Source organism: Anopheles nili, chromosome 3 (genome assembly GCF_943737925.1).
Source record: "Anopheles nili chromosome 3, idAnoNiliSN_F5_01, whole genome shotgun sequence".
NCBI classification, from domain to species: domain Eukaryota; kingdom Metazoa; phylum Arthropoda; class Insecta; order Diptera; family Culicidae; genus Anopheles; species Anopheles nili.
The window spans coordinates 71,861,819-71,933,322 of record NC_071292.1 but is presented as its reverse complement, the minus strand read 5'-3'; the positions used below and the strand labels follow the sequence as shown (position 1 = coordinate 71,933,322).

At 47.0% G+C, this 71,504-nt stretch overlaps 4 protein-coding genes and 1 non-coding gene across 6 annotated transcripts; 1 reads left to right on the top strand and 4 right to left on the bottom strand.

Moving 5' to 3' along the window:
- Positions 1-30,532: 30,532 nt before the first annotated feature.
- On the bottom strand, positions 30,533-33,404 carry LOC128725011 (toll-like receptor 7). The gene is made up of 2 exons (XM_053818728.1): positions 33,385-33,404; positions 30,533-33,312 (listed from the first exon to the last, which is right to left on the bottom strand). The coding sequence occupies exons 1-2, from the start codon at positions 33,402-33,404 to the stop codon at positions 30,543-30,545; spliced, it is 2,790 nt and encodes a 929-aa protein (XP_053674703.1). The 3' UTR covers positions 30,533-30,542.
- Positions 33,405-34,213: 809 nt separating this feature from the next.
- LOC128725010 (protein artichoke-like) lies at positions 34,214-37,073 on the bottom strand. Its single transcript, XM_053818727.1, has 3 exons — positions 37,054-37,073; positions 36,245-36,983; positions 34,214-35,983 (listed from the first exon to the last, which is right to left on the bottom strand). The coding sequence occupies exons 1-3, from the start codon at positions 37,071-37,073 to the stop codon at positions 34,214-34,216; spliced, it is 2,529 nt and encodes an 842-aa protein (XP_053674702.1).
- A 2,913-nt stretch (positions 37,074-39,986) lies between these two features.
- On the top strand, positions 39,987-57,619 carry LOC128727370 (potassium voltage-gated channel protein Shal). 2 transcript variants are annotated; one of them, XM_053821278.1, is made up of 5 exons: positions 39,987-41,101; positions 47,930-48,092; positions 48,197-48,385; positions 49,037-49,198; positions 55,881-57,619. In XM_053821278.1, the coding sequence occupies exons 1-5, from the start codon at positions 39,987-39,989 to the stop codon at positions 55,902-55,904; spliced, it is 1,653 nt and encodes a 550-aa protein (XP_053677253.1). In that variant the 3' UTR covers positions 55,905-57,619. The 2 variants fall into 2 exon arrangements, 1 of the variants encoding a protein (XP_053677253.1); XR_008410841.1 differs by lacking the exons at positions 39,987-41,101; positions 47,930-48,092; positions 48,197-48,385; positions 49,037-49,198 and adding an exon at positions 51,183-51,857.
- Trnak-cuu (transfer RNA lysine (anticodon CUU)) lies at positions 47,773-47,845 on the bottom strand. Its single transcript has one exon. It is a non-coding gene; the product is annotated as a tRNA-Lys (tRNA).
- An 11,605-nt stretch (positions 57,620-69,224) lies between the features above and the next one.
- On the bottom strand, positions 69,225-71,357 carry LOC128725009 (carboxypeptidase N subunit 2-like). The gene is made up of 2 exons (XM_053818726.1): positions 71,344-71,357; positions 69,225-71,263 (listed from the first exon to the last, which is right to left on the bottom strand). The coding sequence occupies exons 1-2, from the start codon at positions 71,355-71,357 to the stop codon at positions 69,574-69,576; spliced, it is 1,704 nt and encodes a 567-aa protein (XP_053674701.1). The 3' UTR covers positions 69,225-69,573.
- Between the last annotated feature and the right edge of the window lie 147 nt (positions 71,358-71,504).

Genomic DNA, 71,504 nt, shown 5'->3' with positions numbered 1-71,504 from the left:
CTTGTTCAGCTTTCATCGACCCCAGAGTTTCCCGGGCCGCACGCCACAAAAGAATTTCCCTTCTTGGTGCATTCAAATTTTCAGCGCAAGCGGTGTTCGACGTGCGGGAGCTTCGACACTGCATGGGTGGGAGATCCTTTTCTGATCAAGACTGGGACCGGTTTTTGATGGAGGTGCCGAAAAGGGTGATGACCAAACGATGGCTTTCCCGGTTAGCGGATGGGATGAGACGACGGACAGTAACTGAATACCTTCTCGGAGTCCATTTATCAATCCCGAAGCAGGGCACGATAAGAACGATACCGATCCTGACCGGGCAACACGTAATGTGCGTGGTGAAACTTTTCGCTTTTTCTCTTCCATCTTCCATTGGGTTTGCCGCAGCCAGAATGCTCTGGTTTTCAGTGAAACGTTTCTTTTTGCAAAGGAGGATAATTTACACCGGTAGCCTCCCTCAGAAAACGTGAAACCTCTCTCATTTCATCTCTTCCATTGGTGGTTTGTTGTTTGATGTGGAACGGTGCGGGCGTTAAACTTCGTTTAGAATTTCCATCCACTGAAACCACTCATCATCCCGAGCTTCCCACCGTAAGCCGTATTCTATCGCTTACTGAATAGGGATTCATTCCTTTTCTCTTGGCACTCGCGCATCCGACATGTGCATAATCACTCGAGAAAGGGCGCTACCTTTCACAAGCGCGCGTGGTCGGGTTACAACAGAACAGCGGGATTTGCAGCGTGTCGAGCGTCGGGATTTGATTGATTACACACTGGCACGTAATTATGGGTGGAGCACGTTGGCTTTTCCACAAAAGTCGACATTGTGAATGCAGCCTCCACCGTTCTGAGAAGTAGACGATGGCAGCTGTGTTTCCTCGCGCGAAACATCAAAGGAAATTAATGATCGAATGGAGACCCATCTCGTTGAGAATCCGGTTGCAATGTGAGACAATACCGTACATCGACGCTCTTCATGGGAAACGGTTCATCGTGCAAGAAGAATTAATTGAAAATGTGTTTTTTTTTGCATAGTAGTCTCATGTCTGAGAATGTGCTCACATTCGGTCCACTGCTTCCTGAAACATATGTGTCAGAGAAACATTTCCTTAGATTGTTTCGCCTAAAACAATTACATTTCACCACGTGTGTAAATTTGCGAGCGACGAAGGGCAAGGCCAATTTTCGAGAGCCAATTTTCGCGTCTTTGCAAACACACGGCGGATAGAAGCAATAATTCAATTTGACGTGGTCGTCTTTTTCAACCGCAAATGTACAAATTTAATCAGATTTATCGCCCGGCAAGTGGCTGAATGATTCGACGATCGTGCTCAAAACCAGACCTGCCTCGGAGCCGGTGCCATCCGGTGGCAATGAGGAGCATCATAATTTAATATATTTTAACGAATTCTACACCGCACTTCGAAGTGGTAGCTATAAAAAAACCACGCCACATTGCCTTCCCAAGTATATGCGAATCGTATCCAACCGCGTCCTGCAGCAGAGTTCTAACTGGCTTTGTTGAATTACAAATATTTCCTATTAAAATTCCTGGCTCGCACACACTCACACGCTTGGCAGGACATGGTCGCGCATCTGTGAGTTTGAATTGGCGTGAATGGCATTTTCCTTTTTCTTTTCGGGGTTTCGTCCTTCTCCGAACGGCAAATTTACCGGGACGTGTGAAATTCCGTCGCATTGGAAACGCTTCCTTCGAATTCCGCTACTGGGATCCTGTGACGTTACGCTAGTTCCTATGCCATTTGCATTCGACCCGTCACGGGCGAAACAATGGCAAGCGATGAAAGATTCACTCCGGAAAGGAGGGCATGTTTTTCATGCCAGTAATGTGCGAGCGAGTGACGTTCTTTTAAGAGGATTACTGCCTCAAAGGCACGCGCCAATGGATTGAACTGTTATTTTGTGTATTTCTTAGAAGGATGTACACAAGATCTTAAGCATCGTTTTCTCAGCCGACTGGCTACATATCCTATCAATTTCCAAGCCCGAAGCTACGCTGTGCCTTCTGTGCCAGCTAAGCATGAGGAGGGAGCTTTGCATTTTAATAATATGGATTATTGAACACACACTGATTGTGGATTATGTTCGTTAGCTCGATCGAACCGGCCGGATGCTGATGGCCTATCGAAACAACGAGAAACGCTACTGTTCCGGAGCCATCATTCACTCAACGCCCGACGTTCTATCCGGCTCGCACACAAAGGCTAACGTGTGCGCTTTGACAAGGGCTTTCCAAGAGTCTCACGCCATTGGACGTGAGCCTTTTCCATTTGAAAGCATCGCTCCGAAGCCAGGCTCGGGTGTGTTGTTATCGACCATCGTGGCTGGAATTTTCGGGAGCCATCTTTCGGGCAGCAGCCAATAGCCGACACACGAGTCAACAAACAAACAAAAGACTCGCGGGAAGGCACCAAGCACGACACGCCCGAAAGGCACACAAATCGCTACCTTTTCATCCCGATTCCATTTTATTTGATTGCTAGGGACGCCGGCAAATGGGGAGGACAGCAAGCGTGCGCCTATCCGTGTCCTTTGACTCTGCCGGAGCAAATCAATTAATGATTCATTAGTCGAAAGCTTTGATCACCGAAGCTCGCCCGGAATGGGCCATGGGTTCCGGGGCAAGCGAGCTGGTTCGAAAATTCATTTAAGGCCAATCTCCGCCCCTTACTTGCGTTGAAGGCGAGTGAAGGTAGCGACGGGAAGGGTGAATTGAAAATTTAATGAGATCCTGTGGGAAAATATTGATCTAATTAAATGTTATCTTGTGCGCTATTCAGTTCCATTTCGCCCTTCGCCGTTCGATAAACGGTTGGGATGAGTTATGCTGTTGTAAACAACACCGGGCCGGTGCCGGATCGAGCCGACGAATTGGAGTTCTACAGCACCCAACAACACCAGCGGTCGGAATAAAGCTTTCTCGCTCTTTCACTCGCTCCTTACTGTACAAGGATCAAAGGGATTCCACGCCACAATCAAACAATAGCAATTGCGAGCATTAGTATATTTTTGGACTGACCGAAATGGCTAATTAATCATGTCGCAGTGGGACTCCCATGGAAATTGCAAATTTTCGCCGTCTCACACTGCCTCATTTCGTAAAATTGTACCAATCAGGGGATAAATTTCATAAAAAGATGGTTTGTACATTCTAAATCTCGCCTAAAATGATAGGAATGCTCTATTTAAGGGCTTAGTAGACACCATCTTTTGTGCAACAAAAGTGATTTAATTACTTGCAAGAAGATTTTTGTCTTTCAAGAATGTCACTTTTTACTGAAAAGGGTTTTACGCAATAAAACAATTTTCTTCCCCTCCTAGGGTAGCAGTTAGAAGTGATGAAACTGTTTCTTAACCGAATTATTCTAACCCTCGTGAAGCTGTTTCTCGCCAACTGCTTTTAACTCATTCAACGGCTTAACGTTTTACGTTCTTGTGACACAATAAGCTGTGGGGTTTCTTTCGCGGATTTTTTTTACGAAATTAGCTCGTGAATCTTTCTTTATTCATTATTTCTTTCTGCGCCAAACACTGCCCTGCTCGTTCTCTCGTATCCTTTTGTTTGTCTTTGAAGGGAGAATATTTGATACCCAATATTTATTACCAAGTGCGTCCGGCACCCCACGGCTCCAGCCACAGCTCAGCATTCATGTTGGGGCAGCATCTCTTACGACATCATGCCATCGATCCGTGTTCTCGTCGTTTCGCAGAAAAAGCTATATTATGTTGTACTTTACGTTGAGCATGAGTGGAAAAAAAACCTGCCACAACTGCACTTCTGAAGCGAATATATTCCAGGAATCGTTACGCCTCGCTGCCAGCAGGGTGTTGATTTTCGGCTTTTCGCTCCTATTTTTTATGATCCTTACAAATACTGCAGATGTTTTTTTGTGTTTCATTTTCCGTACGCTGTTTTTTCACCTAAGCCATAAACATGCCAAAAACCGTAAAGAGAAATCGTACCCGAACGGTGCACCGGTTTAATTTTGGGCGTATTTTAATATCTCCATTCTTGCCAACGAAACACACGCGCACGCTAACGTGGTTTATTGAAGCATGAAAAGACTGTACAGCATGAGTGTAAAGCAGGTGTATCTAATACACTGCATAAATTGATGAGATTAAACAAAATTCGTGTACAAAAGCATCAACAAACATGTCGCAATGGGTTGTTACCGAATGCTCGCACCAATGAACGCAGAAAAACACAACCAACCATCAAATTGTCGGGCGCATAAAAGCTGAGATAAGAAAGTGAATCATTCCTTGCTGCTGCTGGGGATATTACGGAGCAAAAAAAAACACCCAAAACTCATACAAATTTCCGGAAAAGCGCCTTTTGCTCGATCGTTCTCTCACGCACCAGAGCGCGCGAGTGTTGCGAAAATCTCATCACACGCACCGAGGCCTTGCAAACGATGATGGATCGGACGTCCGACCTCACAGCTAGCAGAACAATTCCCAAACCAAGCTCCCAAATCGTAGGCGATGACGCACGGCGTTGACCGACGGCAGATTCCTGCAGACGGGTGGCAGCTAGATCCCTGCCAGCTAGAAACAGTCCTCCATTCGACGCAGTGCTTTTATGAGTTTAATTAAATTAAGCCAGTCGAGTGTGGCAGAGATGTGGCTTTTCGGTACGAATGAATTCAGATACCCTCGTGTGGGAACGTTTATGCGCAAAGTGGTAAAACGAGTTGGAAAGAAATATGACGCTTGTTTGTCTTGCCGAACTGAGCTCCTGCCGTAAAGAGAAAAGCAAAATCCAACGAAATCCATCACTCGTTTTATTTGCGCGTTCGAGCATCTGCATTATTTGCCTAAAAGTCCGCACGAAGCGCTGGGCATTCTCGGCAGTGCCTTTCCAAACAACTGAAGTGGAAGTGAAGCTTAGCAATAAATAGCACTGGACGCTTCCTGCTTAATTTTTTCCAACCCTTTTTGTCGTTGTGCGACATATTTTTAATTTGTGTCACTTGCCTTGACACCCTTTTTTTGTTGCGCCACGATCCTTTTTGGCGAGTCCTTGCGAGTGAGGCAAATCATTCAGGCGCAGCAATATTATAAATGCACCATCTGACACTCGGATGCGAGTTCGGACGTGATCTAATTCCGTTTCTGTCATTTTTTACTCTCTCTCTCTCTCTCTCTCTCTCTCTATTTCACTCTTGCTTCCTCGGTTGCCCTACATTATCCCTTCACAAGATACTCTTCTCTTTTTAACAACATTTGAGATTTTTTTTTAGTTCAAAATCTAGTGAATGCTGCATCGAGAAGCTGCGAAAATGCAGCTGGTGCACGACGGACGGGTCAAGCCAATATCTAGCTGCAGCAATAAATCATCGGCCATAAGTTATAATTCCCACCCCGGACTCGGACCGTTCCGTTCGTAAATCAACCGGTTCAACATCGCTTCAGCATACGGACGAGCCGACAATCGTGACCGTACACGCGAAGCTAGGGTTTGAATCTTAATTTTCCTCATCTCGGAGCACCTCGACCTGAGGTGACATAGAATTTCGGATGTCGGACTTGTTAAATCACGTTCGTGCTGCACACTTATATTCGCGACGTGTGCATGTACATTGGCAGTCAACTCATCAGGCCAAAGCGATTCCTTTTTTTGGTCCTTCTCATCCACTGGGAATCGGTCCTTAGTGCGATGACAACGTTTCAAAAATTGCGCGCGAGTGGTCACAGAAAAAAAACACGTCCTACGCCTCTGGTGATATGAAGCAATTAGTCCGGGTTGAGTCGTCCAATATTGCCGTTTGCTCAATCGTTTCGAGTCCACCATTTGCCACTGGCACAGGTTCAATACAAACGGCAACGAAACGAACACTCCCACGAACAAGCACGAGGAAACACCGACGAAAAGCGCCCACTGCTGGCACCTGTTCTCGCCGGTATGCGCCATGAAAATCCTCCGGGAACGAACGAGAACGAGAAAATTAAATTATTCAGTAATGATAATTGAAAATTGTGCTCATTTTCCAAAAAAAAAATCATGGCACAGGGCGAACCGATCCAGCAAGCGTAACCACCGGTCGATCCCACGTGGGCTTCGACCATCATGCGAGAAATTCATCAAAATGCAAACAACTTCAAACCGTTCCCCGGCGGGCCACGCTAGGTACGGGTAGTCATTTCCCGTAGCATTACTATGCTGCCCTTATGCTGCCGTTCCCTCCATTTTACATCTCCTTCCGTTTTGTCCTCGCCCGTTGGGTCGTGTTTTTTCTTCACCACCCACTGACGCATCCATCACAGCGTACTTCATTTGCACCTTGACGAGTTCCATGGATCGGAAAAAGCAAAAAAAAAATCTAGGTAGCAAAAAAATAGAATCGATCGCAGCAAGCCAAACGATGTGCGCGCGACATCGTGCGGACCCGCGAGATGGATCGAATCGTTGCGTCGAGTCAGCATTTCCTGGCCGGCTGACGTTTGCTGTCAACGGTTGTCAAGCGTGTGTCGCGCGCGCGCTCGCATTCTCAGGCCGGTCTTGTGGAAAGATTGGATGAAGGAACGTGCCGATGAAGCAAGGAAAAAAGGAACATCCTCATGGCTTACGACAGGAGGAAGCAATCATCTTTCGCAGTCACATAGGTGGAGTTCAGTGGGTTTTTTTTTTCGTCCCATTTTCTCACCTGCCACCACGAGAAGCTTGAGCGTCTCCGAGGCTGGCCAAAACCGTTGCACGAACGAACCAACTGGGTCGAGGTGCATCTTGATGTGCCAAAAAGTTGACAGCAGTAATCATAGCCGCACCTGGTGCCAAAGCAGCAGGCCGTGCAATATTTTCATCCTTCTCGAAAATGCTATTCCCTTCAGCGCTGCAATGCATGCATTTTCCCCCCACACACAGGGCAGCGAAGTAAGCAAATGGGATTTTTTGTTCATCACACTACATTTTTCCCAAACTTTGCCTCGGTACGGGGGCCACTGGCAGCATCTGGTGTCGATAGTCAAAATAGTTTCCTAGCAGTTTTGTCGAGCACGAGTTTGTCATGTTTCAAAAATTCAATTTTCGAACCCACACTGCAGCGCGCAAGGCCGTGATAGCTGGGTGGAAAATATTCCTCCCATGTCGCAGTGGCATTTTCTCGCTATTGAACGGCAAATGTACAGCATTTTGATGTGGGAATAAATGGATTTATTTGGCAATTACAATGGTTTAACGGTAGCCAATAGTTCTATTTTGGATGGTTGCGCTTCTAACTTCTTTTGCATTATAGAATTTTACCTTGATGCAAGGTATTTCTCTGCCAAATGTAAGAAATATGTTCTGCTTCAAAAGGAAATTATAAACTGCTTCGTTTGAAAATATGAATGTGTTTTTATGCAATGTAGAAACTCTTCATGAATTATTTTAAACATCCATAACAATTCTTCACTCCAGTTCTACGTTCAAATCAGCTCTTGAAGTAAAAAAAAAATCAAACATCAATTGGAAACGATTCAGCTAGAGTCAATCGGTTTTTAATTCCAGCAACACAGAAAATGTCCTTCAGTCGGGTAAAAATCCAAAAACCTTCTCGCTTAAATCCTCTCCTTCTCAAATTGATTTTGCTTCGCCACGAACGAACAACCGCTGCAGTACAAACACATCCGTTTCCAGCAAATGGCTCACAAACAAACTCCAATTGATCCGCGGTACTGGACGACCGGCGAAAGGCTTTCAACGACATCCTGACCAAACAGCACCATCGCAATGCGAACGGTGCCGAGTTATGCAGAAAATGCCTCTCGCGGATGGAATGAAAATTCGTACAAACAATAAAATCATCCCAGCTCAGTCTACCCGAAACAAAAATGAAACAGTGAAAAAAAAAAAGATCGCCAACACTCCGTTGTATCCACCCTTGAATAACAGAAACGAATTTTCATCCCCCATGAAGGCCAACCGTCGTGGTCGTTGGTGCGTTTGTTTCGCACAGTCGGTGCTTGTTGGCATCGCGCCTCGACCGGACTCGCCAATTCAAACTTTATTTGCATTCCAACGGCGAGCGGGCGTGTGGAAAACACATGCGAGTGGAGCCGGAAAATGCTTGCTCAGAACAATTTACATGCACTCGAGGGTCGATCCGCGCCTCGGTGGCTCCGCTGCGTGGGCAAAATTCCGCGTCGAGGGATCCAGCTTGGATCTGATCGTTCCATGAGCTGCGTTCGAGTCAACCTCTTTTTTTCAATTCTCTCGCAATATGAGGCACAAAAAATCATTCACGTTCTGTGGCTGTAGAAACGGATGAACAGTGTCCAGTGAGTGGTAGTTTTTGTGGGCTGTTTTTCGTCCACTTGCTGTACGAGTGATTTTTGCGTGATGCTGTTTTTCTGTGCACGTATCAGAGCCTCTTTAGTGGATGGATTTCCAAAAGAGGGACGTTTGCTGTTTCGCCAGAAGAATAAAAGGCACCAAATCAATCCCGCTGAATGAGAGGCGATCTGTTCCGAGCGCTATTCGCAACTCGTCTCGCGTGAGCCTTTTCCCGCGCTAGCAGATAAAACCATGCACCATCCGATCCGGACCCGGGTGTATTTAATTTCGCTCACCTTTTCTCATCCGTCGACGAAACAAGGCTTGAGGGAAATCCCCATCGGCCAGGCCAGGCTATCCTTTATCACCCACCCTAGTTGCTGCGGATCGTGTGACTGAATGTGCGATTCTGGATTCCGGAATTTGTGGACCGGCTCGCTTGAAATGGATACAGTATGTGACGATCACCTTTCACGTTCCGACCGCAATGACGCCTCGACGTTCGTGCCCAGTTCCTTCCCAAGGGCCTGGCATACATTCTCTTGTGAAAACTCCATATGTATCTGTGCCTGGTTTCGTTTGCTTTGTGCCGGAAGGCGACGGCAATCAACCCAAGGACACCCGTGCCCCCAGGACGGGCGAATAGCTTTGACGCTCGCCGGGGTGCAGCTCGTACGTCGTACGCAAGCGACCAGCCAGGGATTTGCCTTTTCGAGCGAGCACATTCTTTCGTTCAAGCGTTTCCTCGGTTAAATGTTTCACGGGACGGAAACGAGCGTTAAAAAAAACAAGTCGAAAACGCTCTTCGCTTCAAACGTGTGAGCTACGGACTCTTTTGCCTTTTGGCTTTAATATCCGGCGTTTTGTCAAAAAGCATAACGAAGGTTTCGCTCGCGATCATCGCGTTGGCGAATCGTCTTCATGATGGTTGGATTTGTTTTTCTCATTCCACGTCACCAATCTCAGGGGACCGACTGAGATCCGCTGGTGGAAAGCGTTAGATATTTATTTTCCCGTGGCTGGGTTAGTGAGAAGTGGCAATTGAAACGACGAAATTAGAACCCACCATAGTGGGGCTGATGTAAGCGGACCTTGCCTCGAGTTTTCACTGGTAGTGGGAGTATGATAACGCTGCTCGGATTGCAAGATTGACGGAGCTATTCGTATGATGATGGCTGGCAAACCATCCAACTGAATCGATTGTGTGTTAGTCACTTCTAAACCGATGCACTCAAATATCTCATCCTAGCTCAATGCCCTTCCACTAAACGTCACCACGATTGTGTGGCGTACGATTAGATAACAAATACAGCAGCAAGTAGCGTTCTTCTTGAATGCACTTGCATGAAACGTCAAACTTCCCACGCAGCCACCTTGATTAAATCCTACGCTCAGGTTCTTCTATTTTCGCTACCCACGTTTCGCGTTGATCAAATTACCTTTAATTCATCAAGCTTGCACGTCCACGAGGAAGCGCAAACTACTTTTTCATCCTCCGATTAGTTTGCCCGTTTACCGTGTGCAAAATCCGGAAACCACATCACCGACGACATCCGGCCTGATGGACGCAACCGGGCTGCCCCAGGGCCATACCATGGCGGGTTGTTTGCCATTTGTCTTGCACGCTATCTCGCTGCCGAGGGCGTCCACATTTCGTCAAAGCTTCTCTCGGTCGATGGCGCAATTGAAGGGAGGATTAAGCCGAAAGGGCTTTCAGTGAATGCGGATTCGCCAACGCTCGAAACGGCAAACGGGAAGCAATGACGTACGTCCACTTTTGGGGTGCGATCTAGTGAAATAGGACAGTAAGAGCGAAGTGGCAAGAAAAAAAATCCTGAAATCCTTCGCTCCGAAAAAGCGGCCCACGGAAGAAGCGGTGATACCAACAATGTTGCTATGTCCTTTTTCAGAGTTCCAACACACACACACATACACAAAAACTTGATTCAACTCCCGCCTAGGCGACGCGCAATAACATTTTTCCTACCGCTTATCTGACGTCGGACTTTTATTTCTTTCCTCTCACTCTCGCACACTCTTCTGCTTTCTCCCTCATTTTGGTGTTGTACACCACGCAGATAAGCAACCGGCGATAGCTGCAAACGAACGGAGCAACCAAGGTTGATACGGACAACACTTTGGGGTGCGCCCGTCGTCCTTGCGGACTCGCCAGGGAAGATGAAGCGAACATCGTTAGCATCATGAAAGGCGGTAAGTGCAATTTCTCTCTATTTTATTTTATTTTACTTTATTTTATTACACCGATTTCCCCAACACCCGGTGGTCCGCAGCTTTCCACGGGTACACGCTGTTGCTGTCGTCGGTGCCGCGGTGTCGTTAACGGGCGCGTTTCGGTTTCGGGGTCCTGTTTTGGCGCGTTCACCCGGTTAGTGTCACTTTTATTGGCGGCAATTCCGTGAGAAAAGTGCGCGAAAACCCACTGCACGGCAACTCGTCAAAAAATGGGTATAATGAAGCGGAAGGTGCCACGAAAAACAGCAACCGACCATTCGCCGGAACTGTGGATCGGTTTGGATCGATAATCTTCACACTGGTGTGGTTGATGTTTTGTGCCGGAAGACGTGTCATTTTCCACGAGATTTGATAATGGTTGAAGTTTTACGCCAACGATAGCAGATGGCGAAGGGTTTGGACGAAAGAGTGGATAACAGAGAAAAGGAAAAAAAAACTATCCAACCATTCGTTATTCATGCTCGTGGCACGGTTTTAATGATGGCGGAAAGGCATTTTGAATGGGAAACGAGGGAAACATTTTGATGGCGCGTCAGCTTCCACCTGGTGACCCCAACGAGTGGTCTCGAGTTGGCTGCGAAGGCGAAAAGCAGTTACTTGCTTGTTTTCCTCCGGCTGCCATCGTGGCTGAGTGACATCCATCCATAGCCCCGGGAGAAAAACCAACTTTTGTCGGAACCCTTTTGCCCGCGCTTTTCCGCGCTGGTACTCCTTGAAGAGGTAGCGTTATACGTCCGCGACAAGAAGACAGCTTCCGCCGGGCAATGCCACACGGACGGAGGGTTTGCCAGTGGGCTCTGAGGCTCACAAAAACATCCGTCCCACATGGGCTGGTCCCGGGAAACGAAACAGTTCCGGCTGAGTGCAGAAACGTTTGTCCCAACCGTAGGGAGGACGTCAGGAGGACGTTTCCTTTGGCTCGCGACGTTCCGCACGAGTTGGCATGGTGGGTCGAGTCGGAACACGACTCGAAGACGCAACCAAGCACCCAGTTGAGGCTAAAAGATGATGACGATCCCGGTCCCAGCTTCCCGGGGACAAATTGTATGATGTAACAACGTTTAAACCAAATGAACCAGAGCGTTTTTTGTGAATGTGTGTCGGCCTGTGGGTGTGTATTTGTGAGCAGTCTCCAGAAATGCGGCGCCCCGGGAAGATGAATGGGCGGACTAAATTTGTCGCAAATGGGTCAGAATTTGCTTTTTATCAAATCATCCCTCTCTCGGATGGGGCCACAAGTCCGGGAACTTTTCGAGAATTTCGTACCACAACGTGAGGGGTTTGGGTGAAAAGCGCTTTTTCCTCCAGCTCTTCTGTCACTGTGTAAGTTTGGTCCGATCGCAACAAATTGCCAACCCAGGTTTCCCACTGGAAAACGCTGACTAATGGAAGAAGACTATGCCCGGTGTGGACGCGGGCAGATGATCGAACGCCGGCGCAAGTAATTCGGTTTTATTGGAAATTCATCTCGTCCGGAAGTTTCTCAAGTCATCGTCGTAAGCGCTCGCTTGTGGATACTCAATGGGGTCCTTTTTAGGCTAGCAATTTAAACAAACCCTCTCAACTCCCGGTGCGCATGGCTGTGTCATAAACATTCCGACCCGGTCGCCGATTGGTGGAGTGTGATTTAATCGTGTCCTTGGTGGCCATTTTCCTTCATCATCTTCGCTCGTTTCGGCTCGACAGCTCGGTGTGTCCAGCCCTCGAATCGTGTAGCGCGATCGTGACCCCTTACAAAGCCATATTTATGGGCCAACCCGCCCGGACTCGACCCTGGCAAGGGTGTGCGTGCATTTTTCAGACAATCGGACCGAAGCGGAACGGTCATCCGCTTATGCTCGTTATCGGACGAAGCTTCGAGCCTCAGTCGACTCGAGGTCAACCAATGGTCAATGGACGGAAAACATGAAATCATATTCCATTTTCCCAACCGGTTTCGGATTAACTTGGTGAAGTTTTCTCGCCTCTATAGGCCGACAGAAAGAGCAAGAGAAAGAGAGAGAGAGCAAGAGAGCTATCGAAAAAAAAATCTCACCTCTAGAAAAGCGGAAAAGTGAGAGGGGTGTGAAATGAATTATGACCGAATGTGTTTTTCCACCCAGGGACCAGCGCAATCGATGGATTGTGGAATAACTTTCGGCAGCCTGTCTGATTACCCGGGTCTGCAGCTGGGACGGGCGTGCGAGAGAAGATAAATAAGTGTCCTGATATTTACTGGCGGCCATTCACGGAGGGTGAGCGGGTTTTATTCTCACAGCCGGAAAGTTTGGTGTGATGCTTTATTACGGGCCTCCGGTTCGATAGCCGACACGCCGCCAGGGTTGGTAATTGGCCCCACCGGTTAAGGGATGATTTAATTTAACCAAACCCAAAGTTAAATCGATCACCTCGGTTATGGCCTTAACCAGGATTTGGGAAGTAAATTTACGAGCGCTCAGCTGGTGAACGAAGAATTAACTCTTCCAAAATCCAGCTGGCGTCGAAAAATATCCTCAAATTATAATCAGCCCCATTCTCTCGGAGGACTGCAAGAAAATGGTGGTGATGAAAAATAAAATAAAGTAGTGTAAAAATGCCCGCTCACCCACAGCCACAGACATGCCGAATTTCCACGCCAACTTCGTGGAACAAACCTCCAACGCCAGGCCGCACTTACTGACAGTCGATTCTGATTAATTATACGTCAATGCGGCGCGTCGCAGAAAAGGCGCTCAAAACAGGCGAGAATTATTATCACACCGAAACATTGACAGGCACTAATTCCCGGCCACTTCACCATGGCGTGCGATGAACTGTTAACTTGAAGGCTCTCTCTCTCTGTTTCGCGCACCGTTACCTAATCAGTGCCGCAGCGTGACTTGTGGCCGGGAACGATTCTCGCTTCGCAATCGGAATCATCAGTCGTCACCGAGGACCTCGCGAGGGGTGTATGGAATGGGAAAAACTTTTCGAATTGTTTCGGCCCAGTATCTCCTGCCAGATTGGCTCGTCCGATCCCGGGGCTTCGGGTTGGAAGTAAATCAAACCGACGCTATCGATCCAATTATTCCACAGCTAATTAATCAAGCGAGTGAATAAATTTCACCCCTCTATTTGCGCCCACCACAACGTCCGTCTACACCTCCGTTTGGCGTTGAATGTCGATCGATTGTCGTAAGATGGGTGATTTTTATTCTGTCGTTCATTAGTTTGGTCGTATTGGTGTTTGATTCTGTTGTTTTTTTTATCGTGTTTGCATTCCTGATTTCCCGCCACATCTGCACTGCGGTTCGTTATCGGTGTTGTGGTGAATAATCTCTGCATTCGGGGTGAAAATTCAATCATTTTGTCACCGGCATCAGAGGAAAGTAACAAATCATAGACCTCGTAAAGCTCACATTGAATTTGAATCCGAAATTTGATGCCCAGAAGTCAGGATTCGAAGATGTTGACTAGATCCGACCCGAACACCTGAGCTCGAGGCCTGATTCGGTCTGTTGTAAGAGTTTAATTAAATTTGATTCAGCTGTTTCATCAAACTAAAGACCTCCCCGAAGATTCGTCCACAATCTTCGTAAAGGTGAGGTTGAGATGATGATGCGAGAAAAGAAAGAAACGCGTCGTCCTATGAATCCGACACGATGTAAATTGCGTAAACTTAATTAAACATGTTTGTTCATTCGAAAACGGGACCTTTGTGGCACGATACCATTCACGGAATAGTCCAGAAACGAAGGGCATGCAGATGTGTTACTAAATTATAGCTTGAAGTCGTTTAGGCATTGATTTATTGCTGGAAAAATAACACGTCAACAACGCTCGGTACACATCATACGCATTTTTATGTCACCACGTAGATTTCCCCAATGTGTTCGCCGATCCTCCGCTTTCCTAGTTGGCAATGCGGTATTCCTGCGGGAGTGTTTCTTTCAACTGGCGTGTCCTATATTGCGCCAACAGAAATGGCTTCCATCGTCTATGTGAATCAACAAAGGTCGAAATAAAACACTCGCATTTAGCACCACCCTCAATGTTGCGCCAGACCCATACACCCTCATCGTGGCTGGGGTTGGTGAGATTTAAAGTTTTCACGCACTTCAAACGGAAGTTTTCACTGCGAGTGAAATCACGCAACCCTGAAAGCCTCGAAGCGAAAAAAAACAACAACCGGCGCCGGTACCGGGCGACAAGATGAAGTGACAATTTAAATTATCCACCTAAACCGTTCCGCCAGTTTTGCTCGCGGGCCTCGAAAGGGAAAGTAGCGACCGCGAATTAACTTAAGCTCTTCGAGGTAAGAAACAACGGAAGGTACGTTGGAAAGGAGCAAAGCGAGGGCAGCCCGATCCGTGCTCCAGTCGTGCTGGAACGCGGGCAGGCATCCGAAATGAACACGTTATGGTAATTTTGCGTGTAGCCGGTGAAATGTTTGAAAAATCCATTAACCATCTACCTCGGCACTCGGCCCACTTCGTCACCGTCACGCCACATGGCAAGTTGTTTTGCCACGCCGTGAGCCTGCCGGCATGTGGCGTGCGATGGAGGCGCCTGGTTGATGGAGACGCCTGGTTGATGGAGGCGCCTGGTGCTCCACTTGCAGGCGGCAACCGGGGACGGCTTAACTATCACAACACGCCCGACTGAACCGAACCGGGCCGAGCCCCGGGTGTCCTTGTTAACTTTTCCCTCTTTGCGAAAGCCCATCCCTACCGTGCGGTAAGCTGGTGCTGCCTACCAGCGTGACGACTCGTTTGGGACATGGCACGGCAAACTGGCTGCCCGTCGGGTGCCTGCCGAATCGGTCAGGCAGACGAATAAACAAACCCAAACTCGCACACACAAATGCGCAAAACCGCTGGTTCACCGGCACGAGCAATCTTTTCAGCCCGCCGCGAAAGAAGAAGAAAAACGCAGCAAAAAAATAGAAGCACACTCAACCCATCGGAAAACCCCCGCGGGTTCGCACCGGTGAGGGATTTTTTAATCATATTTTCGGCAAGTGGGCCACTCCGGGCTACGTCCCGTCGGCACCACCGTTAGCGATGCCGGTTCTCTTTAATCACTTGATTAGATGGCCACGAAGGGTAGCGGATTTCCGTGGAAACCCCTAGATGGCTCGAAGCGAGAAAAATGATGATGGATGCGTATATCCTTTTCGGGAGGTTCTTGTTCGTTTTTGATCAACGCGTGAAACGACGCGATGTATTGCGGTGGAAAGGACTGGTGCTATTAAATCTGCATAATGTCTTCTTCTTCAAAAAAGAAGAGAGTTTGTAGATGTTTTTTATCTGGCATTCCGATGCCGTGCTTGTGGTCGTGTTGAGATAAGGGGAATCGTTCTCTGAATCGCAAGGTTCGAAGAAAAAAGCTGATTGCTCAGATTATTAATTCTTTTGCGATTCGTTTGCGAACCAGCAATTATTGTTCAAATTGTTTCCAGCTCCATTACAAATTGATTCAAATAATTACGAATAATTACCCATTCTTTAGTGATTGAAACGATCTGAATTACAATTGGTACAGATGAATTAAATATATCATCCTCTTCCATCGCTTTGATACCAATTCAAACTTATGGTACTACGATAGAAAACAAATTTATTCACCTGCCACATATCCTTCAAATAAGAACGTGCCGTGAAATGTAAATTCCCCTGCCAACAGTTTCCATTTCGATAAAGCATTTACAAAAACGACCCTACATGATGCGAACCCACCTGTTTATGGGACGGAAAGGCTCTACGCCGTTGCAGCTATAAATTCATCCTCTCTCCTCCGGAAAAAGCGGCCGTTTTCCCACGGCAAATGGCTCTTATTGGATCATAACTCTTTCGCCGCAAGAGAAATTGTCCGAATCATAATCATCACTCCACCTCACGTTGCCCTCAAGGCGGTCCCACACGGCCCGGCTCGAGCGCGTCACGAACAGCCACAGGGGAAGGACATCGTTTCACGCCTTTCCCATTTGGAGATGACTTATTGTCACGAAAACTATCACTGGCGAACGCATCCAGCCCTCCTTTACCGTGTTCACGGCACCAAGCGCACAGGGACAAGTGGAAGGACGGACCACTTAAATGGCCACCCTTAACAACGGCTCGGCCTCGGAAAGGTCCCCTGTTGCACGGCGTGGTCGGATGGTTGAGCTATTAGAAAATTAGTTTTGACTTTTAGTGACCATCCGACCGGGACCAGGACCGTCCCACCGAGCACTTCATCTTGTCCGTGTGCCAAAGGGAGCAGTATCCGTGATGCATGTTGTAGGCACACAAAAAAAGCATACAACTGAGTAAAATGAAACATCACCGCCCGGCTGTGGGCCGAACCGAATGCTAGCCCCACTGTCGCTTATTAATAATTCACGGTCTTCTGCGAAACTCGCACACACGCACCCGTTCGTCCCATCATACGGCACACATACACGCACCCGAGACGTAGCATCTCAAGGCGTACCGAGTCTCGAGATGGCCGTTGGGAAAAACGGAGAGAAGCACACGCGGTTCGTCCACCGGTCGACATCAGGAACAGATGTCTTCGGGCGCACTGGGGATGAATTATGCATATTTACAACCTTGTTTACATTGCGCAACCGACGCTCGGTTCCCGCTTGCACACCCTGCCACCCTGCGTAACCCATTGCTCAGCCACGCCATCTGCTCACGGATCTGATTTTCGACGGATTCGACGGAGCGGGTGCGTTTTTTTCACTCTCTCTCTCTCCCTTTTTCTCTCTCTTTGCTGTACACTCGTTTATGAAGCTGTGTGGAGCTCAATTGTGCGCCTTGTGCCAGGGTTAATTGCACTGGCTGTTGTTGTTGTACGCAGGGAAAATTTTAACCCAACCTGGGCGGCTGCTTTCTTTCTCAACGCCCAGCATTAGCCCAGCGGACGGACCATCAATAATAAGCCCGCGTAACAGCCGACGGGCACGGTGGCTTATTGATTTTGAGGTATCCTCACTGTTGGGTGTTGAATATTGAGCGAAACCACCCCAAGACTCAGATCCGGCGGAAAACCGAAATGACCCGAGAGCAGCAAGATTCAGGGATGGTCCTTCACGCACCCGCGTGGTCGGAATATTTTTCTTAGCTCGAACCACTCTACGTTTGTTTATCGATTCTCGGCAAGACAAACATGTTGGGTGGGAATTTCCTTTTTTTCGTTTTCGTTCGCCTCCTGTGGGGTGGAACGATGGGCTCCCACCATGACCGATGTGTCGCTCGGGTAAGGGTTAGATATTGGAGATTTTTGTTTTCGGTTGCTTGTTCGCTAGCTTCACGCTGTCAATACGGCATTCATCACGCATTCGGGGTGGACAGCTCGTGTAGAAAATTAATTTCCAACAATGGGGAGGGTGCCAGTTGGTTGGAACCACCGCAAAACCATCCCACATTCGTCCACCGCAATCGAGCATTTGCAGAGAGATCTTCACGCATGGGACCTCCGAACTCGTGATCCGTGAAACAGACGCGCATGGGATAAGGGTTTCACGGTTTTTTTTCTTCTTAGTTTCCTCCCCATACTGACCACGTTTTGACACGGGTTGTGACGGAAACATTCCGTAGGAGACCGATAGAAACAATAAAAATGTCGCCTCTCCAGTACACCATGCGGGAAGCCCATTCGGAATGGAAAACTCCCGTTGCGCGCACTTACCAAACCACCTCACGTATGATAGGCGAATGGTTTTTCAGAGCAAAGAGTCCCCTGATCGTATCGGCTTTCTGGGTTCCGGGTTCCGGGTTCCGTTCAGCGAGACCAGCGGCCAGTGGAGTTGGGAACATTTTCATCCCAAGCCCGTTAACCGAAAACAGAGGAAATGGGTAGTTCAAAAAAGTTCAACCAACCGTATCCGCAAACGGGACGCGTCCGGGTTACATGGCGTCCGCTCTTGCTAAAGAGTGTGTGTGTGTTTTTTATGTTGATTTTTGGACGGAAATTTGATCGGGTACCGATAAGTGCGGGAAATTTGGAAACAATTTTCCGGTTTTAATTACTTCTACCATGCCTAAAACCTCAACTTCTCCAGACGAAGGTACCCGCAAGCTGACCAGCACAAATTGGCTCTTATAGATGAATAGGAAGCCGATGAAGGAGCATTTATTTTTTCACAAAACCCATCCGAAGATGATATAGCATTTTTCTTCATGTCCAGATTTTGTGTGAGGATAAAATGATTGTAAAATTTTCTCAAACAATTGATTCAAAATATTTTACAGTAAATACCTTCAATCGTATTATGATCAAAAATATCCGGTATCAAACTCCGATCGATATACAAGTAGGAAATAAATCCTTTAATAATGGTACTAATCGAAGGTAAAAACACCATTAAACGCCGACAAGATCGATCATGTTTAATGTGATCTAACAAACTCATCAACCAGCACATTGATTTTAACTAATACCCTCCTTCATCCAGTCAATTTAATCGATGTCATTCACCGGCTGAAAAACGACACTCGAACTTGGGTTCGTTTGTTAGATTACCTCGAATCGCGTAGCTCAATCTTTTTGTACCTCTCGTGGTCGACGGTTAGCTTCCAACACCAACCGAAACAAGTGGTAGAAATGTCAAGAAACTCCCGGCAATCGTTTTGCTCCATCGACAGTTCGCTTCGCAAACGCGAGCGGTGTTTAATTATCCCACTTTAACTGCTCTTGCTGGCCACAATCGAGCGAACGAACACCTCGACCCCAGGGTCGGTGACGATCGCGCCCCAGCTAGGCTGGAATTTAGTGCATCGTAAAATTGTCCGCACGAACAAAAGCAAAACTCAAGCCAAGATCAAACACAAGCCACCGGCAGCACCCCAATGGGTCCCCAACGACCGAGCATGACCAGTCGCGCACAAGTTTTCCCTCCGCGAAGCGCATTTTCGGCGCCAATCAAACTCATAACCAATTTATCGTTCACTTTATGGCTCTTCGGCCCCGACGCTTCGGAAGCACCACCGGACGGTTTGTGCCCATTGTCAACAAGCGGCACCCGACCAAGGAAACCCAGCACAGCCGGGGAAGCGTGAGGATTTTTATTGCTTATTTTTACGATTGTTTGTCTTTCGGTTTCGCGATCGAGCGGCCACCGGAAGCCGCCGGTTCGCGATTAAAATCGCCCCCAGAAAGATACGCGCGCTTCTCACATCGTGACCGAATGTCGTTCCGGGCGTTGATGGGGATTTTTGTTCTTCCATGAAACGACACAGAGAGAGAGAGAGAAAGAGATAGAGTGAATGAAAGAGACAGTTTGCAGTGCGAGCTGCCGGGATTCGCAGGGCCATTCGAACGTGCTTCTGAGCCTTGGGCGCGTAATGCGTTTATCCCATTACTGCGTTCCGTAATCCAATTAAATTTTGATTGTGCTAAGTGCACTTCGCTGTAGTGGTGTGCGAAATATATAGCGAACTCCTGGCATGCGAGCTTCGCCACCCAGACCGCCGTACCAGACGCGCTAGTGAACCGGTTATAATTTATCTTTGTGCCACCCTGCTGCCATCGGGAATCGCTACCACGCTCCCTTTTGACCCTGGTTTGGGTAGCTGAAATGTTCTTGAAGTAGGATGCACAGTGGAAGTCGCGGAAAAGCAACCCCCAAAGGAAAATCGGAGTCTTCCAGTGAAAGGATCCCGCTGGTTTCCGACATTTGTTTTCACGCTAGCCCTGCCGGCTTTTCCGGACCCGCTTTTTTCCCAGAAGCGTGTCATCACGCGCACACACACACACACATACCACATTCACACCGCATTGGGATAGAGAAACCATCGTTATAAACTACCGGTGGACACCACTGCATTACGGCGGCGGCGTGCATATGGCTGCATCGTCGAATGCATTTATTAGAATGTGCACGGTGTGGTGAACGCCCGGTCGTATTCCTGCATTTTTCCATTTCTTTCACTCGCAGTTTCGCCTTTCCAAACGGTCAGATTCCGGTGGTGCAGCCATCGGCACAAAAGAAACAACCGAGCAAACCGCCACCCCCAGTGAAAACACAAGCAAATGAGTTAAGGAAAATCTACTACTTGTCGGGTTTACGCTGCAGCATAAATGGCACCGTTGCAGCCAAACGATGCCCATACTTTGCAGGTCACTGCTGTTCAGTTCACATGTTGTGCATTGCCATTTAATGTATTCCGCTTTTCCACCCGCTGGGCGTTGGGGTGGAAAACTTTACGCTCCACCTTCGTTGTTTGTCACCGCTGGGGGATTTATAGGTTTTTTTTTTGTTCGAACTTTACTCTGGCATAACAGCGGGAGGCAAATGGGTTTCGTAGTTGCCTTCAGTGCCCTGCCAGCGTCTGCAACGGTACCGCAATCAACCGGAATCAAGTCGCACAGGAAGGCTTTACCCGCCTTCGAGTTTGGTCAAACTTTTTCAATCCATCTGTAAACACACCGTTCAGCTCCGCCCTACGATCGTGCGGTTCACTTTGGCTAGATAAAATAAATCAAAGGGATTCATTTTTGATTTATGAACAACTGAATCAGCTCGCTTCGGGGTCGGTTTTTCGTTTCTTTATTCTTTTTCTCTCTATCTCATTTTTTCTCACTAGCCAAATGCACCGGAAACTGCCCCGTTTCCGTTCGTTTTGCGGCATTTCAACGGGACTGCCATTTTTCTAATCGGCCACCCGGTCCGATGGCGGCCCGGCCATTGCAAAAGTATCAATCATTGTGTCAGAGTGAGTGATTCGTTCAGCGCTGCGTCCCACCGAAAGAGTGATTTGTGCCGGCGAGAATGGCTAAGGCTAGTCACATTTTTCTATCGTCCATAACAGCATCTTGATGAACTTTATATTTTTACCAAAAAATGGACAAATCCTTCCCGTTTGTGCTAGTTTTTCACTCTCGTTTGAATGGCACTGAAATGCAAACCGAATCATTCCATTTCATATCCACAATACCCAACTGATCAATTCGATTAGATTCCAGTCGGTGGATTAGTTTGGTTTCTCTGCCAAAGCAGCTTACTCAGCAAACGACTGATTTACCGTTACGACTGATTTACGAATCCTTTCCCGTTGAAACACGTTGCCCATTTCCGGGTTGGCGTTTTTCGATTGTTGCTTGATTTAACCTTACTATGACCTTTTCCATCCCGGAGCCCACTTTAATCTGTCCTCATAATTATGAGCCGAAATTGGCCCCATGCTCGTGCGATTACGATCTAAAGCCTAATTAATAAAGCCCACCCTCCGGTCGATCCCTTCCGGTTGATTGCACGGCGGGGAAAAATCGAACTCGAACCGACCCAACGATTTCGATGATCCTTTCCAAAACCGGAGCACAGGAAAAACCCTCCTTGAAAACTCGACTCGACGGTCGGCCTGTTCAGTTCGGTTCGGTGGTTTTTGCTGACCCAACGCCACTCCATCGGTTCCAGAGCGTTTTAGGCTTTCGCTGCGCAGGTTATCTAATTCCCCTAAGCACTCGCTCGAGGGTACCCTTTACCTGTTCTGAATGGTCTGCTCATTTCCACTTTTTTCTGATTCACTTTTGGCCCTCTTCGAACCGTTCAGCCGCTGTCGATAATAATATTCTCCAATTTTGACGGCTTATCCTTCCCATCCGACCCGTCCTAGAGGAGGAATGGTCTCGGCTGGAAATGGGCAATTCTTTGAAACATGTCGGTGTCTACCTTCGACACTGCCCTGCTAACTGGAAAACTCCTTCCAACCTCGATTCGAATGGCGCTCGCGGGAGATCCCAAGCTGCCAACTAGCCAACGCCAACAGTAGTTGTTGGCCTCCGCATATTTCAACCGATTTTATGGCGGTGCAGAAACGATAAATTTCATCCGGCAGAATCGGCTTTGTTTATTTTTAATGAAAATTTATTAATACATTTCACCCTTCCACCGACCCATTGCCTCCTCCTCACAGGAGACGACGGTTTTTCCAAATCCACGCTCAAATGGCCGCTCTCTCGTTCTACAGTGCTGGAGTTAGACGATTTCGCAGCGCTCTCAGTTAGCAGCGCTGATTTTGTGGGATTGCAGTAGGCCCAGGCCAACGGCAAGGCCTACTTCGGTGGAAAACGCTTCCGACAGTGTGGCTGGAGCCAACTGACTGGTGCCCGTCGAGCAAAGGATGGGTTTCGCTTCGTTGCGTCATCATTGTTTAGATTGCGTTTATTATGTGTTTACACGTTCACGTTGATGCGTCCCGGGGTCGCGTTTCGTGTGGGGCAGGTTTTTTTGTTTTAGCTGGTTTTCCGATTTCCACTGGCTTGTGTGCTTCTTTTTGTTCCGGTACACTTACCCATCGTAACCATCGATCCAGCTTCAGCCGGTTGTGGGCACATACACGGGATAGCCCGAGGTGAATCTCATCGAACGGCCGTTCGTTCTCCAAACCAGAGTAGTAAAATGCGGTGCATTTGGGGAGGGAGGAAAGAAAATTGAAATCCTCCACTCACACAAACACATTCGACACACAAACCACCGGTCAACGGGGGAGTTTTTCGAGACGTTGAAATTGGGAAAGAAGGAAAAAGGTCAAAGCCCGCGTCCTCGATGGCTGGCAAGGATTTATTCAAATACCGATCGGTGTACCGGCTACGTACCGGTGCCCGATCGGGTCTTTATGTTCGACTCCTCGGTCTCTTTTCTTCGGTCGCCACCAACCTCACCCCCGAGAAATGGAATTACGACGAGGTCAATCGGAACATTTACATTCTATGACCAACGGGGCCAAAAGCCCGAAGGACGTGCCGGTAACCATTTTGGCTTCATTTGAGGTTTTGTTATGGTTCCTCCATCCTCGTCAACTCCCCTTCAGCAGTGTCGGTGGGTTCCTCATGAGGAACGGACGCTTACTGTTCGGTTTCCCAACGCCGGATTCGATTTACGCCCACGGGTACAAAGTGGCAACAATGTATGGCTTACCACACGGCTTGCCTGCTACTGACGCTAGTGCAGTTGCAAACGAATGGGGTGAAATGATTGGACATCGTTTCGAGATTTAGGGAGCAAGATATAGGACTATTCTGGACAAACTGGAAAGTGGAGTTTGTGAGTTTTTCCACCTCGAAATGTATCCACAGCCCCTTAAGCTTCCGGCTGGCCTTACAGGCTGGGTTCTTTTCCAGTAACCATAAACATCGCCACGGCATCGTGCCGAATGAAAGCGCGTCATCAAAAAGTGCTCCCATTTTTTGTTACTTTCTACCGCTTCAACCACATCCCGAGTGTCCTCTTGGTGGGGAACCAACCAGCGCCATCACTCTCGACGCAGCGGTAGCTCTCACAAACATCAATTTTTGGACGAGCTGGCTCCAAAAAAGTGGAAAAAATTGAACTAACATTCCTAGAGGCACAGTACGTGGCCAAGAAAAATTGCACGCTGCCATATTGAATAATGTAGTCGATCAATTTCCCTCGGCCACAGACGAGCATTCCCTCGGGATGTGACCGCACCATGCGCCAACCAGACGCAAATATAAAAATATGAGTTCACACTCTCACCACCGCACTGGGATGATCCATTTCCCGCCAACGGTTCGGTTTATTTTTTCGATACCATTTTGTTTCCATACTTCGGGAAAGTTTGTGCTTTCTTCCAACCAAGCAAATGAGGAGAGCGTTCGAAACCAGGTTTCGCTAGTGTTGCTAGAAAGACAAACAGGACCAGCACCAAGGACATCCTCTTAAACGTATTCAACGCAGGATGAAGCAACTAACCGTAATTGTGATTGCACGCACTTGTGGCAAGGTGTAGCGATTTGCCCGCACAAATGGCTCAACGAAGGACGCGAATAGTTCGTTAAGGACAAACTGTGGTGCCCTCTTCAGCGTCATTAAGCCGATGATGGATGACTTTAAGCAAATTCAAGAGAAATCACCGTAATCTCCCGGCACAAAAAAGGTCACCATGGCAACGGCCATGGTCGACGGAGTGCTCCAGGCATTGCCAACATGGCCGCTACATGCCTCTGTACCAGTTTATTACATCGTTTAATCATCTTTACTTCCACCCACCCGTCCACGAGTGTGGGGCTTCACCGGCTCCGGGAAAGCCGTCCCTGCGAGCGCGTTCGGGTGTTTTCCGTACGGACACGAGCCGCTTTCCCGGGAGCTGAGCGGACGGTAAGTACTAGGCCGCGTCTAAGCGCTTCCAGCTCCGCTCCCAACGTGTCCCTTACGCTGACCATTGGTCATCCGCTCGAGGCATTACGAGCGAAATAAAAAGATCTCAAAAGCTTTGCGAGCGGGGTTTTATTACGATCACTGCCCGTGTGTGCGTGCGGGCAACCGTTCGCTTTGAACGACCGTGCGAGGCTTTGGCACGGTCGTTGCACATCCCAGGTCGGAAAGCTCCCGTTCTACACGACGATGACCTTTTAGAGGCCCGCCTCGTGTGTTCCGTCCTGTGTGTGTCGAAGATAGTCCGTACGCAAGGATCTTCCCACCCCTGCAAACGAATATCGCTACCGTTTTATAGCGGGCTGCACCACAACAGTAGACCACTCATTCGCAAGGCCCCACGGGTTGGAGCAACACACACGAATTTTCCCGGAAATCAAAAGGTCACATTTGACGACGCGATACGTGCCCGATGCGCGGTTGAATTAGGGGGCGATTTTCTTTACGAGAAACGCGTCCATTGTCGGATGCGAAATGCGAAACTGAACACCCACTAGAGGCCATCGGCCTTGCGGAGGTGGCACAGATGCGATTTATGTGGAATTATGCCGGGGGTTGGCATTCTCAAAGCTAATCGGTAAAGTACATGCGTTGGCTCGTGTGTGGGATGGATGGTGGGATTGTTTTTCCTACCCCTCACACTAACGAAGAAGCACCGTTTTCCTCTGAAACAGAAGCAATACAGTTACGCAAAACAATGCTCGCACACGTCGTTGCGTCAACTTTTTCGTTTCCACAAAGTAAGTGAATCTGAACCAACCGTAACTCGCACTGATCGATGAACGAAGGTGCCGCCAAACGAACGGATGAAGTTGAAAGATAAACTTATTATGCGAAGTTTGCGACACGTGTCGGGCTGATAAAAATGGAAGTAAATTGAAACACGCTGCCAAAGACATCATTGCTCTCGTCGCGCTAGCACCGCGGCGTATGGCTTCTAGCACGTGCTCGGTATAAATCTGATTTTCACGCGAAATCGGTTCTAAATTTGATGCGTGTCACGTTAATGGGTTGACAAATTGAAAGACCCTGAGATAAGAGGTCGAAAACCGTACACATGGAAGGAAAACACGCTTCATCGCTGCCAAACGCGCCGCTACAGTCTTACGCTTGCTTGAGTGGAGTGCTTGAGCCGTATTTGAGCTATTGGCAACCCCCTGCAGCCAAAAGTGTCGTTTTGAATAGGAGCAGCTTGTTGTGTGAAACCAAATCGCAGCCGCATGATAGCTAATTCGCTGAACTGGTTAATTAGCGCTATTCCACACCATGAATCGGTGGCTGATTTGAAGCATATCAATACCACCCGACGGTAAGAACGTGGTTTCGATTGGTTTCAATTTCCATCTGCTCAGATCTTATGATCGATACACACACTTATCACGCAGTTGCTTTCGCCTTGTCTGATAACGACGCTACAAATCCAATCAGTAAGGCAGCGTTGATTGTGTGATGATGCCAAAATTAATACGACTTCCCACAATATATAATCAGCTTCAAAACACTTGTAAATATATAAATATGCCGCTAAAATAGAGTTAAACTGTATTAATTTTGAGGTTATGTAATGATAATATTGGTGTAAACGGCAGTCATGTTCTCGAAGCTCCTTGACAGTGTGAGACAAAAAATTGTGTTGAGTTTTTTCCCTATATTGAATTTACATAGCTTGATGAAGTAAACAATGTATTTACCTTACTTATTTACTGTAGCAGTGCACTGGCAGTTAATAGCTGTGCATAATATTTCATACCAAACGGAAGCTTTTCCTAATCACTGTCGTTTCTTGTCTCGTTACAGGCAGCAGCACCGGCTATCTATCGACGAGCTCACTATCGAAAGATCTAACAGGTACTTACGCAACACACCGAGCGAACTATCACCGGTCTTCGTCCTTGTTCTCTTCGCATCGAGCGAACATCAGCTCGTCGAGTAAATTCACCGTAAAATAGCCCCCAAAACTGCCCCCAACCACCATCTTTGGAAAGTTAGCAAAATCATCCCCCCACATAGCCACCCACTTCCGCCCTCAGCAGTTCATAATAGCGTACAGCTCTCGGTTCCGAGTGCGACTGCATCCGTTTCCTGTTCGCTCACTCGATGGGACATGTTGGACCGTCAGGACACGGCGGGGAAAGCAAAAATTCAATCTTAACTAATTTATTCGAAACAATTTTCCCCGGGCTTCACCGGAACACGGAAGCGAAAATTCGAAACCACCATCTCCAAGCCTCGTTCTCGAACCGGGGTTGAGCAAGCGTGCGATAGAATCGAAAGCCGAACCGCACGATAAGAACATGGTTGAATGTTTCTAGTCGATGGCGGGACGAGCCAGAGAGTGTCTGTTTGAAATTGCTTTTCTTGTGGCTCAGCTAGGTATAAGGAGCACGGAAGCTGCCTCCACCCGGGCGAACTTTCCTCCTTCCGGTGGAGCTCCGAATGGAAGAGAAAGCGGGTGGGTAAAATTCGTTCAAATAACGTCACCACCGACGGATGGGAAAACGCGGTGCTTTTGTGGTTTGTTTGAACGGACAGACATCCGCCCCAGCATCGGCACATAAATGTTACGTAAAAACTTTTCGTTCCATTTAACGATATTTGCACTCGGAGACGTTTTGGTAATGCCTTGCGTTAGGCGTGCCTGACTTCTGTCGAAGGCAGGCAAACATGCGGGCTCGAAAGTACGACGTGGAAGCCGTTGACTGGTTTTCCCGATCGGAATGTTGCTACTGATTTTCGGAGAAGCCGTTTCATTTTGGAGGGCTTTGAAGTTAATTATTATTGGGCTTCCAACCGCTTCAGAATTGCCGTTCACGAGTGATGGAATAAAAAGTATTTCCATTTTGAAGCAAAGCTGACTCGAAGTCGTTTGTTGAGAAAGGAAAAAAAACACACCCTCTCATGAAAATGCCAACTATTTCCCGCTGGTACGCGATAACATTCCGGTCCTCCTGTACGGGCGCAAACCGCTTCCGTGCTGCTTTTATTTCTAGCCCCGAGGATTCCGGTTGCAGGAAAAAGTTTGTCTTGTCAATCAGTCAATCTCGCTCGGGAGACGGATAAATCGTACCGTTTCCGCTCACATGCAGCGTTTTCCACCCTTAAGAAAAGCTTCACATTCGCGTACGTGTGGCAGCGCGATGGCGCGCTTACGTTTGTGTGGGTGGGACAATTATGCACCGGCCAGTTTGAAGCGGAAAAAAAACATACACCCTACAAAGAACCCTGCACCATCACGTACTCACCCGTGGGTTTTTCATTCCGTCCGTTTCCTTACTCTAACTCCACGGTCGCGTGTCGCAGCGCGAGGTGTCACGGTGTTCGGCGTTGGCATAGGGCAAATACCGGAAGCAATCCATTTTCGGTGCGCTCCGTTGTGTAATATGCTAATTCTGGCTCAACCGACCGTTTCATTCGGTTGGCGAGCGAACGAATGCGTTTCGCGGACTGCGACGCCAAGACGGATGAGCAAGTACAGTGCAATGTTTGCAAATGTCTTTCCAACCATTCCGGGCTAGCATGTGGTTCTGCTTTGTTTTAGGTTTCTCTTCTACTTGCTTCCGCCACGGGATAGAGCATGTGGTTTGGCAGCGCATAGGAATGAAAACATAATGGTGAAAAACCATAAAACAAACGCAAGAACCGTTCGCAGAGAGATTAAAATTCTTCTTTGTAACCGGTGAGTCTTTGCATAAAGTTTGCCATTAAAGCTGTTATTTAGGATTATCATAAATATTTGGCGTGATATAATTTGGGGTGATTGATTGAAAGCAAATTGTATAACACATCCATATCGTTTTATATCATAATTCTTGTTTTAACGGTTGGGAAAAAATCAAAAGTTCAACAAGCGCTTTTTTGACATGATTTGTTTCATCGCCGTTGTTAAGAACGAAAAAAGCAAGTCATAAAAACAAACACATTCATCGTTCATGTGTTGTTACGACGCTCTCCCATCAGTGCATACTCGGATTGTGCAATTACAGTCAAGCGACAAAATTATACGTCACCAGAGCCAACGTTCAGAGAGTTTTTCCTCATCATGGCAACTGAACGGCTCCGGTGTTGCTTCCATTTGATTGCAAACGCCTATCCCGACGCGAAGGAAACGCCAAGGGCGGCAGAATTTATGAACCCACCGAACCTTCCCGGGGTTCCTAACGATTCCACCGAATTGGATGACACCCCGGACATCGGCAACTATGAATTCGTTGACCTAAATTTATCCCAATTTGCATTAATAAATTACCCATCTTCCGTCGTCTTGCGTGCCCACAATCCACCCACCAAGATGAGCCACATTTGGGCGACATTGTTCGCAAATGATCGTGCAAGGAATCATAGCCAGCCGCCATCAGAGCCGCCGGCAGATAACGATCGGGACAATAAATTTCCACGCCATTCGCCCAACTCAGCCCCGGATCGGTTCGCTTCTTCATTAGACGAGCACAGCGCACGGTGGTATTTTCGGGTGAGCTTTTACGGAAGCTCGAGCCTGTTGTTATTACGCCGCCCTCTCCCAAGACTGGAACGCCAGGAAAAGCGACCAAACCGAATGTGTCCCCTGACGATAGCAAGCGGCCCGATAACGGCCCCAATGGTATCAAGCCGCGTCAAACGACGACACCAGGCAACTCGGCACGAAAAGGGCTGACACTCTCAACATCCGAACGCGCGCTACAATGGCTTGAATGGATTTTCTCTCCTTATTATTATCATCATTTTTCTCCTTTTCTGTCCTTCCCACTTTTTGACGCGATCTCGCGCATCCGGGCCTATCGGGGATAGGAAATATCGAGGAGCTGAAATGAATAAAAGTTAATTTCATCCACTTACGGTGCGGTGTAGGGTGTCGACGTACTTTTTCTCGGCCACTTTTCTTTTCATTTCTTCTCCCTCGCGCACGTTGTCTCATTTACTTTTACACCGGGAAGAAAAGCGATAAGCATCACTCTTGTTTTCTCTTGAGGCTGCTTTTCCAACTACCCTTAGCGGTGTTACTTTCTTACGTTTTGGTTTTCTTTACCTGTAAGTCACGGCTCGCTCCTGTTCTTCATTTCACGGTGATACCGAAATGACACAGGAAAATATCACACAAAAATCAATGAAGTGATAAGCAGAATTCTTCTCATTTCAAGTACAAAAGAAATGCAGAACCTTCAGAAAAAAGGAATGATTTTGTGTAGAGAAACCCAACGCTAACTGCGCAACATGAAACCTACATGTCCTTGAAGCTCTTTCAATTACCCTACCTCAAAAACCACAATGGCCAAAATAAATGGAAAACCTGGTAGTGGGAGATTAAACCATTTTGATGTTTCGAAAATCAAAACTTTTAGAACTGACTTTTAGATCCCAAACGAATTGTTAGCTTAGCAAATGTTCTATCCAGTCGTGCAACATGATTTAGAAATTTGCAATGCATAAAAAAGATTAATGGGTCCCTGAGGAGCAACCGTAGATCGGCAGCACACGGCTTCGCGCTTCATCAAAGCGAGCAAAAACCCTATTCGCCTATTTTACACTAGATTATGTTTCTCGACAATGCTAGTATCTTTGTATTTTTTACTGGGAATGCCAAGTCGAGTGCACAATTCCAAGGGAGCTTTCTTAAGTCTCGCGAAACATCTGGACCCAGTGGACGACCAGACTTTGTCACAACGCGCTCCAGAACTAATTAAACTTTAACCCTCATTTGAAGGGCATTTCGGGGCATTTAAGACTAAGCAATAAGTCATATAAAAAAAAACAAAAAAAACCGATTCCTGTAGGGTACAACTCTGCTCAAACAGAGGTTACTAAACACTAATAGATGCAGCATGATTGGCTAAGGTGTATTTTTTATTTCTAATTCAAGATTTATTTCTAAAACTACAACTGCAAACCAATAAGTTATCACTTCGCGATGTTCGTGATCAGATCGTTAACTATTGCTGAACTCAGGAAGCCTTCGGGAAGCACCTCGATCGGGTTTTCTGACAAGTCCAGCGTTTCCAGCTTGAACCGCCTGATGGGGTCCACCGGAAGCGTGCGGATGTTGTTCCGTGAGACGTTCAGTTCCAACAATAATCTAGCCTTGTGCAACGCCTCGAATGGCACATTTGAAAGTCGGTTTCCCGATACGTCAACATTCCTAATCCTTTTCGCCTCAAACACGCGGAGGTCGAGCTGCTCTAGCTCGTTGTCCGCTAGTTCCAGGATTTCCAACTCGAACTTTCCACTTTTCTCCCACTGGAGCGATGTGATTCGGTTGGAGTTGGCAAACACGTCTATGTATTTTGCACGCACCAACAAGTGATCTAACTGATTTCCGGAAACATCAAGTAGATTGATGAATTCATTCCGATTAAGGATATCGATATTATCCAGCCCAGTACGGGAGAGGTTGAGCCACGTAATTGGCACTTCCGCCAGGAACGTGGCGTTGGCGATCGAAACGAGCTCATTGCCCGCTATTGAGAATATCGTAGGCGAGTGTGTCTTTGGCGAAAACAGATCGGATGGGATGTGCGTGATTTTATTATCTGAGAGGTCCACGGAAGAAAGTGAAGCCTGTTCGGCAAACCATTGCCGGTAGACGGTAGTGAGCCAGTTACCAGATAGATCGACCATCGTGAGTTGGCTGCAATCAGTGAAAAAGTCCTCCTGCAGCTCTAGAAGATCGTTGTTAGCGAACGATACATGTAAAAGGATCGTCTGACCTTTGAGTAATAGTGCGGGAAGCTTCTTGAGTGGTGAATGGGTTATTTCAAGCCGTTTTAGTTTCAGCAGATGAAACGTGTTTTCGTCGATTTGCTTAAGCCGGTCCGAACTCACCGTTATGGCTGTTAGATTTGGCAGAAAAGCGAAATTTTCCGCTCGCAACTCACCGAGGGATGTTTTCCCAAGCAGCAGCGTCTCCATTTCCTGATATCCTCGGAACCGACTCCCATCACCGAGGTCCGAAATGTTGTTGCCAGAAAGATCGAGCGTGTCGAAGCGCCCTGAGAAAAGTGGCGGATCAGAAAGTTTGTTGAATGCCATGGAGACACGAAACGAATGCGTGTGGGCGCTTTGACGCTCCCAACAACCACTGCCTACTGAGTCGAGCGAGTTGTTCGTCAAGTCGACATACGTCAGCTGCGTAAAGTTTCTCAGTGGACATTCCGCTCCAAACTTTATGACGTTTTTCGCTGCCGATAACTCCCTCAGCTCATTAAGGACGCTCAGATCTTGGTCCAGGGACGTAATCTTATTGGAATCGACGAACAGGTACCGCAAACGAGTGCCTGAGAATGCCCAGCTGTCGAGGGTCGTAAGTAAATTTCCGTTCAGGTTGAGATACTCCACAGGTGATCCGTGGAAAACGGCTGGTTCAATGATGCTCAGCTGGTTGTTGGACAGATCAACCGAGTGGAGTCGAGACAGTCCAGAAAAGGTGTTTGTTCGCAGCACTGTCAGCCTGTTATACGAGCAGGTCACGTGACGCAGATGGTCGCATGTCTGAAACAGCATCGATGGAAGTTCTCCAATCCGGTTGTTAGACAAGTAAATCTCTTCCAATCTCGTCAAACCATCCAAGGAATCAGCTTCGATCACTTCGATTTCATTACCATACAGCATCAATCTCTGCACATGCGAACGATTCACCAATGGTATTTTCCCTACCAGTCGGAGCCGATTATTCTGCAGCTCTATGCTGCTTCCAAGAAACAACCCTTCTTCGAAACGATCGAGTCTGTTTCCCTCCCATGACAGTTGTATGAATTCAGACTGATCTCGCAAGAGGCCTTCTGGCACACTGGTAAGCCGATTGTTTCGCAAATTTAAAATAAAAAGGTTTACCAGCCCGAGAAACGCATTTGCTGGAATGGTCTCGATAAGATTCGACCCAAGGTCTAGTTGCTCAAGCGCGTGGTTTGATGAGACCAACCGTTCCGGAAGGACTTTCAGAAAATTTTTTGATAAATCTAGCCGCTCTAGGTGCCTCAACGTGGCGAAAATGTTGCTCGGTAGTGTGTCGTACAGATTCCCGGCAAGTGATAGTTTCCGGAGTTCTATTGAATAATGGAAATGGGACATGGTGAACTGGATGATATAGTTGAAGCTTAAATCAAGCTCTTCCAGCATGGGTGATTTATGAAAGATCGAATCATCGAGTGCCGACAGGGAGTTCCCACACAAATCAAGCGTTCTTAGGTGATTTAGATTCGCGAACGTATTGGAATGGATGTAGCTGATGTTATTCCAACTTAATGATAGGCTCCGTAAATTTGGAAGACTGAAAAATTCGTCCCCATCTGACAACGCCTCTAAGAGGTTACTCCGGATAGAGAGCGTTTCGAGAACGCGAAGCTCTTGAAGGGCATCCTTCGGTACCGTTGAGAGAAAATTGTTATCTAAGTTGAGTTCGACGAGCGCTGGCACTGATGCAAATGCATCCGACTTAACCGAGCGCAACCTGGCTGCCATGTGAAATATTCGTAGTTCACGGTACGGACGGAAAACATCGGATAACAGAATTTCGATGTTACTGTCTTCGATGGTGACCTTCGATGCGTTCGAAAACACGACTCCATCGCTGACGCTGGCGTCTCCCTCCGTGACATCTTCTGGTCTTGGCCCTGCGTTAACTTTCTCGGCTCCAAAAACCACAGCCAGTAAAACAATCAAACAGCCCAGATACCTGAAAATAGTTCGAAATTCGTGGCATAGATGGCCATTTTTTTATCACACAAACTCGTTCTAGATCACTTACATTACAACTGGTTGTTGCATCTACTATGCCTGTTACACACTGACCTGCTGAATATGCGGGTCGCTTTTATACATTGCGTTTCAAGGACAGTGGTCGCTGATAAACGATCACCCACTGTGTTGGGATTCCTAGAATCCTGCAGTTTGTGATAAGCAACCAGCCTCCAACTAAACATACGCCAATTCTCACTAAATCGTTTGCGATCGGTTCCCGCTGGCGTTGCATTACAAACGATTATCAGATTAACCTTATTACTGAGGCTCAATGCCTTTCTCTCTTTCTCTCTCGTCACGCATTCTTGTCAGTTATTCTTCGAATGAAGCAAAAACCCCATTCACTTATTTTAAACTAGGTTATGGGACTCGGCAATGCTAGTATCCTTATATGTTTTATTGGGAATGCCACAACGAGTCCACATTTCTACGGGGGCATTTCTTAGTCAATGGACACACAGCTGACCTCAATGGAAATCCGGGCTTTATTACAACACACTCCAGAATTAATTGAACTTTAACCCTCATTTGGTGCCAAGTTCCACAAATAGGACCGAAAAGTTATGTCACCAGCAAGGTCGTGATAGTAACGATTGATAGTAATGGAAGTTGATAAACTTCACTATTCCGTAGCCCCATGGTCGCATAGTCGTTTTTCGATGCTCCGGTCATCTACCGGAGACGTGTTGGATCGTCGGGAACTCAAACAAAGGTTACAATACGTCTAATCAATGCAACATCGTTGGGTAAGGCCTATTTTATATTTCCAATTCGAGTTCTAGTGTTAAAACTACAATGTGTTAAACTGCAACTACGAGTGTACTACCAATATATTTTCACTTCGGGATGTTCGTGATCAGCTCGTTAACTACAGATGAACCCAGGAAGCCCTCGGGTAATGCCTCAATCGGGTTATCTGACAGATCCAACCTTTCCAGCTTGAACCGCCTGATGGGGTCCACCGAAAGCGTGCTTATGTTGTTCCGTGAGACGTTCAGTTCCAACAATAATCTAGCCTTGTGCAACGCCTCGAATGGCACATTTGAGAGTCGGTTTCCCGATACGTCAACATTCCTAATATTCACCGCCTCAAACACGCGGGGGTCGAGCTTCTCTAGCACGTTGTCCGCTAGCTGAAGGACTTTCAACTCGAACTTTTCACCTTCCTCCCACTGGAGCGATGTGATTCGGTTAGAGTTGGCAATCACCACGTCGTATTTTGGACGTACCAACAAGTGATCTAACTGATTTCCGGAAACGTCGAGTAATGTGATGGATTTATGCCGATTAAGAATATCGATATTATCCAGCCCAGTACGGGAGAGGTTGAGCAACGTAATTCCAACATTCGCAAGGAACGTGACGTTGGCGATGGACTCGAGCTCATTGCCTGCGAGTGAGAGCACCCTAAGTTCGTGGCTCTGCGGCGAGAACAGATCCGGTGGGATGTACGTGATATTATTACCTGAGAGGTTCACGGAAGAAAGGGAAGCCTGTTCGGCAAACCATTGCCGGTAGACGGTAGTGAGCTGGTTACCTGACAGATCGACCATCGTGAGTTGGCTGCAATCAGTGAAAAAGTTCTCCTGCAGCTCTAGAAGATCGTTGTTAGCGAACGATACATGTAAAAGGATCGTCTGACCCTTGAGTAATAGTGCGGGAAGCTTCTTGAGTGGTGAATGGGTTATTTCAAGCCGTTTTAGTTTCAGCAGATGAAACGTGTTTTCGTCGATTTGCTCAAGCCGGTCCGAACTCACCGTTATGGCTGTCAGATTTGGCAGAAAAGCGAAATTTTCCGCTCGCAACTCACCGAGGGATGTTTTCCCAAGCAGCAGCGTCTCCATCTCCTGATATCCTCGGAACCGACTCCCATCACCGAAGTCCGAAATGTTGTTGCCAGAAAGATCGAGCGTGTCGAAGCGCCCTGAGAAAAGTGGCGGATCAGAAAGTTTGTTGAATGCCATGTAGACAAGAACTGAATGCGTGTGGGCGCTTTGACGCTCCCAACAACCACTGCCAACTGAGTCGAGCGAGTTGTTCGTCAAGTCGACATACGTCAGCTGCGTAAAGTTTCTCAGTGGACATTCCGCTCCAAACTTTATGACGTTGTTTGCTGCGAATAGCTGCCTCAACTTATAAAAGGCGCTTAGCTCTTCGTCCAGCGACGAAATCTTGTTTGAACCGATGTGCAATTGCCTCAAATGAGTGGGTGATAATGCCCAGCTGTCTAGTTTCGTAAGTAAATTCCCGTGCAGGTTGAGATTCTTCAAAGGTGATCCGTTGAAGACGTTTGATTCAACAATGCTCAGCTGGTTGTTGGACAGATCAACCGAGTGGAGTCGAGACAGTCCAGAAAAGGTGTTTGTTCGCAGCACTGTCAGCCTGTTATACGAGCAGGTCACTTGTTGCAGTTTATCGCATGTCTGAAACAGCATCGATGGAAGCTCTTCGATCCGATTGTTATCCAAGTGAATCGCTTCCAATCCGATCAACCCATTCAAGGCATCAGCTTTGATCACTTCGATTTTACTATCAAACAGCATCAATCTCTGCACCTGGGTGCCGTTCGTGAATGACGTATTTCCTAGCACCCGGAATTGGTTGTTCTGCAAATGCAAATCGTGAAAGATAGACAACCCTACATCGAAACGATCCAGTCTGTTTCCGTCGAATAAAATAATTCTAGTTTCAGACTGATCTCGCAAGAGGCCTTCTGGCACACTGGTAAGCCGATTGTTTTGTAAACTTAAAATCTTAAGCTTTGCCAGTCCTCGAAACGTGTCCGCCGGAATGGTCTCGATAAGATTCGACCCAAGGCCAAGTCTCTCAAGCGCATGGTTGGATGAGACCAATCCTTCCGGAAGGACTTTCAGAAAGTTATCTGATAAATCTAGCCACTGTAGCTGGCTCAACGTGGCGAAAATGTTGCTCGGTAGTGCGTCGTACAGATTCTCGGCAAGTGATAGTAGTCGGAGTGCTTTCGAGTGTTTGAAATGGGACGTGGTGAACTGGATGATATAGTTGGAGCTTAAATCGAGCTCTTCCAGCATGGGTAATTCATGAAAGATCGAATCATCGAGTGCCGACAGGGAGTTCCACCTCAAATCAAGCGCCCTCAGTTGACTTAGATTCGCGAACGTATTGGGATGGATGTAGCTAATGTTGTTGCTACTTAATGAAAGGCTCCGTAAATTTGGATGACTGGAAAATTCGTCCCCATCTGACAGCGCCTCTATAAGGTTTTTCCGGATAGAGAGCGTTTCGAGAACGCGAAGCTTTCGAAGGGCTTCCTTCGGTACCGTTGAGAGAAAATTGTTGTCTAAGTTGAGTTCGACGAGCGCTGACACTGATGCAAATGCATCCGACTTAACCGAGCGCAACCTGGCTGCCATGTGAAATATTCGTAGTTCACGGTACGGACGGAAAACATCGGATAACAGAATTTCGATGTTACTGTCTTCGATGGTGACCTTCGATGCGTTCGAAAACACGACTCCATCGCTGACGCTGGCGTCTCCCTCCGTGACATCTTCTGGCCTTGGCCCTGCGTTAACTTTCTCGGCTCCAAAAACCACAGCCAGTAAAACAATCAAACAGCCCAGATACCTGAAAATAGTTCGAAATTCGTGGCATAGATGGCCATTTTTTTATCACACACTCGTTCTAGATCACTTACATTTCAACTGGTTGTTGCATCTACAATGCCTGTTACACACTGACCTGCTGAATATGCGAGTCGCTTTTATACATTGCGTTTTGAGGACCCACTGAGTTGAAATTCTAAGAAACCTGCAGTTTGTGATACGCAACCAGCTTCCAGCTAAACACACGCCAATTCTCGCTAATCGTGTGCGATCGGTTCCCGCTGGCGTTTCATTAGAAACGAATGTCAGATTAACCTTACTACTGAGGCTCAATGCCATTCTCTCTCTCTCTCTCTCTCTCTCTCTTTCTCTCTCTCTCTCTCTCTTTCGCTCTCTCCCTACGCTCTCTTGTCAGTGATTGTTGTGGCAACGACTTCGTCTGTTCGGATTGATTGTTCCGGCTTGATGGAACGCGCTTCCAATAAAAATCCCATCAGTTGATCACTCCGGACGTTGGGACTGAGGTATGCAACACGCATAACACCAAATTCAAAGAAAGCAATCAAACCACCGGCGACCCCGTGGGGAATAATTTCAATTTAAATTGCATCATAATTACGGTTCCCACTGCCAGTGGTTTGGTTTATTCATTTTGTATGTAACATCACACAACCGGGCGGCTGCACGGGCTGAAGGAACGCTCCCCAATGAGAACAAGACGAATCGGCTGCTTTGTTCGGAGGACTTTATTCACCCCTTTTCTGTGCTCTCCAACAAAGGACCATATGTTTCTAATGAAGCAAAAACACCCACCCCACCCACGAGTCCCGAACGAGTTAGTCCGCTCATAAAAATCGAGAACCAAGCCTTAATGAGCCTTGGTCCTTCGAGGGTGGCCCTGCTGCGAGCGGCCATCGCCCAATCGACCGGTTCTCGCGGGTATATGGACAATTATTATGGCTTTCATTTCCGGAACCACAAATGAATTGTCCCCACCAAAGAGCGGAATTCGCGCGACTGACCCGGAAGCTCGGGTGCCCTCTGGGAAAAGCCAGCCTGCGGTTCTTTTATGTTCCTATTAAGGAAAAAATATTGCCATGATTTCCGATTATTTCGCCATAAATTGTTCTGATCCCTTCGTGCACATTTTTTATGCCCACTGTTGCACTAGCACCGACCGTCTGTAACTGTGCCGGAGCAGTCGGAGGTCATGAATCAGCTTGTGCCGATTGTGCCCCATCGGCTTCTTGAGATTTTGCTCGTATTTTTCGCTTCCACTTCTTCGATGTCACTTGTTTTTGGCTTCGTTTGTTTCGTTCCCGAAACACTTCGCTCTTCCTGGTTGGCTTCCGTGAAATGTGCTCTGTGAAAATCTGAGTCAACCAAGCCGTCACAATCGCGAAGTAACCGAACGTGAACCCCTCGGTGGTTGGCTGTAAAACTTTGCGCACCATAAAACGTTCATCATAAATCTGGTGCACGGAGATGGCGCCCACGACGTGGAATTATAAGATGAATTTTGGTGGCGTGCAAGCGGCCGCAACGTAATGCAACAGGACACGTGGTCGTGCGCCGGGATTAAATGTTTAATGCTCGATGTGCTTAGTTTCGGTGGAAAGTTTTACCACCAAATCGGCGCTTTTACTGCCACTTAGCGCACTGAGCACGTGCTTCGGGAATTAAAACCGGCTTTTGTAGCTTCTCGTACTCGACGTCGGCTGCGAATTTACGGAGTCAGAATCGAGTTACAAAGGCTACTTTACAATTGGACATTTTGATTTTGTGTGATGCCTCAAAGCTTGACGCTTTCCTCGGCGAAGATGAGCGACTGTAAATCATTTGTCTCTTCACGAAAAGATCATGTCATTCGCTACTTTCGAACGGTTCATCGATCTTATCGAAAAATATTGATACGTAGTAGCATTTATGCGTGTCATCAACACGTCATCGTGCGGTGGCGATTCATTTTTAGTATCAAGAATTTGACGCTTGCTCCGAACCTTATCATAGAAGTTCAATCCAGGTCAGCTCGATGAGGGATCGTCTCGGATGGTCTGCGATTATCAGTGGCAGGATGCCCGAACCTGTACGCGTATGGCCAAAAAGTGCACTCACACTGCCAGATCATCATTATCATCTTCCGTCGAAAGTGGTGTCTTCAATATCACTTTGTTACTTCATCATTTCGCGCTAGCGTGCAGACTGTGCAGGGTGCATTATCGTCTAGCTTCCGCAAATACGATCCAGTGAAGTGAGATCAAATTTCAAATCGCTTCTCAGCGGCACCATTTTGTACAAATTTTCCCAACCACCCAGCATAATGGGCCACAGTATTCACCAGTGCTTATACTAATGATATTTTCTCAACTCCTTTGCTTCGTTGCAGGAACGTTCGTTGAGTTGGAACGCTAGTTTGGTTGGTTCGGTTCGGGAGCGCCTTCTCTTCTGCTGGGATGGCATTTTTCACCGTAGCTGAGCGCCTCTGGCCAAGGACCAGTCGATGCGGGCGGCATGTGGCTCCCGAATCCGTCTAAAACCCACGCCCACCGGCTACGATCTGCATCTGCGAACCTCCGAACCAGGCACCGGAAGTGTGATGAAAGTGATTAATCACCGACGAGCGAAGCATCTCGGACCAAACACGGACACACCGTAACGAAACCGGCCACAGGATACGAGCCACGGGTTTTGGGAGGGACACGCGTGTCGGTGTGCGTGAGTGTGTTCGTGAGTGAGTGTTTGGTGTATCGAAGGACGAAGGACGTCCGGTTTTCTTTTTTATCGTGCTCTCGCCAAAGTGCCGATCGATCGGATATCTTTCGCGCGAAAGGACCTCGTGTAGTGTGGTGTGAATATATTACATTTCCTGCACGATCGGGTGTATCATTGTGAGGTGTCCTTAGCGCAGGTCCTTGAAGCGGCCAATTAGCAGCGCGTCAGCCGCGACCGCATCGCAGACGGAGACTAGGGCCCAGGCGGGTACCAGGCGCACCTTGAGGACCATTGAAAAATTCCACCGAATAGCATGGCGTCGGTCGCCGCTTGGTTGCCATTCGCACGGGCGGCGGCCATCGGTTGGGTGCCGATAGCGTCCCACCCGCTACCGGCCCCACCGGTGTTCAAGGACCGGCTGCGTTCGGAGGACGAGAAGCTAATCATCAACGTGTCCGGGCGACGGTTCGAGACGTGGCGCACGACGGTCGAGAAATACCCGGACACGCTGCTCGGCTCGAACGAGCGTGACTTCTTCTACGATGAGGACAGCAAGGAGTACTTCTTCGATCGCGATCCGGACATCTTCCGGCACATCCTCAACTACTACCGGACCGGCAAGCTGCACTACCCGCGCCACGAGTGTCTCCTCAGCTACGATGAGGAGCTGGCGTTCTTCGGCATCATGCCGGACGTGATCGGTGACTGCTGCTACGAGGACTACCGCGATCGGAAGCGCGAGAACGCGGAACGGCTGATGGACGACAAGCTGTCCGAGAACAGCGACAACAACCTGCAGCAGTTGACCAACATCCGACAGCGGATGTGGCGCGCCTTCGAGAATCCGCATACTTCCACTGCCGCGCTCGTGTTCTACTACGTCACGGGTTTCTTCATTGCTGTATCTGTGATGGCGAACGTCGTCGAGACGGTGCCGTGTGGGGTACGACCTGGCCGTGCCGGCACCCTGTCGTGTGGTGAGCGCTACAAAATTGTCTTCTTCTGCCTGGACACGGCTTGCGTCATGATCTTCACCGCCGAGTATCTGTTGCGGTTGTTTGCGGCACCGAACCGGTGCAAGTTTGTGCGCAGTGTCATGAGCATCATCGACGTGGTTGCGATCCTGCCGTACTACATCGGGCTGGGTATCACCGACAACGACGATGTGTCGGGAGCGTTCGTCACACTCAGGGTGTTCCGCGTCTTCCGTATCTTCAAGTTCTCGCGTCACTCGCAGGGTCTGCGCATCCTCGGTTACACGCTTAAGTCGTGCGCATCCGAGCTCGGCTTCCTGGTGTTCTCGCTTGCCATGGCCATCATCATCTTTGCCACGGTCATGTTCTACGCCGAGAAGAACGTCGAGGGTACCAACTTTACCTCGATTCCGGCCGCGTTCTGGTACACGATCGTCACCATGACCACGCTTGGGTAAGTACATCAGGACTCTCGCGCACCTGTAGAAAAGTCGAGTGGCAAAATGGCGGACAAACTAGCTCGTTAGGCGTCGAACGATGCCCGAAACTATCGACTGAGCCGAGATTAAACGATTATTTCCCCTCAATTAACCGATAAAACGAGACGATTATGAGACGCGTCATCAGCCCAGCCCCGGAAGCCTCGAAGCTATCGTTTTGGGGCAGATTTAATTTTTGCCCAAATATTAGTGTTCCTCAGTCCCGTGTGTCGCCATTACGTCCGTATTCGCCGTGTGGTTTCACCCACCGGCAGTAAAGCGTAATGATCAGTCCATTAAACACGCCTCCAGGTAGCAATGGGCGATTTTTCACGGCCCCGAGGGAAGTCCTTCGCGGGCAGCAAAGATGGTTACGGTTGTGCTCGGATTTAGCTTGATCCGGCCGTAGGATGGTCATCGCTGGCATCAAGTAAAACGACCACTTGGTTGGGCACACATTTAGGGGCATTTATTGGCGCAACACAAAGCTAATCTTGAGCACGATGATATGAAGATTTAATTTCGTCAAATTTCGGTTACGCTTTGAATTAATTTTGAATAAGTTTTCCCAGAATTGTTGTACGTACATACGTACTTTCGTCTCATTCTCTCATGCATGTTTACTTGGGAGAACGTTCGCGTCCGATGGGGCTGTTTGATATTGTCTCCTTTTTTATTGGCTAGCCGACCTAAAATATGAGACTTTGCCAGGGCGCTTAACGTTAAGCACCAAAGTTGATCTGCACACGCAGAGTCGTTACGTGGAATCGCGGCCCGTTCCTGACGGAGTTGGGAAGCTTTCGTACGCCTGGACGCCTCTTCGAGGTCGAGCGAAACGTCGTTAGGGAGTTGCTGGTGAGCATTTAGCTCAATTTCCCGCTTTCCACCCGGGCTAATGCCCGTTTATGATGCAATAAACAACGGCCCAGCATCAAACGTTTTTCGCTTACGATGGAGCCTAGCGAATGGCGCGAGCGCAGGCAAAATTACGCCCCCGATGTCCCGGTGGACCTGCGTCAGTTGGCTTGTGCATCTCCATCCGACGGAATCTTTTCCACTTTTTTCGATTCTTTTCCACGGAATCCACCCCGAGACGTTGTACACTGTTGAGCTTTGTCGGTGGTTCTTTTTTTATGCCTCAACCTGCAAACGGTCGAGCAAAAATTGTTGAGTGAAAATTGAAAACGGCAGCAAACTCACCAACTTTATCGACCCGTTGTTCCGAAGTTTATGAAACTTTTCACTCAATTCTCGCGGCGTGGCTAAGGCTCACGATAATTATGGCTTGGATGGTGGAAGACGCACACAAACTTATCTCGACAATAGCGTAAAAAAGCCATTATCCAAGCACCATCGGCCCTGGCGCATCCTCTGCCTGACTCGCGGCTCGTAATGAGATGAACGGACCGCTTTGCGTTTTTATCGATGTCAAAGTTTATTCACACCTTCAATCCGCTGCGTTCAAGGGGCTTTGGCATTATTCCACCCTCAGGCTGGTGCTCTGCATTTGTTCATATTTTAACCAACCCTCAGGGTGAAACTTTTCCGCTAAATTAACCATATTGGGCAGCTGCACCACATCAAAGCATGGCTTCGTATGAACACGTCGCCAGGTGAAAAAGCACAAGGACTGCCTCAAGGCATCTGTGCGTTTATGGGAGAAAAAGGACAATGAAAAAAGAAATCAAAATCAAAACACACACCAGCTGCAGTAATTAGATGATTCAGCTGTAACTTACAGCGATGGTCATGCGTCCATTTAACACCATCTGTATGATGATGCAACTTAGCTAAGGATCTGCTGTCAAAGAAAGGCACTTGACGATGAAGAAATCCTAGCAAATATCACCTGACGAACGCTCCGTAGCACCCGCAATATAATATACCTGACGTGTCCTGCCATAGCCATAAACATTCGCCCACCGTCATGGCGACAACACGAGTGTCTAATAAGAAAGTTTCACTATAACGGAGAGCCTTCTCGCCACATGTGTGGAATGTGTGTGTGTATGTGGGTGAGTCGCATGAATTATGGCCGCTCCGTGCCCAAGGCCCCAAGAAATGGGCGCTCGTTTTCACAAGATTAGTTAAATGCGCCCTCATTAGCAGTCCGCACGATAGCGACACTTTACACTTCACAGCATACCTGTGGCTTTGGCTAGGTACAACGGTAACGGTAGCTCGAGGTGAAGGACCAGAAACTAAGGAAACCACCGAATGACAATTTTAATTTCTTTGATAGCATATTTGGCGAAATTTTCATTCGATTTCCCCCACCAGCTCGCGTGCACAGTGACACCTGATGAGGTGCAAATTTTATTTCCCATCCGTTCCGGCCCAATGTCGAGGCAATGTGGCTCAATTTCGTGTTGAATTCCTACGTGTACGCCGAAAGTTGTGCGCTCAAATTGAAGAAGTTTCTCGTTGAGCAAGAACTGTTTTTTTTTTGCACGTTCTTTTCCACGACAAGCCACGATCGAACGTGAGCATAGTTTTCCGTGTGGTTGAGCTTCGCTCACGCTATCTTTCTTTCTCCATTCGTTCTGCCGGCAAGGGAGCCTCCTGAAAGGATGACCCTAATGGGCGACCATTTGTAATGCCGTTGATCGATGATTTATGAGCGGCGAATTTCATTCATTGTTCACCCTTTCCATCGACTCGCCAGGACAGCGGTGAGTTTTCGCTCCCGTTTTTTTGCCATCACGGTGTGTTGCGAAAATGTAGCTTCAACCTTCCGACCGGGTTTGAGCTAATGTTGCGGGAGCGAAAAGGCTTCACGTGGTGGGGATTGTTTTTGGTCTCACCGCTAATTTATTAGTCGTCATATTTTTTAGCTTGCCACAGTTTTTTTTTCTCAGTCCCTCTTTTTCTCTCTCGCTCGTTCTCTGGAAGAGTTATTATTTCTTGTTCGCTTCATTCGCGGACCGAGCCCAACCATTTCAATTGGCCCGTTAATGGTTCACCTCGGTTCAATGGCTTTCCGATCGGACTTTGTGACCAACTTGGGCTCCGCTGTGCCGTTCACTGATGTTTCCATAATCGTAAATCACTGCAATCTGCTCGGGGAAATTAATGGATTGAAAAGGGGTTTTTCCTTTTCTTCCGGATGAGGGAAATTGCGAGTATTTTTTTTATCGTTGTTCGCTAATTTCTGTAAAACTGGGTTGGAAATTTTTCGTTTTTGTCCAGAAAATCACTCGATAAAGCGCTGAACAATAATTAATAGAGGATGGAAAATAAAACTTTTTACGCTGGTGCTCAATGAGAAGTGATTATTTTATGGCATCGGTGTTCGAATACATCGTGAGCGTTCTAATTTTAAAGCTGAAACCATTTTTTTGGAACCATCAAATATCATTCAGTGCTGGAGGCGCAAGCTTTAAAGGATCTCATAACAAGGTCAATAAATGTAAGCGATCGATTTAGTTTCAATCAAAGCATAATAGTAAAAGCATATATGATTATAAATTATAATAACGAGCTGTTCTAATTGTCTAATATTTTAGCTTGAATTATTACATTTTACATTACATTACTATACACATCAGAAAAAAATCTCGTACTGCAGCAGCGAGAAGAGAAAGATGCGTTTCGCATCCAAAAACGTCCTTTCCTCAATCTACTATGTGCCTTTCGAACCAGCAAGCCACCACCATCACGAACTTCGTGAGAAGAATACGACTTTAGTTCTGCCTTTCTTCTGCCAAAAGTTCTTCAAACCCACAAAGACCGCTCCGTAACTGCCGTAAAGTGAGCCCCAGCAGCCCGTTTCCGACGCTCAAGTGTGTTTTCTTTCCAACCCACCGTGCAGCCATGCACTGAAAACGCGGTATCTATTGCGAAAGTTTACCCTTTGAACGGTACAAAACCCCGGCCAGTGACTTTCGCGAACCCTTAACGGTCCCCGTTCTGGCTGCACCGAAACTGCACAACGTACGTGTGCAGGACGATGAGCTCGTAACAGCGTACCAGCTGGCACGAGCTCCGTACCATTACGGATGCTATTGAATTTGTTCACCCTGAAACAGAACCATCCAGCCCGAAGTCCTTAGAGGGTTGTTCGGACGGCCGCCCGTTATGGATGCAATTATATTGTAACGTACTCGAAATGGCCCGACACGACCCGACGGCCATAATGGGCCAAAGTGGAAGTTTCGCCGGTGACGATTGAGATGACGACCACGACGACAGTGCGGTGGAAAGTAATTGAAGTGTTAATAAAAGCGCACACCCGCACGCTCGCAAGGACGATTACTCACGGGCGGGTGGTTTCCTTGAATACTCGCTTCCGCAATTTCACGGCATTCCACCACTGAGGTCATCCGTTCGCAGTAGCCATTTGCAAAGTGCCCCTTGTCTGATGGGGCTCTTGCGCCAATATCGTGTGACCTACATAATCACCATTTCGTACGCCGATAGGATCTACGCAAATGTCCCGATTCGGGTGCCCCGTTGGACCAGCAACAAGAGCAAACAAACACTAGTTCGAAAAGAAAAAGTGCGAAGACGAGTGGCGCCCCCTCTAGTGGGTGGGTTTTTGGTCGCGTGTCTGAAGGGCTTACTTCGAAAGGGTCGTGCTCGGTCGCGCGGGTAGCTCATTTCCTCCCGCACCGGCCAAGATTACACTCTCGCTGCGATAGTGATCTTTAATTCTTATTTGCAACTTATCACGTCTCTTTTCGCCTCGGACGGACGGACGGACGGACGGACGGATGGACGGTTTTGACTATTTGCCTCGAGTCCTTGCCCGCCAGCACAAGGGGAGAACCAAAGCGCATTAAGCGTCGGAGGGAGCGTTTTCAACTCACTTCCTTTAGTCCTTCATTCGGTCGGGTTTGGGGCCTAACCATCGAAGGACTTCGTCCTGTCCGACCGGTCGAGCTCCCGATGGTGGCCGTTCATGCGTGATAAGGGTAAATAAAAGCTCGTTGTTAACTGCCTCGGACACTGTCATTAGCTGGGAACTGGCACTCTCACAGCTTGAAGCAGGAACGAGAGGTGGCAAGGACCTTAAGCGAGATGGGTTTGACTAATGGCTTTGCTCTTTTCACTGGCACACCGCTCGCTCGGTCCCAAATAATCCCGGTGAGAGTGTGCCGTTCTATGGTTTCATTTCCCGCCCGTTTTTCCACCGGAGGGTTTCCCGAGAGCTGAGTTGAGTTGGGGGAGATTCCATGCGAAGGGTGAAAATCATGAAGTGCGACCAGTCCGTTTGAACTAACAAACTCGTGCGCTCCCGATGGACGGCGTGCCGTATCGGGAAGGTGTGCCTTTCTCGTCGAGTAGGTGGAAAAGCGGGAAAATCGAAGGGATGAGAAGGATTTTAACTACATTTCATCAATCACGCCGAGCTGGCACGCTGGTTTTAGTAACCTCGGATCGGGTTTGATCGACGGTATACCATCGATTGATGCAATCCATTACCGAAATTGAGCCCAGCGATGGGACTTTTCTACTCCCGTGCAGAGAGCTGAAGCGAATAGGGGTGTCGATCACGATTTGTACCTTAAATGCCAACAGTCAATTTAACAGAAAAAGCTACCGTAGCTGGTGATTCACCGTTCAACGGAATCATGTGACGGAAAAAATGCCAAATTTTGAGCCTTGGTGGCTATATTCCTCCAAATTATGCAACGTTGCCCCGAGGAGGTTGAAGCGTATATTTGTCTTCAATTTAAACGATGCATTAGCTCAATAATTGGAGTTGCTAATTGAGATCTTAAGATGGACCCCTTCGAGGTGCGTGATAGGCTTTGGACAGTGTTTGATTGTTTTCCTTCCATCAACATGCTAGCTTAATTTGCTGCTCGCGAAAAACAAACATTCTCTACTGTGAAGCCATCTCACCAAAACCGAGCAAGACATTGTTTTTGGCACGTATTTATTTGCATTCAACTTCTCCAATCAATGGCTGCCCGTGTATGGGACTAATTACGTTGTGATTGCGGCCTGCAAAAACATCCTCGACGCCGAGCGCGCTCAAGTGGACAGCTGCCGTTCGGCGAATCGGTTCCGGAGTGTTTTTTAGAGCGTAACCCTACTCGGGGAGCAATTTGTAACGAAAACATTAGTCACCTACCACGCGGACAGACCCCAGACAGGCGGTTGTGCATCTTCGCTGGCAGTGGTTCAAATTCTGTCTCGAAATTCGTGACTCGCCGACGGATTGCGTCATCGTCTCTCGGTCATCGCGATACGGCTCATTGCGTCGGGCTGTGGCTTACTGTGGCCACCGAGGGCAGACTGTATTTATAGTTGCTTTTCCTGCTCCACAACGGTCACAGCACACGTTTGTCGGCCAGCGTGCGTTTGCTGTCGAACTAGCGTGATGGCAATGGCGATCTAATGATGCCCTAGATGCATGCACTAGCCTGGAATGCATTGCAATTTAGTGTCGCAGTTTCGACACTCTTCGTTGGTTGAATCCGATGTGATGCTGATTTGCGGCTGATGATTTGATGCACTCCAATTGTGAGCTCTGGAACCGCAACGACAGCTGAATGGCAGCCATTCGAGTGACGAGAATGCCCGAGAGCCAATCGAGGTTTATTGGATAATTTTGCGTTAGTACAAACGGCATTGTAGCCATTTTTCGCATTATGTGTGGCACAAAATGGAGTGTATTAAAAAAGACTATTGGTGTCGCCGCCCAACGTGGGGCTCGAACCCACGACCCTGAGATTAAGAGTCTCATGCTCTACCGACTGAGCTAGCCGGGCTTGTTGAGGCCATTTTAATCTGTATGTTTTTTGCCCATTTTCCACCTTTAATAAAAATCTCACTTTCCATTCGCTTCCACACAGCTACGGTGATATGGTGCCGGAAACGATCGCTGGCAAAATCGTCGGAGGCGTCTGCTCACTCAGCGGAGTGTTGGTCATCGCGCTACCTGTACCTGTAATCGTGTCCAACTTCAGCCGCATCTACCACCAGAACCAGCGGGCGGACAAGCGGAAAGCGCAGCGGGTAGGCTACCGGAGCGGGTCCGACGAGGAGACCGGCTCGGAGTAAGTACACGTTCGCAGGACAGTCGGTTAACTGTGCGACACGTTTCTCCTACCTACTTGTAGAAAGCACGCCTAGCCCGAATACGAATAGCGAAAGCGGGCGCCAGTGCGGCGTTCGCGAGCAAGAAGAAGGCGGCCGAGTCGCGCCTAGCGGCGCAGGAGTCTGGCATAGAACTGGACGACAACTACAACGACGAGGACATCTTCGAGCTACAGCACCATCATCTGTTGCGGTGCTTGGAGAAGACCACGGTAGCTATACTGCATCCCCTGGGGGCAACCGTTGCGGCCGAACGTGCCTCGATTTTCGCCCGAAAGCTCATGCATCTCACAAGCTCTCTATCTATCTATCTACCTTTTGCATCGCTCTCTGTCTCTCGCTCTCTATCCATCGCTCTACTTTCGCTATGATCAAGCTCGAATTTGAATCTCTGTTAAAGCTGACACGCGATCCTGTCACGATCTTCTTTAAAAAATCATAACTTTTCTCTTGCACCTTCACGAAACCCTGGGTTTCGGTCTCGAGGTCACGAGGTATCTCTTCACTGTCAAATCCGCATTCGCATGCTTGCGCAAAACTCATCCCTAGGCGTATCTCCGCTCGAACCTCTGAGCGAACTTCTTCTTGGTCATTCGTAACACAACCCGTACCCGGCCCTCTCTCATGCATGCTGCACGCTTGTGATGTACCATACACACGCACACGCCTCAGGACGAGCCCTTAGGAAGCATTCCATCACACACCCACTAACATGCACACTGATCCTACACATCCTTGCTAGTAGAGTAGTCGTCGCCGCCGGCACCGCATGCCGATGGAGTCGCGTGGAAAAATCATCCCCATCCCCGATGTAAACCGGTTCACTAACGCGTGGTTTGATTTCTTTCATGACCGGACGACAGGATCGGGAGTTTGTCGAGCTAGAGACGCAGTACAACGGGCAGACGAAGCGGCCAGGATCTCCGTCCCCGATGGCGAGCCCGTCACATTCGGCCAACACGGCCACAGGAACGACTGGGTTGCTGCAGTCCTGCTGTGGACGATGCTGCTCGCAGCGATATCAGGTAAGGCTTTACCATCGGTTTCGTAAGTCGGTTCATGGAACACGGATCGTCGATGTTGAACACGGCGACCTGGTACAAGCAAACCCACCCCGAGAACAGACACACTGACGCGGATCTGTCTGCGGTGCTCAAGTGATAAGCATTCGCCACATACTAACACTTCACAGAACTGGGGGTTGGGACAAACACTTGGCGACATGGTGGGTCATCTTCCTTATTCTGACAGACGACACAACAGATGATTTTCCACTGAAGAAAAGCTCGAAATAACCACACATACTCACCCACACCTAAAGGCCACAACAACACCGTTCAGATTCGAATCGCGTTGATTCGAGCAGGCCAACAAACGAACGTCCAAATTATGCGATTGTTTCTGTGTTTGGTGTTTTGCGTTTTGCGAAAGCATTTATCAACCGATCGGCACCGTGTGTTTGCGTGTGTATTTTCTTCTTTGTGTTTTCGGTGAGCGGTTTTCTTATGGTTTTCCCCACGGGTTTTCACCGAATCGGCAGGTCGGTTTTGTCCACTACACTACACGCGTGGCGGATCGACTACACCCACACTCGTAACATTCGTAACACTTTCAACACACCCAACAAACCAAGCTGCAACGGCTTGCAACAACACCCAAAACACCTGCAGACGTACGAGGACGTGTGTACTAACGATGCGATCGGTACTTTGCGACTGGAAAGTGACTCGAAACAGCGTACCAAAAACCTAACCAAAAATAATGAACCAGGCTAAATGAAGCCCCGGCTGCCCGGGGGCCAACGAAAATGTTGGGAAAAGTTTTAGGGATTCGCACGGTTGCAAAACGAAACTAAAGCGTAGAACGAGTAGCCGAAGCAGCAACGAAAAAAAAAACAAGCCATAAAAAATAAATAACATTTGTACAAATTGCATCGATCGTGTTAGTAGCCGCTAGGAGGAGCAAAGCAAAATCGTTAGTTCTTCTGAACAAAAAAAAATATATAAACCAACAAGGCGCAGAGAAACCAGGCAGGGTTGGTGAGACACAAAAATAAAACCGCACTACGGAACGGTTACGGTGAAACGGCGAACTTTCCCGCTCCCATATTTTCCCCCACCCACACATACAATGCAGCAGCATACGAGCATTGATTCTGTTGTGCACTTCACCAGGATAACTCCCTCGATGGCACGAGAAGAAGGAGCAGTGTGGACTGCGAAAGTACGGGCACCAGTGCAGCCAAGTAATGAACCATAAAATAATGATCCCCGATGGTTGGTTTTCCTTTGAGTTTTTCAAACGTTCTGACTGACCCTTTTTGCTGTTTCTTTTACACACTCTCTCTATCTCTATTGTTCTCTTTCTCTCTTTCTCTCTTTGTCATACATTCTTTCTGTATGTCTCGTTTCCCCGACACTCGTTTCTCGAATGTTGTTACTGCAGAGATTTCCGGTGTTACTTATTATCCTTTTTCGGTGTTAGAATTCTGTAAACCCTCATCTCGATGTGTTTCATTTCATACCTACAGTTGGTTTATGTGTTTGTACGTTGATCAGTTGTTTTTCAAGACAGTCTTTGCATTAAAAAAAGACCAGTTTGTTGTAATTTCTTTCTATTTCTGTTCCGTTTACAAACTTTCACTAATTCCACAAAGTTTGTACAGAAATCCTTTCACTTTACTTGCTCATGTGCTCTGCTCTTCTCGTGTATATTGATGTGTACTTCCGGATTGCCCTATTGAACCCAGGTTCCGGTGTTTGCTAAATGTGGTCTATTTAAACTCATGAATCATTACTTTCACGGCATTTCGCTCGTTTCGCCACACTCGATTTCCATCGATTCTAATGTCGACATTTATCGCCTCAATCGCCTGATGCATTCATCATCATCGTGTCGTTTATAGTGTGGCTCATGAAGGTTATTATGGGTTGGTCAAATATATCTGTATACTATCATGTAGTTCCAAACTTCGGTGTAAGTAGAAACAGCTTAAAGTGAACGAAGACACACTAGTATGTATCATAAACGGTAGTTCTAGGAGGTGAGCAATATATATTTCAACGAGTAATCGGATTTATGATGAAAAAAAACGACAAACTTCTAGAAATCAAAACAAACAAGGGCAAAGGGAGATAGGAAAAACACAGTAGCGTTCTAACAGAACAAACCAGTTAGCGGTAGTTTAAGTACATCGATAACTCTGAATTGGCATACCCAGCTCATCAGTTTCTTTCTTTTCTCTCTTTTTCCTTACCTTTTCCCTTATTTTTCGTGCGACAAAAACCTAACCAATTCGAAATGCAGTAATTCGAAATGCAACCCTATCCCTTGCAAGGTACCGGTATGCGAACGAAAAAGGACCAAACTTCGTGGACCCAAAAACCAACCTCTCCAATTTCCCACAACCCTACCCACATCCAGCGCTGCGCGTTTTGTGCATCGTTTTTGCGAAACTAATTCAACTCTTAACTGCCTTTTTTTCTTCGCAAAAAAAACTTAACAAAATTGCATTAAAATGCAACTAAAAAAAAAATAACAAAAAAAAAACAATCAAACAACAAACAAAACCGAACCAAAAAAACAAACAAACTCGCCGTGACATGCCTTCCTGTGTGAGCTGTGACTAATAATGATGATCGTTTCTCATGTTAGCCAAATCTGTGATTGGATTTTCAGATACAGGTAGAGTTTAGAGTGTTGCATTTGTTACACCGCGCGGACGTGCGGACGTTTCTGTTGTGTTGGTTTTCTGTTGTTTCGTTTCCGGTTGTACTTAGTTTCCAGTTTTCCTATGTCTCTTTATCTCTCTCACTCTTTCTCTCTGTTTTTTCGCTAGGATATTTTCAAGAGTCCTTTCTCTCTCTCTCTCTCTCTCTCTCTCTCTCTCTAACTTACGAACACTGATCCTTTCGTCAAGTACACTATCAACACCCACACTCACTCTTTCCCATACGCTCTATGCGTTACCTTTGTTGCATTGTTGCTCTGTCTCTATGGTTACTGTATTAATCCGGACCGCAATCAGCTGTACATAGTAATGCTCTGAATTCACCCGCTCTAGTGCCATGTGCCTGTTCACGAGGCACCCAATCGTTAAACTCGCTGTACAAAGCAAACTCACCTCGCGCTTACCCAAACACCCACGGTCGTGGCAGCAACAGTAGCAGTAAGAAAAAAAAAAGCAAACATCAGTAGCGCGGTACAAATGTTTGCTCTCCATTTCCCAACCCCACATTTTCACGTCGGTATCGTGAGCGCAGATAATCCATCCGATATCGAAATGGCGTTTCCAACCGATCAACCGACGTATGGATCGGAAATTTCCGGCGCCTCTCACCACAATTTATCGCTTGCAAATCCCACAACTCGACCGTTTGTCGCTCGCGATCGCGGCTTCGCAAATATCGCACGAACAAATCGACCACACAGGACCCTCATGGTGCTGGTACGTTCGGGCTCGAGTTGACAAACGACCACGACCCACGGTTTGCCTGGCCTCCCGTGACGGAAGTTCATCAGTCCCAAATGAGCATAAGTGAAATATTACACCCCTGCCACGCTTTCCATGTGTGGTTTCAGTTTTGTTTCATGTTATCTTTTTTAAGTTCTTTTTCAGTCGAGCAGCAACTCCCAGTCTAAAAGGATCAGTGGCGCTGGTGCATTGCATGATCGACGAGGTGCATGATTCGAAATGAATAATATAACACCACTCGAGTCGAACAACCGGAAATGTGGGTCGTCCTGAAGGCAGGTCCTAGTGGGTGGGATGGTTGGTTGGGAAACGATTGCCCGATCGCGTACCACCCATAAATCCGGCGAAATATACTCGAATCGTTCACACCGTACCGAAAGGGCCGAACGTGGGTCGTCTTTTTTTTTATTCACGTACCGCTGGTGGGTTCCACCAGATAAAGCGCGCGTGTGTGTTTTATGCTTGGCCCCACGTTACAGCGCAACAATCGATTGAAACCGAATTTGATGGAGCGATTCCGTGCATATGTATGGGACGCGGTGGAAGGAGCAACGATCGAGAAGGGTGAGGTTGGGTGAGATTTATGCTGGGGCATTTGTCCGCCTCCCGGAAGGCATGCTCGTAAAAAGAAATGTTGAAATATGTTATTGCAAGTTGTTGATGGGAATGTTCGCTTTTCGGGTAGTCTTTTCACTGCAGCGCCCCGTCGGTCCCTTGTCGCTCGTGGGTTAATTTACTTTTGCCATTCAACGAACGCCGTTGGGCCGTTTCGGTGCAGTTTCGGGTCAGTCGCGTTAATATGCTCGCGAGCCGTTTGTTTATCGGACTCAGTTTATGCACGATTTTACGGGCATGTTTATGCAACTGAAAAAGACCCCAGGATGAAAACCATGGTCCATTCGTAACTTCACACCCACACGCACACACAATCATACACAAACCCCACCACACAATGCAGTTGGGGTGCATTTTCCGACCATTTCATGCTCCGTTAGCGTTGTCATTCCTTTCGCTTCTAGTTGTTATGTGTGTTCGTATTCTTATCGTATAATTCTTGTCATACTTTCAGCTGGGTGTTTTGGGTTTGTATCATTTCCTTTGCCTTTAGTTTGTACATAATCCCTTACGTTTTCGATCAAGCTGATCTAACAGAGATTGATGTTTAGACGTTTTTGCCAGCAAACAACACAGAAAAAGTGCGAGCAGCAGAAATCGCATTCTCAGCAGCAGGATTCTCGTTTATTTGAAAGTGTTTAGTGTTTTTACAGCCATTACTACATTAGACAGTAGACGTAGCGTTTACATTATCTACTTATATTTGCCAAATGTGTCATGATTTCATTCGAAAAAATTGAGCTTCGTAATAATTTGGTAAGATTGCGCTAAAGACGCTAATGCTTGACTGTAGAGCTCGCTTTCGTAGAGTTGCGATGCGTTACGTTACGTAGCATAGTGTTCACGAGTACGGGCTGATATATTCGAGACGGCCGGCTAGGAGAAAATGGTAACACAAGGATACCATCGTTTATGTTCCGCCCATTTGCCATCCTATCCGTTCTATCCATCCACATATTGGAATGTTATTGTCATTGCATTGAAGGGTGAGACTCTACCGCAACGGACTTCAAATTCGGATTTAATCATTTGGCTGTCGTTACTTGAGGCTCTAGATTTTAATATATAATAGTGTAATAAGTGCCGATTGGAACAAGAAATCAAAACATGCTAGCTAATTGGACTGAAAAACCCGCGATCCATAAATCGATTTAAAACCTCCACCTAGTAGGGCACTGATCTGGCTTTTCCTTCGTATCAGAGACGGTTGTAAATATGTGTACAGAATTTATATAGATACACTATATACTTTTCAACATAAAGAAGCATTCACCCCACCACCACCAGCCAACCACCACCAAGTGTACAAAATGGACTCCCGAGCACAGAGTATATTTGCAAAATTTCGCATACACAACCTCACAACCGACACCTCGCTCCTCGAGCAGAGGCCCAGTAGCAGACAAACGAGCTTGCACCACCAACTATAGCTATACTATATTTACTTACCCAGCATTTAGAACCACCTACAAAATACAGCATTTAGAAGCCGAATGCCCAAAATAAACTACTCTCAATCATTTATAGAACGAATATAAATCTAGCATCTGTCGACACTCTTTTCTTTCTCTTCCTATCTCTCTCTCTGTCTCTCTCTCTCTATCTCTCTGTCTTTCTCTACTTCTCATACGCTCTTTACATCTCTCTGTTCACGATCGTTCTTCTCACGATCGATCGAGATCGTGATTTACTACTCTATCGCTACTACTGTTCTTCTCTTTCACTTTATCCGTATGTCCTGTGCAAAATTGCGCCCCCATGAATGCTCCTCTCCCAGCAAAATCCTCATGGATGTTTATCTGTTTTGGAACGATAAGTATGTTTCATGTGCCTACGTGTGTCGCGATTTTCCGTTTGCTCCCTTGCTGCGAGGGTGCTAGGTGTCGTTTATCGTTTTTCGTACGCTCCTCAGTTTGGAACCCTGTTTGTACGTGTACTCCAAGCAGTTTGTCAGTGTAACGGCTTGCCCCTTTCGCTAGCTTTATTGCGGAAGGTTCGAGCGCCCGCTTTCCAATTTAATCCGCCGTAGAGTGCTCACCTTTTCTGTCGCCCTGTCGAGTTCGAAAACGGAAGCTAGCAGTGGTGGAAAGCGGAGAATCCTGTGTTCGACAACTTCTAGTGTCCCCGTATGTTGGGGCGAATTGGATTGAAATTTAATCAAACACCAAAAATTAAAACTCAAAGCTAACAATGTTCGGAACAAAATCGCACAAATCAAAAGTTTTTGAACACGCGGTTGAAGCACTTCCATTCTTCGGGGCCACCACGTTGGTCTTTGTTTTGCATCAAAATTTGTTCCTTTCCTCGTTTCCACCGGAAACACAACTTAATGTTCCTTTCTTTCCAGGTTGTTGATTAAAAAAAACACTTACCCAACCTGGAGCCCGTTTTGAAACGTTTCATAAGCTAAGCATCTTCCGAAACATGATTCACTCAAAATCACGCCTCTATCTCTCTATGTATCTCTCCTAGCTCACTCTGTATCTATCTATCTATCTCTTTCTCTTTATCACTATTTGCAATTCTAGTGTCGATTTCGGTAGCAATTACCACATGGTGACGGAATAATCAGTCTAACTTATTTGCTCTCTCTCTCTCTGCTCGCTCTCTCCCCGTAGAACTACACCTCAGCGAATCAATGATGCCAGGAGGACGATATTCCGCTACGGGAAAGAAAGAAATCGTAATAAACTGCGCGCCCCAGCGTAGAGAATATCGTTCCCATCGAGCGCAGTTCCACACGACACTGACGATGATGATGATCAAGCTGATGATGATGATAACGGTGGTGGTGAAGATGCTGTCGACGAACATGCCAAGGTCGAAGCGATCGCGATACGGTGCAATTTTTTTTAGCTCCAACCCACGGAACCAACTCAGCCTCGGGTCATCCGATCGGTCGCGATACATTTCAGCATTGTCAGAAGGATTCGTGCAACCTTACACAGAGAGAACTACAGAAAAAGAAAGAGAGAGACAGAGAAGGAGAGGTAGAGAAGAAAATTGAACGTCATTTCATTCCAGTGCCGATATCCACCCATCAGCCGATGGCCGCTGCCAGCATCCTCGTCCTTTCACGCTACGGGATACCACCAGCACGAAGCGAAGCGATGTCCGATCGAGATGGACCTGATCGGAAGGCGCCTTGGTTCCGGGGATTCGCGATCGCAACCATCGGCACACGTAGTTTTCTAGCCGCCAGCTTTCGACAGCCATAGTTTTGCTACAGCGATCCGAAGGATCGTCGACACGTATTCAAGACGCGGATATAAAGATTAAAAGAAACCAACAAACCAAGCAACTTATTATCGGAGACAACCCCACGCTAGGAATGGGTCTATAGCTCTTACTCATCACTACAACGTAAATGTACAGTGTTACTCTATTTCGCAATCGCTATCCCTAAAAGCAAACCCCTTTCGAAGTAACGTAGAGACGTGAAGGAAGAAGAAAACGGTTATGAAAAAAAAATATCTCAACAAATCAACCACTTTCAAGCTATTTTATCTGCAATGTAACGAGAGGAGATGAGAAAACATCCCCAAAACGGTAGATACGGACACTCGCGACGCTTTGGAACCGATCGACACCGAACCCAAATTTCTTGCTGTTTAGCTGAAAAAAATGTTACTGTTATAGCGAAGATCGTATCGTATTTTCGGGAGTCTACATACGTTACTTTGGTAATTCGTGTTTTACTTTTTGTAATTACCTATACGGTTAACCACCAAACAGCGCTATCACACTCGCTCGTCGAAAAGGCGGAATAAATTCAAACCCACACGTGCACACCCCTTACACACTTTCGCTCTCTTTCCCTTTTCTTCGAGAGCAGAAGTAGGATAGGTGGCAGGATGGGGTGCAGTTCGAAAAGCCAAGTACGCTTCCGAACCACCGCTAGAAGGCAGGGTTAGCATAAACTAATGTAGTGAACGGTTGGCCATACGCTACCAGCAAGAAGCGGAATGCAAAGCAAGCAACCAAAACCGTAGGATAGCGTTGAGTGGAAGAAAACGATGAAGAAGTAACCGAGGTAAAGTAATACTAAAGCATTAGGCGTACTGTTAGTCTTAGCTCCTACCACACTACACGAAAAAGAGAAATAGTCTAAAGGGTGGAAGAAAATGGAAAACAAACATAGCTTTAAAAGGATTAAACATAGAAAATACCAAACAAACAAACAAACAAACAAAAACAACTACACACCAGTATGATTATCAATAGAGAGCGAAAGAGAGGGTGATCGTTTTGATTGAAGATTGATCAACCTTCCCGGTGATCGAACGAGATCGCTCTCCTACTTTCGCTCAAACCCACTTTTAAGCAGACCAAACCCCACGCGACGCTAGATCACATATCAAGTGTGAGGAAGCATGGTCCGGTCCTGGATCGGCGGGCATCCCAGTAGCGAGTGTTTGAGGCGACGCATTAAGAGAATGCTGAGAACTTACTAGAAATCGTCAGGTGCATGCTTAGAGCGACTTGAAAGGAGCTGCAGCTAAATTTTACTTTACCTATATGTTGCGATCCCATTCGATTAGCGTTGAGAAATTCTGCAGGAAGTCCCATAGCAGGGCCATAATCGTTCATTAGGTCCTATCTGTTTTGGTGCATTTTCCCCAACAGGACGCTTTTATGTTCCTTTTGTGTTAACCAGATCGTAAGGAAGCAATAATTTTAGCGAAAAGGACAAAAAAACTCTTAAGCCGTTTTCTACAGCGAACAGTCGATTTTAAACTAATTATCTCGCACCGATGCATCTAAGATGTCGTGTAGCGGAGTACGTTGAAGAGGATGTTGCGAAGTTGATAACGATAATGATAATGATGTAAATAAGAACACCAGTCACACAGAGCTAACAAATGAATAGTAGATAAAGAAAATGCAGCCCCCAAAGGCAGGCGCATGCTCGTGCGGGAGACGAACGTTTCCCGCCGTTGGGCAGCCCCCTTAATGTGTGTTTGTTCCTTCGTTCACTCCACTTGCATCGTTCATTTACCATTCGCTTCCCAGCAGCTAGCAGTGAAGGCTAGCAGCCCCGGCGTAACCATAGTAATCGTGTTTTTCGTCTCGTTCCTCAGTATAGGTCCCAGCCCAATTTTTATCGTAAACGCAAGTACACGCAAAGTAAAGCAACATCTAACAAACAAAAACACGAGGTAAAGAATCGAAACCCTAAACAAGCGAGCACTCTTCGTTCATTTTCGAAAATCGTACGCATTAAATCAATCTTCCAGCTAGATCTGTGAATACTACTTTAAAGAAAATTATCTAATCGAGTAACGTGACGTGATTGTTGTTTATTGATAAAGAATACAAGAGCAAATAAGTAGAGACAGACAAACAGAGGTAGAGAAAAGAGAGAGAAAGTAAAATGAAAACAAAAGAAATACATTTTTAGAATATATTAATGGTACGAATCGTGAGAGAGAACTGGAAGGATGGACTAAACTAAACGAAAATCAAACACAAACGAATCGTAACATACGACAACGGTAGGAAGGAATCGGAAGCGTGGAGGTGAAAGAGAGAGAAAGAGAGTGAAAGAAGAGAATAAAAAGAAAGTAAGAAAAACATAGCGTAACGTAAGGAAACAGTTGTAAGGCTAATATCAAATATTGATGGATGTTAAAAACATTATTATGACACTTTTCAAAACACACGACAAAAACAAACAAAAAGCGAACGAGAGAAAGGAAAAAATAAAAGTCTCCAGCTTACACGTAATTGAGATTATTAGGGTAGCAAAGGAATATGGGCTAGTCAGCAGAGGAAGTAAATGAAAGCATAAGAATACATTCAAACGAGTTATCCAAACCGAAGGAGCTAGGCAGACATAAGCGAGTGTTACAAACTTGGCTCGAAGCGGCTCGGTTCCATATTGTAATGGAGCGTGTTTCCTCCGTGAAGAATTTTCAAAGGGAAATCTACTCCCGATCCGAACGTGAAACATGCAGAGAGGACAGAACCTCCCTTTGCCACCGGGTTTATCAGCTCAGATTCGAAGATCACGAGCACGAGAAAGAACCGCTGGGTCAAAAAGTCAAACTTATGATGTAATTGTAAGCGAACTAAGTGATTTATTGAGCGCAGTTTAGCAGTTGACCTGTAATCAATTATATAGTGCAGTGAACGTTGACGTACTTGTAGCAGTAGTAGATGGTAAAAGAAAAGGAAGGCAGTCATCGACATCGTGACTCGTCAGATCCTGATGAGAGACGCGGCCTGAGCCGAGAGCCGCGAACAGAGCCGAAATCATTCTAAACACACAGAAATACTAATTTCCCAACACCCATTGCATGTACATGTGAGACAGAAATGGGGATGAAATCGTGCGAAACGAAGCTAACGAGAGAAATGAATGGAAGGAATGGAGCGATGGTTGGAGAATGAGGAAACAAAATCACGTAAATTATGTATGCGTACGGTATAATGGTTGGTGTAAAAGCAGCAAGTGTAAGACATCGGACGGTCGTTCGTAATAAAAGTGAAAGTAAAACAATGAACAAGAAAACATTTTATGATGAAAATTCCCAAAAGAAAAACAGCAGAAGAACATATTACCAACAAAAAAATAACACTTCCAAATAGAAGCTCGTGCCGGACGAAAGGACGATCCAGTGCGGCCAGCTTGACGGTATCGGCCCATATTTTACATGGGCGCTGGCAGAAGTCGGACACTATCGGTCAGCTATCGGCGGTTAACCGAGCAAATGGAGCGTATTGAATGTATTATATTAATATTATTACCCGTGGAAAACTGTACACGTAGCGCACGACACCGTGCTTGAGACCAGGGGGTCAATGGGAGATTTGAGAGTGGTACGACACATGTACCGCTTTCCGACGCCCGGAAGTGACATCGAAGATCACGATCAATGCTGGATCTAACAGACATTCTATACAACTGCTCTTTTTCTGCGCTCAGATTGCTTCTGTTTCATATCCTCAAGCATTTGCATCTTAGCGAATCAGAACGCCTTTGGTTCTTATACTTTTTGGGAATGCTTCGAAGCACAAGAGCCGATTGGCTGTAGTGCTAGCGTAAGCGCAACAATTTACTGCAAACCGTAGCGAACCCTTTCTTAGGAAAATGGAAACAACGTAAACATAAATCACCAAAACGACAAGCAGTTAGTCCTAGATTGTACCGGTGTTGTAGTGCGTAGTCTAGAGGAAACTAAAACTACAGTCTAGAGCAAAACATGCATGGAACAGAACACTAGGAAAAAAAAAACAATTCTACCGTAATACAAGGACCTTTCCTGGGCGATTGTTGTGCATCACAATTAAACGAATGGTAGTCGCATCCAAAACCACCGGAAACTGAAGCCACAACGTGGGAAAAGTGTTAGAAATTTCCTGCTACTGGATTGTGTTTTGGCATGCCATTTCGTGGGCGCAATTTCCACGACTCGTAGGACCGATTTTTACACACACACACGCTCCCTATATATCTCGCTCTCTCACAAACGTAACTTGTATACGCAGCAGCAGACCGGTTCGCTCGGTTTATTTTTCGTCCCTTTTTTTGTGACGCGATCTGCACGATCGCAACTATCTTGGGTTTTCCTTTTTCTTCTTTTTTTCTCTTTGCTTGCTTAAAGCAAACCATCCAAACCAGTGGCACCCCCTGCAACACACGCGTTGTGCCGCGCTGTACTTCTTCCACCAGCGCCTGCCCAATATTGTTCTAGGATTGATTGATTGTTCCACTCACGTTTGAAGCAACAACAGCAGCAGAAAACAAATGAAAAGAAAATGAAAACATGTGCACTCCTTCGGGCATCATCCTTTGAAAGGGGGAAGAGCAAAGTAAAAACAAAATCAACAAACAAAAAATAACCCAAGCGTAGATAGAATGTTTTAAGCGGTAGGAAAATGAAATCTAATGTAATAAAAAAACAAAAACAAAAACCACACGGTAACACACATGTCCTTCCACCTCCACACACAAGCAGCAGCTCAAAAGCTCCAATCGATGGGGGAGAAGGAACAAAATAGTAAGTGAATCGTAAAACCGTAACGTTAAGCAAAATAAATGCAAGCAAACAAAGCAAAACATCCTATCGGATAACAACTAGACTTAATCACCCGACATCTTTTTGTAACGAACGGAAGCTGAAACGAACTCCTAATTCATACCGATTAAACTGCCGCGACGGGTGAGAGAAAAGGCGGCGCCAGGACAAGCTGCCATGTTCTTGGCAGGACGCGGTCCCGAACTCTCGATCCCGAGTGCTAAACGGCATGAGCGAAACGAATTTATCTTTTTTAAAAAAGAAGACAAAACAACTCCACCCAGCCCACTGGAATGCGTTTTCCGATTTCGCCCATTCGAACACCCCTCCATCCCCCCACCCTTACCACTCCACACTGCCTCCCTTGTTCTACCATCCTGCTCTGGCGTGTTGCACCACCTACACTGTTGTTAAGTCAAGCGGACGGCAAGTGAAAGCTCGAAATCAAAACCGCGAGACAATTCGTGTCTTAGCTTTACATTGATGGGCAGAAATTTAAAATTAAACTGGAAATACATGCCGAGCATGAAATGAAGAAGAAAAGTCCCACGAGCCCATCACTGGTCCGGGAACTGAACGTGGGTGTGTGGTGAGGGCTCGCATCCACCCTCACTCCAACTTCCTGATCGACCCCTCGTAGATCACGCAACAAATGCAACAGCTTTCCTTTTCTTGGGCTCCGCTTTTTCGTTCTTTTTTCTCGTGCTGCGGCGCCATCTCGTCCGTCAAAAGGCGCGCATGATGGTGGCTTTTGTTGTTGGGTTTTGTACATAGTAATTTTAAATGCGCTACCCCTATCTATCGAACGAACGCATGCTACTCAATCAACAACCTTCGTCCCGATCCCCCTTTCATGTACATATTCTGTTTTGAATAGACCAAAATGAACATATATATATATATTATATATACATTGACAGATTCTTAGGTTAAAGTGACGAGATGTGTATCGAAGTTGAAGGGATAATAAAGTGTTGTATTCTGAAAAAAAATGCTTTTTTCTTATTCCGTGTACGTTTACTGCAGATTATACCGTTGGATTTTATCACCGTGCAGATTCAAAGCAAAAATTAATATTTCTTAGAATCTCAATAATTTTGATTAAATTTCCACTGCTTTGGCTGGTGGATATTTTTGAATTGGACTTAAATCTAATCCTCCTTCGTTAAACCATGATTTATGTTTTTTTTTTCTTGCTATATTTAATATAAATCTGTCTGCTCACACCCGTTATGTATAAGCTCTCTTAATCCTATGCAACCGCCAGTGGTCTTATTAGGATACCTTATTTGCATCCAATTTGACTTCGCTGCCATGTTTTTTCCCTCCTCATAACGAACGGGGCGCCTCCATTGCCCAAAACATTAAGCCTCAACTTCCAAGCACTAAGCACCGTCTAATGCGAGTCATGTTTCAAACCGCCATTCAGTCTCGCATCCCTCCGGTCTAACGTTCCGCTTCCCTCTCGTTGGGTCGGGTTTCCGCCCCGTGATTCTTTAATTTAAACGTGATCCTGTTTGCACGATTGCCGGAAAACAAATCCGTATCATACGCGCTCCAAAAGCCGACCACACACCGCTGCGATAAGCTCCAACGGTAGCGCCATCATTACAACCCAAACCGCTGGGCTTAAGAAGGGAGGAAAATTCAGAGCGGGAAATTCATTTGTACCCGCCCAGTAGAGCGTATTCCAATTTCACTGGCGCTCGCTTTGCCCCGGCGTTTCCACCAAAAAATTCGGGACAGCAGTGGTACACAAACTCCTTCCGCTCTAAATCCCCCAGAAAAACTTGGGCACATGTGTATTAGTGCAGCTCACTCGTACGCTACTCTTGCCCACGCGTCTCGTCCTGAAGCTGACACCCAAACGAACCACGGTTGGCTGTGTATTTTTTTTTATTTCTCTTTTTTCATCCTCCGCAAGCCGACTCCGGCTGCACCGTGTTGAATTAGCGTCAAATATTTAATTTTACATATCCCGCGGCCAGCTTCAGCATGCTACGGTATAATATCGTACCGCAAAATTTTATGTGATTTGCAAAATGAATTTCACCATTGCCCCACCCCACGCCCACGCATGGGTGGGTCACCCATCGCAACACGTGGAAGGAGCAACAGTTTACGGCGTACCCGGCGTACCCCTGCATCGCCACCAGCCCGACCCGGCATACATATTCGGTTGTGGGGTTTTGCGTCCCAGCGTGCAGTGTGCGATTGTTTTCCGGATTTCGCATCGCATCCGGAACACAACGCGGGACTATGCAAAATTCAACGTCCCCGGGTCCGTGTGTGTTGCACAGAAACACAAACAATGCTCTCTAAACAATTGATTAGGCCATGCCGGTTTCTGATTATAGTAACTATAACAAAAGAATATGTTTCAGCTAGTATTTTAGAACACACTTTACATTTATGGTTATAGTACCAGCTCTGCTTTTGTTTTAAAATATGCTCATATTTGTGCATTGGTGTTTTGTAAGGTTAGCCCTGGTATAGGTATCATTCGTTACATCAATCTAGTAGGCTGTTAAAAATATCCCTTACACGCTTCGTAAAAACGCTGTAGAGCAATCGATGCAACAAGTGGTAGCGATTAATAAACGGGTTTTCCTTGCGTTCCCATCGTTTCATTACCTTTATTTAGCTTTTAAGCTTAATTATGATTTATTTCAGGTCGTTTCACCGACATTGTGTGTTTTTAATTACTTCATATCGATGTGTTATAATCTACAGCTGCAAATGTTGTAAATATAGACAGATCAATTATCTCATTCTGCATTTTGAACTTGATTAAGTGTAATTTAAATTTACAAAATCACACTTCGGATACGCCACTTAAGATGGGGTTAGGATTGTTTGCTAAACACAGTAGTAGAAGACTATTGAACAAGGGTAACAGTACAATATGTGTTACCATTGCTTCCATGAGAGATGCACTATGCAGCTGCTAGTTACTTACTCAATCGTTAGTAAAAAAAAGCTGGAGACTTCTGGCACTCAGCGTTTGAATAAAATCAAACAATCCCACCCAGCGTCGTCTAAACATCTGTCGAACCCTTTCTGCTTCCCGTAGGGACATCCCTCAGGCCAAACGGTGGAACTGCAGCGGCACCAGCTACCAAACCAACGATCTCAACGATCTTGGCCAGCCCGTTGCAACCGGAAGTCACGTTAGGCCCTGCCGGCAATTCCAAAACCCGACGGATCAGACGGTACGAAACTAGATACCGGCGGGAGATTTGCGTTGGTCGCTTTATTATAAGTTCGCGAGCACGAACCACTAGCCCGGGGCGATATTATCGGTTCAGGGAAATCACTTCACGGCGACCACTTGTTCGTGGCAGCGAGAGCAACGTGAAAATTCGATCCCAGGCAGATCACTACGATCTCCGTCCTTATCAGAAAACCGCGCTCCTCGAGGATTATGATTGGATCTCAATCTCGTGCTCCTTGCGCGAGGCACACGTACCGAAAGTGCGCGTGTATGTGTGTAGACCACTCGTTTGCGAATGTGGCCACATTTCCATACGCTCTAGTCACCGGGCCGCGACGACCCGCGGCCATTCCTGGCTCGGGTGCTGTTTTAGCGCGGGGCCAAAGAAAAAGCACCGTGCAAGAAGAATAAGTTTTCCTGCCCCCAGGATACGCTTCGGTTCGCATCCATAGCCCACACACCCATAAATCCACCCACTGAGTTCCCGGACGGTATGTGTGCGAGTGTGTGTTTTTTTTTGCTCACTCCAGCTCGCCTCAGCCGGGCCCGGGCGAAAAAGGCTCGCGGCTAGGTTCCGCTGCTCGAGTTTCTCGGGCTTTCCCGGGTGCCGGTGCCGCCCGCTTGACTTGACAACTCAAACACAACCTCGCCTCCTCGCGCAGTTCGCATTTGTTCCGCCGGGACGGCCCCGAGGGCCACACAGAGCGACCGGCGCCGCGATGCCGGAATCCTCGCTGGCCTTGCCGGAAAAGCGCCCCGGCCCCTGGGTGGCTTGTATGTGTGTGTGTGTGCATGCGCGTGTGTTTTATACTTATATATATTTATTTTATAAGTACCCGCGGGGCTCACCGTGGCGGATGGTGAGGAGGTGGAAGGGAAGGGAGGAGAGTTGGGGTTGATGGAAGGTGAGAGGGAGACCGGAGCGATGAATTTCCATGCTACGGCGACGGGCACACCCGAAACGGCAGCGAGCCAGCTCAAACGCCCTCGGGCGAAGCGTTCCTGCTCGAAAGGGCGTAGGGCCGCGGATACCGGAGCATGAGGGCCGGGTGCCCGCGGGTTGCCGGCGGCGAAAGGCGCGCGCTGATCCACAACCGAGGCAAGCGAAGGGATCTGGCCGTGCGCTGTGTCTCTCGGCGAATATAATATATGCCTGGCCTGGGGCCATCTCGGCGGTGCCCGCGGGTTTCAGCGCTTTGGCTCTCGTGCCACACCGTGGTTGTCCCGGGCTCGATTCTACACCCTGCCCCGGGCCAGTCCCGTGTGTCAGTGTGCGTGCATGTGTGTATGTGTGTGTCGAGTGCAGCGGTCGTTTCGCAGGCCATTTATCTCGATAGATTCGTGCTCGATCTGGCCGGAGCCTGGGGGCTTTTTCGAGCGTCGGGCGAACGCAAGGCATGGACGAAGATTAATGCGTCGCGCTAAGGGTGGAACCGAGGTGTGCAGGTGATGGAATTTATCGCTAATTGGAGCCGGTCCGAGGGGTTTCGGGGCGATTTTTGATCGGGTATTTTTGTTTTTTTTCTGTTTTTGCTGCACTCGCGAGAGGCTAGCGAGAGGTGGTTTATTCGCTTCAGCCGATGGAAGTGTTTTAACGCATTGCACGCCACAAACAAACGCAACATCTGAAGAAGGTGTTCTTGTGGTTCATGCTCCTGCACTCGACATGAGATGCACATGTTCGCGAACAAGCAGACCATGCCGGTCAAAAGAAAAGACAAAAACACCCTCCCGTGCTAGGGCGAAACGACTGGAAAAGGGGTAAAGATAGTGAGAGAGAGAGAGCATGAGAGACAGAGAAAGAGAGCAAGAGATGAATTGTCTTCGTGCGCCCAGCATCAACAACATAAGCCCGAACAACCCTCATCAGCTGATGGCATCGAATGGCGAACCGGCTCCTACGGCAACGTAGTGAGCGCGGGCTTGCTCACAACTCGGTGAGAGTGAGAAGTGAGAAGCGAGCGCGTACACAGTGAGAACCGGTTCGAGCCACAAACCCGGCGCACTATGGATCAACGGAATTGCAGTAAATAAACTTAAGCGACTTTTGGCGATAACGAACGACATTACAATTCCGATACATGTTAGTTTTGCTAATATAACAAAAATATTACAACGAATTTTGTAATAGCGAGTCAAAAGGATCATATTTCGGCGATAGTAGCGACCAAGGATGCAGTCATTCGCAGTTTACTAAAGGGATTTTATTTGAAAATGTTTATAATACATTTTTAATTAATTTAAATTACTCGATAACTTAAATGTGAATATCTTCAATACCTGAAAAAATATTGGAAAAACTAAAACTGTGTAAGCAAAGCTTCACAAAGATATCTCCATTAATAAAACTGTGCATGAAAACTATTGTTGTTTATCATGTCTTAAGATTAACGTTGAACTAAATTAAGGTTCAATGAAGAAACATTGCCGAATATTTACGAAGGTGAAAACGCCAGCCAAGCCCATGGTGCGTACCGGTTCTCACCGAGGCTTGGCATCGGCGCGTTCCATCCACTTCGACCGTGTTTGGGAAGCTGAACCAAACCCACCGAGCGAGTTCACAATCCGGTGTTAGTCGTGTCTGTGACTTCGCGCCAACTGCATACCCAGAGACTCGACACAAACCAGCTCCACACAGCGCCGCATTTGATGTCCGATTGTTTTCGTGTCACGAGCGTTCATCCAGTAGACCCAGACCACGTTGTGCAGCAGATAAATACCGCGTGAGGTGTAGTGATACTGCCCTGGAAGCAGCTAAGAACCAAAGGTGAACCAAAAAACCCGTCAACCAGGTGCATCTGAGTGACCGCGTGCTTGCGTAGCTGATCGGTGTTCGCGAAGGCTGCTAGTTGTTGTGATCGTGCTTCTTATCCTTCCCACCTGGTGCAAGCGTGCGAAAGTTGTCACCATTTTTCCGTTCGACATATTCCACCTGTACTCCGCCGATCTGGAGCAACGGAGCAGTTCCCTCGGCCTCGAGGCCAATTGCTTGAAAAGGTAGGTGCAAAGGTTTTGCATAATACTAAATGAACATGCAACCCTTTCCACAAGGGCTCAATATCACTAACCGTTGTTAAGCGTGTTCGAAATGGTTTAAAGTGTACAGCACAAAATGATAGAATAAAGTATTGTACATGAAGCTATCTTCAAGGCAAAAAATTCAAAAAAACATTCAAGAAAGCAAAGAATTGAAAAATACACACCTACAATTACTCATATACTCTCCCGCCGAGGGAATAATCGAGTGCCAACGTTCCTTGCGGCACAGGACATTTAATCCGGGTGCCGACCATTGCAACCGGAAAAGCGAACGCACGAGGGCACTTCGAAAGAGACAAGTTGAAACGACTCTCGTTCCACCCTTCGAAGCCACCCCTGGGCACCTGGGTACCGTATAATGGAAGCTAATTATAATTTTATGACAATAATGACTGCCGACAGATTAATTTTACGAGCAAGGGACATTATTTATTTATCAGCGAGCGTGTATCCGCACCTCATCCGTACCCGGTTTCGTTCGGGAATTCCGATATCCTTTTTTTATGTTTCGATTTATATTTTCGTTTGTCCGAGGAAATACCGGAAACAAGGGAAAACAAAAATGCATCCTCTCGGTGCATCTTACGGTGGAAATTCGTTTCGAAGCGGCACAAAAAAACGCCATCGCCAAACCAAAAAGTCAATTGGATAATTACTGGAAACGAGTATTCCTGATCAGGTCAACTGATGAGGATGTTAATGAGAAATTGCCCCCGGGAACTGTACGAGAGCAAGCGAGGAAACGAGATCTGCAGCTGCTTGCTGTTGTGGAATTGTATTTAAAAAAAAACAATACTGAATATATCTCGCTCTGTTGTTGTGGAATTATTCAATGTGCTTCCAAAAGCTAGTGGCAAACCGGCAAATTCAGCTTTTTTCTAATTAATTCTCCGCTCACAAGTCCGCTTTATGATCTCAAGTCTGGAACATCAGTTTTTGCCGCGTATACTAGAAAAGCCGGCTAAATATCCCCTTCAAATCACCTGATCTAGATGGAGGCGCATAGTTTTTGATGGAAGATCGTCATTCGATTGATGACGCTACACACGATCGTGTTTCTGATCGAATACAGCAAGAATCTCATGTTGATGATCATCATGAATAGGCTCATCCTTAATTCGATCGCTCGTCTTTAAAATCAAGCCCCGCTCGATCTGCTCGTTTGTTTCGATTGGCAAGTACACTTGTATCAAAGCTGGACTTGCATGTACTTGCTCTTATTTCCATGATACCAAATATTTCCCTTATCTATCCGTTTCATGTCCTTTAACCAATCGATCGACTTGCTCTTATTTCCATGATACCAAATATTTCCATTATCTATCCGTTTCATGTCCTTTAACCGAGATCGATCATATGAACGTCTATCATGCTTTAAAAAGGGATCTCAAGCAAGCGGTTGTTTATCAATCACTAGAATAACACTGCTGATACATGGAACTGAAGTAAATTTCATAAATCTGTTATCAGTTTCATCAAAACAGTGAATCAGCAACACTCCGGTAAGCAGTAATGTTGGTTTATACAATGCTCAATAATCCTTATCGGATCTTTTATGGTGACGCTTTGGACGGTAGAACTGCACCCACTTGTCGCTTATGTGAAAAATAGTTGTACTATTCTTGGAAAATTCATTGAAACGTTTCCTAGGTAAAGTTCAGATTGTATTAGACCCATTTCACTTTTTAAGTTGAAGCTATCAACAATCTTTATTACAATACAAATTTGGAGGCTCTTTAACTGACCGCAATTGTTGCTATGTGTTTGTAGTGTAACTGAAAGAGGTCAAATAATCAATTCACTGTTTTAAAAACTAAACAACTATTTGATAAACTCAGCATTCTCATCATTTCGACTTATGCGACCTGATCATTGATACGGAGTACGATTGCATCGTGTACTCAGAATGCGCTAAGCGAACAGCCATGGTTTCTTTGAACCTGCGATATTTAAGCACGATCATTAACCTACACTTAAAGCATACAATAAAGATACACAAAACCAACGAGCAAAGAAAAATGGGATTCGATGAGGAGACTATAGTTCACCATTGAGCTCCGTTTGGATGGAGCCTCCTTGATTGCGCCTAAAGATGATCATACGATCGACGGATCGACGGGCGTTAGCATTGCGGTATACGTACAGCAAGAAGCTCACATTGAGAATCAGGATCATCGATAATATCAGCAGCATGAACACTTGGTAATTGTATACGTCCAGCGCCGAGCAGGTTCCGAGTGGCAGATTCGAAACCGAAGGATCCTTTTGGCTCAGTTCCCTCTCGAGCCGGTCGATTATTTGGTGTAGCTCATTAAGCTGTTTGGCCAATTGCGCAGCCGTGCGGTCATTCGAAGGAGGTATATCCTGCCTGTCCATCGAATGCTCGACGGGTATTGCACCAGGCAGGTGAACTGCACGAGAACCAGCACAGTAGATGCCCTGGATGTTGGACACATGGTACACAGTGCCGTACTGCTTAGTCGCCGAAATTTGAATCGAGTATCGGCGACAGAAGCTTACTAGGTCGACGAGATAGGAGCAGTTCCAGCTGTTGTCGAACAACCCGAGATATATCAGCGAGGTAAACAGCTCTTTGAACGTGGAATATTCGATATCGGTTAGGTTATTGCCATCGATGTGCAGCGTTTGAAGGTATAAGGCCGGCGTAAGGACGGTCAGGTCCAACTTCTGCAACTGATTGTACGAAATATCCAGCCATTTTAGATTTTTCTGGCTTGAAAAGAGACCGTGCTCCATAGAGGTCAGATTGGTTGCTTCCAGATTGAGCATCTGGAGTTGACTCAGGTGAAGAAAGGTGGTCAGTGGAAGCGAACGAAGCGCATTGAAGGACACGTCTAGCGTGTGCAGATTACGCAGCGTCGAGATGTTGCCGATATCAGTGAGCATGTTATGTGCTAGACTTAACCACTCGACCGCGTCACCACCCGGTAAGACGTGAATCGTCGACAAGCTGTTGTGCGATATATTAACCGTTTTGGCGTAGGGTGGAAGCGTAACGTTCGTTAGTCTGTTCTCACTGAGAGTCACCTCTAGCATGGTCCTTATTTCATGCAGGTGAACGTGCAACAACCGATTTTTTCCCAAGTCGAGCATCGTCAAAGGATTCTTGGAGAACATGTGCTCACTCAACGTCGTCAACAGATTGTCACTCAGAGTGAGTAGAACTAGATTGGGCAGGGTAAAAAACACATTCTCTGGCAGCGAAGTCAGCTGGTTGCTGCTCAGGCGAAGCGTGTTCACCGTCTCAATTTCGCTAAAAGTGTTCTCTTTCAGCTCCTGCAGCTCGTTGTGGGACAGATCGAGCTCCTCTAGCTGATCGCAGCCCTTGAAAATGTAGTTGGTCAGCGACGTCAGTCGGTTGTACGTGATCATAAGCTTCCGTAGTTGTTTCGCGTTTTCGAACGTAAACTTGTTGATGATCTCAATGCCCGTCTCCGAGAGATCGAGCGATTGCATCTCGGGAAAAGCCGTAAACAGGGCGCGTGGTATCTCCGACAGATTGGATAGGCGAAACTCGAACCGATACGGACGCGGATAATCGGACGTAAAATCAACGTCCTGGGCATCATGCACCACCACCACACCGTACAAGGCGCAGTACCGTGAGTTGTACTCTCCGTTCACGTCATAATTTTCACACTGGTACACGATAGCTTCGGTTGCGCCCACCAGGATAATGATGACACTGGCAAAGACCACGTGGAACCTGTTGAAATTCGAAATTACCACTCGTTTAGCCACGGAAATCCTGCACAACAAATTGCGTACCAGCACGAGAACACAAACCTCATCGAACACATCGTTTTACGGAATTTAGCGCCGAGTGGGTTGTTTGCCGTCTAGCGGCTAGAAGTTTACTGATGCAAGACGACGATGGCGCGAGTTGGCGAAGTTCGAACGGAGTGTTCGCACATCTCTAAACCACCCTCGCCATATCAGCCTTTGCT

Coding starts and splice junctions, on each gene's coding strand:
- LOC128725011 (XM_053818728.1), bottom strand. CDS start 33,404: ATGCAACAACCAGTTGTAAT. Junction 33,313..33,384: donor ATGCAACAACCAGTTGTAAT/GTAAGTGATCTA, acceptor AACTATTTTCAG/GTATCTGGGCTGTTTGATTG.
- LOC128725010 (XM_053818727.1), bottom strand. CDS start 37,073: ATGCAACAACCAGTTGAAAT. Junction 36,984..37,053: donor ATGCAACAACCAGTTGAAAT/GTAAGTGATCTA, acceptor AACTATTTTCAG/GTATCTGGGCTGTTTGATTG. Junction 35,984..36,244: donor TATCAGATAACTTTCTGAAA/GTCCTTCCGGAA, acceptor TTGCATTTGCAG/AACAACCAATTCCGGGTGCT.
- LOC128727370 (XM_053821278.1), top strand. CDS start 39,987: ATGGCGTCGGTCGCCGCTTGGTTGCCATTCGCACGGGCGGCGGCCATC. Junction 41,102..47,929: donor GTCACCATGACCACGCTTGG/GTAAGTACATCA, acceptor GCTTCCACACAG/CTACGGTGATATGGTGCCGG. Junction 48,386..49,036: donor GGTGCTTGGAGAAGACCACG/GTAGCTATACTG, acceptor ACCGGACGACAG/GATCGGGAGTTTGTCGAGCT.